This window comes from Clarias gariepinus, chromosome 28 (assembly GCF_024256425.1).
Source record: "Clarias gariepinus isolate MV-2021 ecotype Netherlands chromosome 28, CGAR_prim_01v2, whole genome shotgun sequence".
NCBI classification, from domain to species: domain Eukaryota; kingdom Metazoa; phylum Chordata; class Actinopteri; order Siluriformes; family Clariidae; genus Clarias; species Clarias gariepinus.
Window position 1 is genome coordinate 1,140,621 of NC_071127.1, and position 72,089 is coordinate 1,212,709.

Genomic DNA, 72,089 nt, shown 5'->3' on the forward strand with positions numbered 1-72,089 from the left:
CAACTCCTAGATTTAGTATCTCCCGGGGCATAAAACAGGGAGACTGTAGGATTACAAATTTATAAAATGTTAAATCTAGCTTCCAACATAATAGTATATAAACTAAACAAGTTATGTACATTGGGTTTACATTTTAAGGTTAAGGTAAGGTGACATTCTAAGAAGATCAAGTCTTGTACCCCAGGTGTCAGAGACATTAACCTTTTGTCTTTATGTACTTCCTGACCACTGGGTAGGGTCCCAAAGTCAATGTGAATGCTAATCTCAAGGCCAGGCTATGCCTTTTGTCTCTATGAGAATGTAAAGGTTTGGGGGATACTGTCAGGCTGATTAGATTAGCACCTATGCATTTGAAAGCCACTGTTATGCTGATGAGATCAGGGCTGGGGAACTTCCGTTACCAGGCTGACTCCTGTACTAGACTATGCTTTGTTTAGATTGTCTCCACCTCTTTGTATCCCTCCCTCTTGTAAAGTATAAACTCTTCCGAGCTATATTTTTTCGGTCAGACTTGGATGACTACAGCGACGCTCGGCGAGTTCTCAATAAAGAGTAACTTCTGCTTGAATGATATCTCAACGTCTCCTGGTCTCTGAAAAAGTTCCCAACAAGACCCACCAGCTCCATTCTTATTTCTTCTAGTTATGCAAACGATGGCATTATATATAATGGCACCTTTTAAGGCATTAGATGACGCAGTTTTTTTTTTTTTAAGACGTGTGTCAAGTTAAGAAAATTATATTGTGTTTTAAAATATTTTCTGAAGTGTCAGGTTTAGTTTTAAATATAAAAAAAATTACCCTTTTTCCACTGAAAGACAATGATATTCCTTTTACTGAATATGAAGGTATTTCAATTAGGGAAGAAGTAACTTATCTTACAGATTATTAAACACAGTACAGTCTAATTTTCAACCCCTTGTGTTAAAAATGAAAAATAAATTTGATATTTGGCTTATGAGAGATTTATCGCTCAGAGTTCTGTTATCCAAAACAGAGATCTCATTTAGGGTTATCCTGCTAAGGTTTTAGATGTACCAAAATCTTTTTATAAAAAAATGTATTCAAATTTATTTAATTTTATTTGGAAAAACAAACCTTACTATTTAAGCATCATTTTTCTCCTTATAAACAGCTAATATGGAATAACCAAAATTTAAAATATAAAAACAAATAAACTTTCTATGATAATTGGGTTAAAAATCATATTCTAATGATCTCTCAATTGATAAATAATGAACGATATGTGCTCTCAGAGATTGTACTCTTAGAGTGATTTGGTATTCCAATACCTCCACGTGAATTTAATATTGTAGTTGACGCAATACCAGCAGGATTTGTGAGACTTCTGCAGGGCTTTGGTGATTCCTTTAGGTATTCAATGATTAAAGAAATTTGTTTAAATGGTATTGATATTAAAGACAGAAAATGCAATAACAAATTTTTAAGATGTTTGATTCATTGCCTGCAACATTTCGACATAAATACTTTTGGCATAGCCAATTTGAGAATATTGACTAGAAATTTATTTGGACATATAACAACAAATACTATGTTAATAACAAAGTTAGTAGTTACTTTAAAATTTTACACATCATTTATACAAGTAACCAATTTGTCAAGAGATATAAAGCTGATCTTTCTGAATTTTGTTCGTATGTGGAATCTGTTTTTTGAATGTATATATGTTAATTTTTTTTTTTTGGATTGATGTTGAATCTTTATTTACTACACTGAGTGGATCAAAAATTAATATAAGTAAATGAGATGTTATATTTTATTATGATAAAGAGTCACATTTTCATGTTGAATCTTTTAACATTACTAGGGAAATTCTATATACACAAATGTAAATGGTCATCATTTACATTACATTTACATTTAGGCATTTGGCAGACGCTCTTATCCAGAGCGACTTACATTTATCATCAAGAATGCCTAATATCTCCCATTACATGGTGGATTTGAAAATTTATTTTGAAACATTACAAGGCCTTCTAAGCCAAGAAAGCAACTAGAACTATAAATACATTTGAAGTATTCCTCCTTTCTATCGTTATTATAAGTAAACCCCTCTTGTTGTTGTTGTCGTTATTGTTGTCATCATTGTTATCATTGTTGTTGTTATTGTTATTAAAAGATTTAAAAGTTAGGTGTAGTACCGCCTCCTACTGGGCAGTACAGTCGGTTACAGAGTACAAAAATGGACTCTTCTTCGTCTTTCTCTTGGTGTTTGGCGAGAAGTATCCATAATATTATCCATTATGGTATCCGTGATGTTCCGTTACCGCACCCTTCTGGTCATGATCTTCCACATGTTCCTTTCAGTCTATATCCACTTATTGAAAGCCATTAAACAATCTCTACCTTGTCCTCTTACTCTGATCACCAGAATACTTTTTACCGTGTTCTCAACCTTTCCAAAATTCCTTAGTAGATCAACCATCTCTTCTTCCTTTTGCTTGAATTTACAAGCTGCACATGGTTACAGCTTAAACAGTATTCACATACACAGCCATACAAAAAATAAAATTTACATTTAAATACTGTGTTTTGGCCATATTGATGCGGTTGTATTTATTTTTTATGTTATACAGAACCACCACCAACCTGTCACTGTTGGGAGCTTGAACAAGGCTCTCAACCCTCAATTGCTCAGATGTATATAGTAAATACATCTGATAATGATAATATAAATGTAAGTTTATCTGGATAAGAGCATCTGACAAATGATGTAATGTAAAGGTAATGTCTATGAGTTTCTTTGAGCTTGTAAAATATTTAGCATGTGTGTATGTATTATTATTAATGTTATTATTAATATAATGTAACAGTATTTGCTTCTCATTTGTATTGTTTAAAGTTTTCTCGTAGCAATACAATGCAATCCTGAAAATTGTGTGAGCCAAAGAAGCTCCTTCTAAAGTTTATGCACCATGGAAGTGACAATCTTGCTTGATAGTTGCCCAAACTTTTCAGCGTTATACTGTCTCATTTCACTTCACTTTACACTTAATTTTTGTTGGTAAAGCTTAAGAAGACGTAACCAAAAAAAAAAAAAAAATCACAGTTAAGATCATTAAAGATTTGAATTAAAAAACGTTACAGACACAAAAACATGAAAGGGCATGAAATTGTATTTAGCAAATGCGTTTCTTTATATATCTGATAAAAATATAAATATGTATGCTTATTTACAAAAAAATTAAGCATGGATCAGAAGATAAAGCATTAGGTATTATGAAAAACGGTGTGGTATGATCCTGATCTATGACTTTTTAGCACTCTTTACCACGTTTTAGCTGATAGTACTATATATTCTATTGTCTCTTTCTCATCACACTGCTCACACAGCCAGTTGGGTGTTTTCCTATAATACAGAGTGTGCTGTTAAGTTTACTGTGACCTGATTTGCATCTGGATAATTAATACTTGCTCATTCTGTTTTTCACTGAAAACCGAAATTTGAGTTTGTCAGATAGATAGATAGCTCTATCCATCTATCATGTACCTAAAATAATTTAGGTTTTTACCTAAATAAAATGTTATGTGACATACCCGGAAAAGTTTGAGGGTAAGTTAGTGGATAACCTCAACTTTCGGTTCCAAAAATGGAGGTTACTTTCTGAGTATGTATGTAACCATAGCAACTTACATTCTGAAGATGAGCTGCTCGGTAGGAGGTTATGTTCCAGGGTCAGTTTGTTTCAGGGTCAGTTTTTGTTTAGGGTCAGTTTTTGTTTAGGGTATTGAACATGGCGGCCCTTTTGATAACGATCCCGTGGACGTGGAGGAACAAATTATACAAGGTTTTTTTTCGCCGGGAGAGAGTTAAATGACTGCGTATTGATGTCTTTTAATTTCCTAATGATTATTTGAAAGAGCGTTATTGGTTTTCAATGGAATCGTTAATTTACTTAACACATCTCTTGAAACTGCATATTGCAAATGTCACAAATGGCGGGTCTGGGCCTAGAGAACATTCTCTATAGCACTTGGGTTTTTTGCGTCAGGGCATTTTTTCTACAACGTGGGTGATGGAGAGCATTTGGGAAAGGCAACTGTATGTCTGGCACTTAAACACTTCTTACACACGTGTGTACAGTTCCCTGGACATAAACCTCTCCGTGTTATTAGAGGAATTCCACAGAGTGGCAGGTTTGTCCTTTATAGTAAAATATTGAGTAAAAACATTTGTTTAAATTAAATTGTTTGCACTGGTCTGCTGCGCAGTTCATTTCTTTATTTCCTGAAAAACAATGAAAGTAAAATGAAATAAAATGTGTTTTTTTTAAATGACATTGCTTTATATACACAACACTTTTAACATGCAACAGATTAATATTTACTCAAGTTTCCACCTTAAGGCGACGCTCCAGTAATTCAATTTCTAGTGTTGCTTTTTTAATGGATAGCCTTTTCTATATTTGTTTTTGAAGATGGACTTTATACAGCTCCTTCCTACAACTAGGAAGGAAACTAGGAATTATTATTAAGATTCTGTCAGACAATAAAATTAAAATATGGACAACCGCACACGAATTTTTACATTGATTAGATTGTGCATTGAGGTTAAAGGACCTTCATTCCTTGAGAAATCCCCAGGTATGTACTGTGAAAGAACAATGACAGTTTGTTACTCTAATGTAAAAAGGGGGCGCTGCATTATAATAGAATGCATCCTATCGCAATGGATCCAACAGCATTGTCCACTTCTGTCACAGCAGATGTAGTCTCTATCTTCATCCTTCAGTGGAAATATGCAAGTATATGTTATCTGGCAAAAGAAAAAAAAAAAAAAAAAATATATATATATTATATTATATTATATATATATATATATATATATATATATACATATATATACATACATATATATATATATATATATATATATATATATATATATCTATATATAAAAGCAACTAAAGGTACCTGACAACAAAACACTTACAACTGTGACAGACTGTGTTCTTTCCGTAGGGTCCAATAATACAATCCCTCTATTAGTATCTATAAGAAAATACAACCCAAAGAAATCTCGATTTTATCATAGAAATAAACAATAATTTAGGAAAAAAACATATCAAAGTAATACAACTAAGATCAAAGTAACCTATACAACATATGCAGTTAAATAAAGTAAACCTGCATAATAATTGTTAAGCATGTTAAAAAGCCTTTAAGTGACAGAGATAGTAATTTATTAAGTCGTATAATGAAAATAAATCATAGTGGTAAACTTACATTTCACCATGTTAGTGTCACTTGTTGCCCTTTATTAAGGGACAGAGCCGCTCCTCAGATGGGCCCCCGCCTGTTAGACAGGCTTCAACCTTCTTTCTATTAGCTACATGACAGAAAGAATATACTAAATCATGTTAAATAAATAGTTCAGTGATCGTGTAATCAAATATTACCTTTTTGCAGAAACTTTTTGTGTTTTATTTTCACTTGGCTTCTGGCTCCAGAAGGATTACACCTTATTAAATAAGAAACCATAAATTCCTAGTCAGTATACATTGGTATTTTGACCTAAAGAAATAAATGGCAGGAAAAGTAAATGCTTTCACTTAACAGCCAAAAGGATGCGGAAGGGGTGTTTAATTATTTTGCATTATAATAAAAGGGGAAGTGATGTCAAATTTGCAATTTAATACACTTACGCATTTACTCTGTCCATTATTTTTTGCCAAGCCAACTCTCTTTCTTTAGCTGATGCAGCCATATGGCTTTTTAAAAATTATTATTATTGGCTTGAATTCCTCATATGCGTGCATTAAAACCTCTGTGAAGTATGCCGCTCTCTTTTTTTTACTTTAATTTTCCATTTTGACTCGTAAAATCGTCGATACATTGAAAAAGTCTTCATGAATGCACCCGTGCAGGTGCACTAACTCTGGGTAACCAGTAGAGGGTTGATTAAACTTACTCTGCTCAGGTGTTTTGGAACCGACATATTTGCGGTATGCGGGTTTGGGGTTAATCAACCCACAGGTTAAGATTAACCAAATGGTAAGTTAACCAAGCTTTCTGAAATACACCCCAGGTAAGGTTGCTGTCATATGGTAAACAAACTGCAAAACCAGATGCCCTTTAAGTAAAAAATACACTAAACTATTACTATAGCAGCAACTTAAAAAACAGAGCTGCATAATGACAGGAAAAAGGAGAGATTTGAGCTTTCAGTAAGACATTTTACTTACAAGTCTGTCTGTTCCCCATTTGTGCTCTGCAGCTGATCCAGAATGCAGCTGCATGGCTTGTTTTAACCCTCCCCAAGTTCTCCCATATTACCTAACTACAAATGGTCATAATATATCGTCTTTCTGAGATCAAGGACAACATGGATCTAGACTGTTACCTGTTTTGGCACCAAGGTGGTGGAATGAACTTTCACTAGACTTTCATACAGCTGAGTCACTTTAAGTTTGTCAACCTTGGAAGGCTCCCTACTGGCTTGGGTCCACAAGCAGTTGCCTGATGAAGGGGGATTATAAAAATGCTGAATAATGTAGATGTTGTAGATGGTTATTTATTATATAAAATAATATGTTTGGGAATTAACAGAAATTTATATTTACAAGGAAAGCAAGAGTAGTTAATATTAAATGTGAAAGAACTCTGGCCATCCTCACAATGTTGGCTCTTCTTTTTCAGTTACAAAATAAACCTTCAGTCCAGGATTGGGTTTTCTGTTCAGCATTTTATAGGTTTATTATATCTCTACTGTGTGTGGGAATTCACTATACTAAGTTTTTATTTGGTTACTTATTTCATAATATGAGGTAATAAACGAAAAAAATATAGGAAAATAAACAAATACTTCAAAGCTCATTTTTCTTTCAGTTGGCAAAAAAAACAAAACTAAAAAAACTGTGACAACCATGGCAAGGTTTGGTAGTCACATTTAAAAGTATAATGGTTAATTCACTGTATAATAATGACTGTAATGGTCATTCTGCAGGGGGAAAAAAAGATATAAACTTTTAATTCTTAAAAAACAAAAGACAACTAAAATCCATGAACAAATGTCCACCCTGGTCTCACTGATTAAACTAAGTTGCCCTGATCAGTGGGGCAGTAAGTCTAAAAACGTTTAAAAATATTGGGTTCAAATTACCATTGACTGGATGTTGTTCCATTAGAATGTTTTTGGCCATACAGTATAATTCGCTGAGATGAAATATACAGTTAAAGACACTGTAAGTTAATCCAGAAAAATCTCTCCAAATTGCCTTTGCTTGGGTTCTGTTTGCTCATATTAGTGTAAAATAAGAGTCTTGTGTTTCAGCAGGGATTCACACTTGTTTAATATCTACTGGTGCGTTGCATGCTTGGTGTTATGTTTAAAACCAGGAAAACATAAAACCATGAATTTTGCTGAAAGTTTGACAGTAAACAATAAAGTTTTATTTGATAAACAACAAATTTCCATTTGACACAACAAAATCTCATGGTTTTATACCAGGGCATTTATGTTTCTTATATGAATTTAACCAGTTGTAGCCCTGTAAACAACGTCCACAGTGATAACGTTTCTGTCCTGTATGATTATATTGATGATCTTGGAATGTCCTTAGGTGAGTAAATCTTTGCCCACATTGTTCACAGTGATACGGCTTCTCCCCCGTGTGGGTGCGTTTATGCTCTCGGGCATTACTTTTACGAGTAAAAGTCTTTCCGCATTCTTCACAGTGATACGGCTTTTCTCCAGTGTGGATACGCTCATGCTCTTGGACAAGACTTTTACGAGTAAAACTCTTCCCACATTGTCCACAGTGATACGGCCTCTCTCCTGTGTGGATACGCTCATGCCCTTGGACATGACTTTTACTAGTAAAACTCTTCCCACATTGTCCACAGTGATACGGCCTCTCTCCTGTGTGCACACGCTCATGTCGTTGGAGATAAGTTTTACGAGTAAAACTCTTCCCACACTGTGAACACTCATACGGCTTCTCTCCTGTGTGAATCCGCTGGTGAATTTTGATATATCTTTTGGTATAACTCTTCCCACAATCTGAGCATTGATGCATCTGAAAAACATTTTAAAAATTCAAGATATTTAATTAAGATTTCATCCCCATGTGGTTATGGTATTATACTGGTAATTTATCCTACTCTTAACTCTTAACTCAGCTTTATTTATGTAGCACCATTAAAAACAACAATTGTTGACCAAGGTACTGTACAGGCAGTCAAATATTAACAACATATAAATATTAAAACATCATGAAATACAGCACAGACCAGTACTGTCAAATTCCAGTTAGCTACAGTTGTAGGCAAGTGAAAAGAGATGGGTTTTGAGTTTTGCTGTAAACTCATGCAGTGTGGAAACAGATCTAATAGAAATCAGTAAACTGTCCCAGAGTTTTGGAGCAGGAACTGCGAAAGCTCGGTCACCTCTTGATTTTAATTTAGATCGAGAAACGTTTAATAGTCTCTGATTGGAAGACCTAAGAGACCGTCCGGAGTCATGAACAGATATTGATTCTGATAAATACAAATGTGCTAACCCAGCAACAGAACTTTAAAATCAATTCTATATAGAATTGGTAGCCAATGTAAGGACATTAAAACTGGAGTAATGTGCTATCGTTTACGCACGCAAGTAAGGAGCCTAGCGGCAGCATTTTGTACCATTTGCAGTCGGTTAAAAGCCGCTTGATTTATAACCATATAGAGGGAGTTGCAGTAGTCAAGCCTTGTTGATATAAATCATGAATGACCCTTTCAAAGTCCTTACAAGACAGAAATGGCTTCACTTTTAACAATTCTAAAAAGAGGCCAGCAAATGTTTATTTCTTTTAAAACCACATTTACATATTTAATGGGTTTTGTTTGTCCTCACAATGCTTATTGGATAGAAAAAGTGTTTATAGGTCTGGTCATCCTGCCATGAACTTACTCTACCTACAAACTTCGCTTTAAACGGTTTTCTGTTTTTTGCATGACTGGGTTTGTCAAGATTTAAGTAAGCAAAATTCCTTAAATATTTTTTGTGTGTTTATTACAATGTCTAGAACACATACATACATATTTATTTTAGAAAACATTAATTAAATTTGATTCAGAGCTTATTATGTTGTAATTCTACAACGTTGGGTCAGAGTGGTAGCCTGTTGCATTGTTCAGGGACAGGTGTGAATGTGAACCTAGTGCTCTAGGGGGGATGCTTGTGTCTCAGGCCACAGTACTGTTTGAATGTAGTGGAATTTTGATTAGCATTTGCATTGAAATTGTAATACTAGATCTCCACCCTTGACACGTGGTCTACCACCCTGTCTTTTCTTTGTTTATCTGCTACAATATAAGACCTATATGTGTTATTTACATATTTATTTAAATTTTTCCCAAAACTTTTTCAGTTTCAGAATTCCACCAGTACAGAAAGGTCATCCATTCAGTGAGCAGGATGTGATTGCTGCAGTCCAAAATGGAGAAAGCGATTTTGAAATGGACTCGGATTACAGTGATGCAAGTGACTCAGAGAATGAAGATGCAAACAAAACCACCAACCCACTGACTGCTCAACCAATGATGATGTGGACATCAAGCCCCAACCAAAAAAAAAAAAAACACACCGTGGCCTGTGACAGGTTTCTGACTTTTCTGGTTCAGAAATTACCAATGATGCTACCGCCCTTCTCACCCCACTGGCGTACTTCCAAAAATTTGTGACAGAAGATATGATTGGGGCTCTGACAAGAAACACAAATGAGTACAGCTTGCAAAAAAATAGAACATCTGTAAACACCAATAATAAGGAAATCTAATAGATGCTTGGCATGTACCTGAAGATGGGCCTAATGCAAATGTCTGGTGTCCTTATGTATTAAGAGACAGACACACGGTACACCTGTTTCTGATGTAATGCCCCGCCACAGATTCCAATCTCTGTTGATTTTAGTACACTTCATAAACAACTGAACTGTGTCAGCGATGGAAAAGAAGGACAAACTCTGGAAACTCAGACCATGGCTAAACTGGATGTATGCAAAGACATGATTGTACATTTCCCAGTAAAGACGAAGAGAGGATGCTGCAGACACTGCAATAATGGATACACAAACACTCTGTGTAGCAAGTGCAATGTTCGCCTGTGCTTCTCAGATGAAAAGAATTGTCTTAGGGACTATGACTGCAAGTAAACACAGACTTTATTCAAACCACGGTAAATGTGGCCAAAAATAAATTCCAAATATTTTTATTAATAAATGCTTATTCATAGAAAATATGATTGTTGTGTAATTATTACTTATGATATATACTGCTATGGGGCTACGTAAGTGAACAACCCTGCAAATGAATGCCTAACTGTTCTGTATACCTGTTCAGACAAAGTAAGAACAAATACAGAAATTCTGCTCTCAACTAGGCCCAACGTTGCAATATTACAACATTTCCCCAAAAACTTACTAAAATGTAAAAAATGTGAAAAATCTTTAATTCCTACATCAAAGGCCTCCTAAAACATTATCTGAGAGATCAAAATTTTTGCTCATGTTTTTCTATATTTGGGTCTTACATGGTTAAGCAGTGCTAGTTCTGTTAAATGATTTTTTTCTAAACCCTGACTGGAACACCTTGAAGTTATTGTTATTAAGCAAAAAACCCTGTAGTTGGTAAAACACAATTTTCTCTAAAATTTTTGACATAAAAGAGAAGTTTGAGACTGGCCTAAAATTAGTCAGCACTGATGGATCTAAATCAGGCTTTTTTTAAAAGTGTATGTACAATGGCATGCTTCAAGTCATCTGGAACCATTGCCATTTCAACACAACTGTTTATAATCTTAAGAACAGGGGGACCAATCACCTCAAAAATTTGTATAAAAAAAGCGAGGAGGAAGAATGTCATAAGGATATCCAGAGGGTTTTAGCTGGCTTACAATATCTTGTAAAGCAGGCAAAGTTACTGGCTCAAACTCACTCAAGACGTTTGTGATGAGTGGAGGGACCAAGGGATCTTGACAAGAAGAGGGGATATCTGGCCTAATATCCCTTGTCTTGTTCACAAAACAATGACGGAATTTGTCACACATGGCCCGGGACTCTGTGGGGTTTAGATTAACTGAAGCATTTATCACCAAATTAATAGTAGAAAAAAGTATTCTTGTATGTGAAAGTTATTTTCAAGCAGATCTGAAAAGTACTTAAACTTTGCTGCTTTTACTGCTTTCTGATACTGTATCAGGCTGTCCCTTAATATTTCATAAGAAACTTGTAGCTTATCCTTTTTCCACCTTCTTTCTGCCCTTCTGCAGCTCTGAAGAGCCCAAGTGTTGTCATTGAGCCAGGACTCACCCTTTGGTTTTGGTTGCTTGACTCTTTTCGGAGCCACAGAATCTAAAATATTAGCGGAAATAGTATTAAAATGATTAAGACAGTCAGCAACACTCCAGTCATCACCAACTAAGCCAGATGACTGGGATACTTCATTAAAAACAGTTGAGAACTTGGTGCATGTGGTTGATGTGAACCTACGAGACCAGCGAACAGCCTTAGAAAGTCTAGAAATGCTCCCATTTGTGGAGACTCTGCTGAACATAATAGGCTTGTGATCTGAGATGGCCATCTATTACAAAATCATGCAACGACAAACCATGAGAATGCACTAAATCCAGAGTATGACCATACGAGTAGGCACATTCACCAGCTGAGTCAAATCAAGAGTCAATAAGGCATAAAAATTCTCTATCTAAATAATTAGTTGGGCAGCATACATGTATGTTAAAGTCCACAAAGATTAAAAGTCTATCAAAATTGGGGATAATTCCTCCTAAAAAGTCTGAAAACCCATTTATATAGTCCCTATGTGGTTTAGGTGGACGATAAATAACTGAGATCGCCATTGGATTATCCAGTTCAAAAACAGATAACTACAGTTCAAAACTGGAGTAGACATCGGTCATTAACATCCGACAGCAAAAGTTCTGTTTAAAAATAGAAGCAAGTCCGCCACCTCGACCCCCAGAGCGAGGAGAATTAAAAAATTTGCAGTCAGATGGTACTAGTTCAGTGAACGGGCTCAAGTCCCCTGGGGTAAGCCAGGTTTCCATGATAAACAGAAAGTCTAATGTACGTGAATTAAAATAATCATTGATGATAACCGTCTTATTTGACACTGACCTGGCATTAATCAACGACATCCTGATCTCTCGCTACTCACTAGTCCGCTCTAAACCCCGGGGAAGCGAACGGAAGTGACTTGTACACACGCCACCTCTGCGTAGACAGGGAGACTGATTCCTTGGGAATTGATCCAGCGGATTCCCAACAATCGGTATATTCCACGCATGTAGCGGCTCTAGCACGCGCCCCACAACGAAGCGGCCAATCCCCCTCAAGTAGGCACTAGGGTTGTGCCGATAGACGATACTATTGTCTATCGACGATAGTCTCGTCTATCGACGATAGTCAGCTATATGGACGATACAGATGTCGCCATTAAAAACCCACGTTTCAAGAAAAGGAATCCCGTGACTTGCCACGGCTGCGCACGGCAAGCTGTGAAAATGCCCTTCATTACCTGTAGGGGGCAGTCGTGTTTCAGTCTGAAGTATTGTGTGTCTACTGAAGCCGAAAATGTGTTCTCTCTCCTAGTCACCCATTGACAGCAAGCGACAGAGCTCATAAACGTGTCGAGCTCAAACTGTAAATACTGATATGTATTAATTCTTCATTTTCTTCTCTCCTTCAATGATGATACTTCTTTGACGGCGCTTTCTTCATTCAGTATAATTATTATTAGTAGTACTGCTCCGAATTTATTATTGTGATTTTTCCTTATTATTATTGTAACGCACCCGCGCGTGTGTGCAAAAAAACTACAATGAGGTATGATATGTTAGCCTAAAACAATTGTTTTATTGTGTTTATGCGCTTTAAATATACACTAAACAATAAACACTGCCTTGTGCAAAGTGAAAGTGAGTTGCGCGTGCAACTTTTTGATCAAAAGGCTGATAAACGCGTGCGCAGATATGAGCAGATTTATCGATAAAACAACAGACATGAAATGAAAAAAAAATAACCACAAAAATATGTACTACTCTCTGAATACAACGCGACAGCACGCAGAATCCCTGGGCTTTGACTACTATCGTGTATCGGCGATCTTACAGGCTGACGATAGGACGATATGACAATGGGCATTATCGCGCAACCCTAGTAGGCACACAGGCCCAAGTGAGGTAGACAATCTGACTCGGACAAGAGGAGCTTGATTTAACCGTGAAGCCTCCACGCCTTCCCTGTCTTTTGCGGCACACAATGGGAATTATTTGGGACGATCTGATAGATATAAAGTGGACCCTTGGCATAAGAAAACCCCAAAAACTGAAGGAAACCCTTCTCTCTATTAGCCTTCCTGCCATGGCCTCTATTATAACGGAGACTGCACTTTTCATTGTCAGGATTTGAGACCCAGAGTAGCATTTTGCCAGGTGGTAGAGAGAGTGCAAAAATAAAATAAAAGTTCAGAATAATAATAACTGATTTTGCGGCCATTTTTCTATTGCTTGTTTGCACATCATATTTCTCATGTCACTTTGAGTTAATTAGCTGGTTATTATGGCCCTAATTCTAGTGTGTGAGCTGGTCAGGATACTGCCTGGAAAGGGCTCTCACATAGAAGTACAAACTGAGAAGGGAGGGGTTTAGTGGACATCACCTCAGGTCACAGGACACCTGACTTTAAACAGCAATGCAGTTATTAAAATTCACACTATGAAATTCCACAGAATAAACTACAGATCATTGTGTATGGATGATATTGTGATCAGCAGCGAAAAAAATGAGCAGGTTGAGATTAGTCTAGAGAAGTTGATGGATGCACTGGAGAGAAGAGGCATGAAAATCAGTTAAAGCAAGAGGGAGTACATGTGTATTTTAGAAAGACAGTGGGAGAAATGTGCAGTTGCAAGGAATAGAGGTAGGAAAGGTACAGTTTAAATAATTAGGGTCAACTGTCCAAAGCAATAGGGAGTGTGGTAGAGAAGTGAAGAACAGAGTGCAGGCAGGGTGGAATAGGTGGAGAAGAGTAGCAGAATTGATCTGTGACATAAAGGTAGCAGCTAGAATGAAAGTAATAGTTTAAAGGACAGTGGTGAGACCAGCAATATTGTAGGATTTGGAGCAATTACAGCTGACAAAAAGACAGGCGACAGAGCTGGGGGTGGCAGAGCTAAAGATGCTGCAATTTGCTTTAGGAGTGACAAGAATGGACATGATTAGCGATGAGTTTTTTAGAGGAAGGGTTGGGAATAAAGTTATAAATGCTAGATTAAGATGGTTTGGACATGTGCACAGAGAGGAGAATGTTAGAGATGGAGCTGCCAGGAGGAGAAGAGGAAGGCCGAAGTGTAGGTTGATGCTTGTCAAATTAATATATAAATAAGAAAAGGTTAAAGCCATTAGGTGTCTAGTTTTGGAAAAAAGGGATGTGATTACTTTTACTAGAAAACTTAATTGAGATAATCCAAATGAGCATCAAATAATGTGATATTGAAAAAATATTATTATTAATATTAATTACTAAAAGCACATCCTGTCCGACCAGATATATACTATAGAATGTTCAAGTCAAACCAGGTAAATCTAGTGGTGAAAGTTCTCCTAAGTAAAGGCGTAAAACAAAGCGCGCCCCCTGAATGTCCACACACACACACAAAAGCAAAAAGCATCCCACCCCACCCCAGCCCTCCCTCCCTCCATCCCCCGGCCCTGATTTCCACTTCAGGGAGTTGGTGACCCTACTTGTGATGAATAGACGTACATTTACACATGATTTGGAGTTGACCAGACAGAACTAGATCTACTCTGGTTCATACTGTCTGCAGTGTAATACAGCTCACATGGGATTTAATCATCACTGTTTGCAGGTGTCATCTGGATCCTCCACACCGTCTCTACTTTTCTCTGGTTTGGGTTTCAGACTTGTGTTTTGGTTTGTTCCTCTGTTACTCCTACAGAAGTTCTCAGAGAATATAATAATGATGAGAGAGAAATCAGACATCAGGTGAGTAAAGCTGACCTTTGACCCAGTATCATCAGGAGTGTGTGGAGTTTTTCCTCTGGAGCTCCGTCTGGATTCCGGTTTCATTCTGAGAGCTGTACAGAATCAGGAGACTGGAGGAGAAACCCAGAGATTGATGAGTCCAGAATCTGCACTAGATGTTACCCGAGCAGCTCAGGTGGGAAGTTTCACTTTAACTCACCTGATTTACTGATCGGACAGAAGGAGACACGAGTGGAGAACGAAGCGCTGCTTCACACCAAAGCCAGAGGCCCAGCAGCACACGGGTTGCCAGATACTTTATTGTGCGCAAAAAAATCCACATAGAATCACATTCACCCTCACAAACAAAACCTAGCCCCGCAAATAGCAGGGAATTCACCCAACCTGGCAACTCTTCTTCGTCGGCTTTTTCTTCTTCCTTGTTTGTTTGATGGGTTTCGGCCAGCTGTTAGGTGTATTACCGCCGCCTACTGGGCAGTTGATATATTTTTGATACATATACCTAATAGATTAATAAACGAGTTTAAAACATTGTATTTAAACAAGCAGTTAAACAGTTTGTGTTAAGATGTATCTGCTACTCATGTGTTAATTGGTGATTCCTGTTCAACTCTAAGGCCATGCATGTCCACACGTAGCCCAGTATTTCTAAAAACAGAGATTTTGTCTCTGCGGTTTTCGCCTTTCGTCCTCACACAAACACAGTTGTGGTCGTTTAAAACGCAGCTTTTGGAAAACTCTGTCCATAGTGAAGATATTCCCAAACTCCGTTTACATGATTTTCATTAAACTATGCATTTTTCTATTGTGAGCACAAGATAATAGCCCATTTAAACCAGCTGTTGTTTTCTCCTCCCTTTAACGTGCTTCTGCTTGTGTGTATATAGTGTTTATAGGATTTTCGTGCCTGTTACACTTTGATCAATGTTCCATGGTAAGTAGCACACATTTATTCATTTATGAACAATACTACCCATGAATTGTGCAGAGATCCGTTGGGCTTATATATTATACACACACACACACACACACACACACATATATATATATATATGCAAAGGTGTTCCTTTAATTAAAAACAACTAGTTTGAGATTTATATCTGCTTGTCTTTTTTAAACTACCCCCCCCCCCCCCCCACCCGCTGTTATAAAAGTGACACTGTAATTTTTTTTACTCTGAGTAAATTTTTTATGAGCTACTTTTTACTTTTGAGTAGAATTTTATACTGGTAACTAAAATTCCACTAAGGTAACAGTAATTTTACTTGAGTATAACATTTTATTACTCTTTCCACCTCTGCCAGTTTCATCATGGTGCTTAATGGGTTTTGAAATGCACTTGACAATTCTGTTCTTGCAAGAACTATTCCAGAAAGGCTGACCTCCATATCTTTACCTGACAACTGACTATACAGGCTTCTGTACTCACCCTCTTGTTCATCCCTAATAGATCCCACAATGGCAGTGTCATAGTAGAACCTCTGCATGTGGCATGATTTTGAGTTGTATGTAAAGTCAGAGGTGTATAGAGTGAACAGGAAGAGATGAGGACAGGCCACAGTATGTGATCCTTACAGCACCTTTTCCCCTTATCGATCTGGGAGAGGTTGTGATGGAGCAGTTGAATTATGATGTCAACAATACCCACCTTTTCTTGTTAGGCAAACTGCAGGGGATCTACCGCATGATTAATCTGAGGTCTGAGAAACAAGAACTTTCCCTAATTCCAAACTGAGGTTGAGGATGTACTGGAGTTGCTCACTCAGTTCATTGGCACAGGCTCTCGGGATTCTCAGGCTTATCCTGTCAGCCCTGTTGGGCAGAGTCTCCTTAGTACTCAGTACTACCTGCTGTTTTTTAAGTCAAGTTCAAGTAAGTTTATCTTGTGTGACTATTCACTGCTCCTGAATAGTTTGCCATGCCACTCTGATGACTTATTTTTTATGCAGCCCATCACTTCAGGTGGCATCTTTGTCTTGCAGCCTGTATTCTCTATTCTTTACCACCTTTATATTGTTTGCTTTGCTTGCTGTAATGAACTGACAACAGTTTGCAATTTAAGAGTTCTGTATTATTTCGATAGAAGTATAGTATAACATGGCCAAAACTCCTCAAGATAAAATAGCATGTTGAATTAAATGAACTGATCAAAAACATTTATCAATTAAACTACAGTATTATAATTTGTTTTGCATTGCACTTTCAACTACATGAAACATTTACATTTACATTTGGGCATTTGGCAAATCCAGAGCGACTTACATCTTTATCTTATTACACATCAGAGCAGTTGAGGGTTAAGGGCCGCGCTCAAGAAACAATCCTTACAGCATTTATAATGCTCAAAATGTTTGACACTGCTGCTTGGCACACTGGCCGACGGAAATATACCAGCTGTTTCTGTGGCAGTTATTTACAAGGTGAGGTTGCCAGCTCGATGTCCGATTGTATCCGAACATTAGGGGGTGAAGGACCCTGTTCAAGGATCCAACAGTGGCGACCTGGGGCTGAAATCCGGGGACCTTGTGGCCTTGAGTTTAACATCTTAATCATCAAGCCACCACTACCCTCATTTGAAAATATATTCAATTGTTTAAAATTCCATTGTTATCATTTTTCAACTTTAAGTCTTCAAATTCAGGTTGAGAGTATTCAAGTAGAAAAAAAAAATCATGTCTTACATCCGGGATATCACAATGAATTGCAATTTGTGTTCTGCAAAGTACTTTTGAACTTTCGTTTTGTCTACCACTGCACTATACACACTCATTATTCAATGTATAACAATGACTGTCATGGTAATTTTGCAGAAAAACATAAAAACCTTTACTTCTTAAAAAGGTCTTAAAGAAACAAAATATATACAACAAAAATCCATAAGTGTACATTGATCACACAGTGTAACTGTGTTACTCTGGTCGGGGGAACTAATTCTAAACTATGAGAAATATTGGGCTCAAGTCACCATGGACTGGAAGTTGTTCAACAGGTACATATGGGTCTGGTGGTCAGTCAGCCACACAGTGTAAAGACAGGAATTTCGTCCAGACAAATCTCACCAAATTGCCTTTGTTTGGGTTCTGTTTGCTCATGTCAGTGAGAGATCAATCATCAGAGTTCAAAAAAAAGTTTTATTTGTATAGCTTTACAAATCAAAATAAAATCATGGAAATTGGTATGAAACATGAATAGTAAACAAGTTCCACTAGAGAAATTCATGTCAAGAGCTTATGGCTTTATGTCAGGGCATTTATGTTTCTTATATGCACCAAACCAGTTGTAGCCCTGTAAACAACGTCCACAGTGATAGAGTTTCTGTCCTGTATGAGTATGTTGATGATCGCGGAATGTCCTCGGGTGACTAAACGTTTTGCCACATTGTCCACAGTGATATGGCTTCTCTCCTGTGTGGGTACGCTTATGATCTCTGACATTACTGTGACGAGTAAAAGTCTTTCCACATTGTCCACAATGATATGGCTTCTCTCCTGTGTGGATACGCTCATGCTCTTTGACAAGATTTTTGCGAGTAAAACCCTTCCCACATTGTCCACACTTATACGGCTTCTCTCCTGTGTGGACACGCTCATGCTGTTGGAGATGACTTTTACGAGTAAAACTCTTCCCACATAGTTGACAGGAAAATGGCTTCTCTCCTGTGTGGATACGCTCGTGCTCTTGGAGACTAGTCTGCTGAGTAAAACTCTTCCCACACTGTGAGCACTTATACGGCTTCTCTCCTGTGTGAATCCGCTGGTGAATTCTGAAATAACTTTTAGAAAACCTCTTTCCACAATCTGAGCATTGCTGCATCTGAAAAACATAAAACAATTCCAGGTATTTAATTAATCTTAGATTTCATCCTCATGTTGTTATGGTATTTGTTACTAGAAATCTATCCAATATTATACAATACTATAATGCAGCTTGACCATCAAATAACAATGATGGGAAACACCAGGGACCATATGATAGATAAAATCACCACACCTAGAGGGTTTGAATTTATAAATATTACATTCATCATCCTTGGATTGTGAATTCGATCCCCAGGTGATGCTATAGCCTCTCGCAGCCGAAGGTCTAGATTGGCCGAGCTCTCTCAGGGGTGGGATGAGAGGTGTTTAGTGCCTTTGCATGGTCTAGTTAGAGCCCAGAATTAAACCCTATTGAAAATACTGCATGTGGAATGACTTAAAGACTGCAGCTCACAAATGGTCACCATCAAATTTAACTCAATTTAAATGTGCAGAGTTAGTAATAGACATATAGAAATATCACAACAGACTAAAGCCTGTAATTAAAGCAAAAGGTGGTTCAACAAAATGCCATTACATGGGGGTAAACCTTTTCCAACTCAGTCATTCAGTTGGTGTTATATCTTTCACTTAGATGTAAGATGTTTTCCGGAGTAAATACAGCTAAATAAAACAAAAAATAATTCTGTCTGTATTTGCAGCAAAGCAACAAAATGTAATTATTTTAAAGGTGGTGATTCCCGCTGTATTCCAATTCTATTTTTTCCCAGGTTTTGTTACAATATTTAAACTTTGTAATTAATTTGCTTCTACCACACATGATCTTGTGCTCTGTGAATAGTTTAGTTTGTGACACTTTAAGATTATAGAATAATGCCAACATTTTACCTTCTCAAATGCCAGCAAACAACAAATAAAAAAAATTTATTTTGGAAAATCTTGGAGTTATTGTGGTGATATAAGAAATGCTGCAGACATTAATACATAGCTGCATAAAGGTTTTCCACACCCCTATCAAATAACTCACCTTTAATGACCTTAGCACCATGAACTTTATGGACCTTTAAGACCTGTGTCTTCAAGACAGATGAGGTTGTGATTTCCATTTCCTCATTAATAATGAGAAGAAAGGAAAGAAAAATTACAGGATGGTGAAGGAATTCCTGGCGTTTATACCCGTTATGTACATAATTGACGACAGGAACACATTCCAGTGTCTTGAAACCTTACTTTATTCAGTGTTCACCCCTTCTCCTTTCATAAAAGTTACATAAAATGTTATTACTGTGGTCATATTATTTGTAGCCAATGCCTAAGAATGAAGTGTTATAAGAATGATAACTCTGAGTCCAGATCAGGTGACAGTGTTGATGGACACTGATAACACAAGGCTTCCTTCTGAAACAGTACAGTTTTTAGTGCCTTTGAAGGACGCAAGTATGTATTATAGGAAAACAAATCTTCATGCAGTAAAGTCTAAAGGATCAGAGAGCACATTCAGCTTAGGCCTTTGTTCTTACCCTTTACTCACTAAAATCGCTCCAGATTCCTTGAATCGTTGATCAAGAACTAGTCCTCTCCTGTATGTCAACTCTGTGCCAAATAATGATTGGAATCATCTGTTGACATCACTTGTTTCACATCAAACCATTACGTCACTGTTTTACCTCATTACTAGCCCTAAAATGCTACTGTTCCAACTTTTATTTGGAATGAGTCGCATGACCGAATGTAAAGCTTGCCAACTGTCCTGAAAAAACAGGATCGTCCTGTAATTGGAAACTAAAAGACATGTTCTGTAATAAACCAATTTTTATTTCATCATACATGTGAGCAGTTGATGGTTGAGGGCCCAACAATGGCAAGTTGTTGGTTGTGGGGTCTGAACCTGAAACCTTCTGATCAGTAGTCCAACACCTTAACCACTTATCTAACCCTGTCCCACCAGATATAAACTTTAGAAGAAGAAAGTCATTTTAAGCTTCAATTTTCTCCTAAATTTCTCCTAAATTTCACTGTAAAACCAAGTGTCCACTCACACACACACACACACACACACACACACACGAAAGAAGCACCCTACCCCATCCCCCGACCCTGATTTCCACTTCAGGGAGTTGGTGACCCTACTTGTGATGAACAGAGGTACATTTACACATGATTTGGAGTTGACCAGACAGAACTAGATCTACTCTGGTTCATACTGTCTGCAGTGTAATACAGCTCACATGGGATTTAATCATCACTGTTTGCAGGTGTCATTTGGATCACCGTCTCTACTTTTCTCTGGTTTGGGTTTCAGACTTGTGTTTTGGTTTGTTCCTCTGTTACTCCTACAGAAGTTCTCAGAGAATATAATAATGATGAGAGAGAAATCAGACATCAGGTGAGTAAAGCTGACCTTTGACCCAGTATCATCAGGAGTGTGTGGAGTTTTTCCTCTGGAGCTCCGTCTGGACTCTGGTTTCATTCTGAGAGCTGTACAGAATCAGGAGACTGGAGGAGAAACCCAGAGATTGATGAGTCCAGAATCTGCACTAGATGTTACCCGAGCAGCTCAGGTGGGAAGTTTCACTTTAACTCACCTGATTTACTGATCGGACAGAAGGAGACACGAGTGGAGAAGACTTTAGACAAAGCTCCGAGTTATAGCAGCACATGTGTTGCCAGATAATCCCCTTTTCACATAAAACCCATTTGCAACCTCACAAACAAAAAACGAACTCACCATCAGGAGGGAATTCACCCAATCTGGCAACGCAAATGTCCTCTTCTTCGTCGTCTTTTTCTTCTTCAACTTGATTTCGGTGGTTTCGGCCAGCTGTTAGGTGTAATACCGCCCCCTACTGGAAAGTACAGTGAGTTACACGGTACTAAAAGCCCAAATCCTCCCTACTGTTAGTCTTATTTATTATTTAATCAAAGGGCTGATCAAATTCCCAAATTCCTGCCAAAATAATTGAATAAGCTGTGGCTCACCATGACCTTGTACTTTTACTCAACATGTAAACTGCAGCTTGAGCCTTAAACAGTGCCTTGCTAAAGTATTTGTACAACTACAAATGAAATGGAAATGTATTTTAATGGGATTGTATGTAATAAATACAAAGTGGCACGTAATTATGAAGTGGAAGGAAAATTATAAATGTTTTTCAAAATTCTTTTATAAATAAATCTCTGAAAATTGCGCCATGCATTTGTATTCAGCCCCCCGAGTCAATACTTTGTAAAACCACCTTTGCTGCAGTTACAGCTGCAGGACTTTTGGGTTATGTCTCTACCAGCTTTGCACACCTAGAGAATGATTTTTTTTTGCCAATTCTTCTTGAGCAAAATAGCTCAAGCTCAATCAGATCGGATGGAGAGCATCTATGAACAGGAATTTTCAAGTCTTCCTACAAATCCTCAGCTGTATTTAGTTCTTGACTGTGACTAGGCCATTCTAATACATTTCACGATGGTGATTTTTGTCTCATCTGACCAGGGCACTTACCTTTTCATGTTCGCTCTGTCCTTAACAGGGTTTGTTGCAAACTGCGTACGGGGGCATCTTCTGGTTTTTTCTTGCCACTCCTAATAAAGGACATATTTGTGGAGAGCACGACTTATAATTCTCCTCTGTACAGATTCTACCACCTGAGCTGATCTCTGCAGCTCCTCCAGAGTTACCATGGGCCTCTTGGCTGCTTCTCTGGACTTTGACTGGGCCATTCTAACAAATGAATATGCTTAGAGTTAAACTTCAAGTAAGACGTGCACCTCATATAAACTTTAAAGGTCTCAAAGGAACAATTCAATTCAACTTAATTTTATTTGTATAGTGCTTTTAACAATTGTCATTGTCCCAATTGCAGCTTCAATCAAAAGAATTATTTAAGTTTGTATGGAATGTGTATGAATCAAAATGGTCAGATAGTCTCTGGTGAGCAAACTGCAAGCGACAGTAGCAAGGAAAAACTCCCTGGGATGGTAATAGGAAGAAACCTTGGGAGGAACCAGACTCAACAGGGAACCCATCCTCATCTGGGTGATAACAGATAGCAGGGATTGATCTGCATTCATACAGTGTGTAAGAGGTGTTAGCCAGTTCAGCTATAATAGCTGATGTTAATTGATGTTAATATGGAGTCCAGGTAGTTATTGGAGACTCGGGTAGACTTGTAGGAAATTCCAGTCGATGTGACGAGATCTTCAGCCAGAAGCGGGGCACCAGGATGGGTCAGACAGGTCCGGAGGGCAGAGGGAGTCTGGATCACTGGCAGCTCAGGAATGACATGTGTAGCTCGACAGAGAGAGAGAGAGAGAGAGAGAGAAGGAGAGAGAGGGGTGAGAAGGAAGAGAGAGAGGGGAGAGCAGAAAAGGAAACATAACAGTTAGGTCTGGTCGCAGTCACATAATGTGTAATATGAATGTATATTTAGTTGTATACACAACATATATACAATGAACCTCCATCAGTCCACACTGATCTTTATTGAAACTGTGTCACCCAGGTCTGTGAGGCAGTACATCCAAAAACTAAAGGAAATATTGGACACCATGGATTGGACGTGGATTCATTAGAGAATGTTCAATAGGTTCATGTGGGTGTGGTGGTCAGGCCATACTATGTGAGAGATTATATAAGTCATGTGACTAATTTGGGTACCAACTGGTTAAATATAGCAGGGATAAACGCTGCTTGAATATTTATTATGTGTTGCATGGTTGGTTTGAAACCAGGAAAATTATATGAAATCATGCATTCTGCTAAAACAATGAAGTACCATTTGATGAAAATGAAGAAATTCACATCAACAGCTCATGGCTTTATGTCAGAGCATTTAAGTTTCCTATATGAATAAAACCAGGTAAAGCCCTGTAAACAACATCCATAGTGAACGAGTTCGTGATCAGTCATTTAGCTTCTCCCCTGTGTGGATATGCTTATGTTCTTGGACAAGACTTAAGCAAAACTCCTCCCACATTGTCAAGAGAGATTGGCCTTTCTCGTGGGTGAATTCTCTTTAAATATCCTTTAAATTAATCTGATGTGTGAGTTCCTGCCCCCCTGGTTTTCATAGTTGCTATGGACTTTCACACACCAATAAACTAGAGGCTACATGATTTTAAACTAATGTACAAAGTAAATCATGTACAAACTGTTACAGTTACTTAGGCAATTTCTTGCAGTCTGCTAAATGATGATATTCTACCTTTTCACAAGAAATAATGCAGCGAATGACCGAATACATCAAAATAAAAAACTTTAATGAACCTAAGTAATGATAACTTTGATATTTCAGATGTAGCCAATATAACATATAAAAGTATTAAAAGCAACAGAGACTACAATGTATGTCTAATTACTGATGAAACGCCTCCATGGGAATGTTAAATATTGTTCATCTTCTCTGGTTGTTTTTCTGAGAGGTCACACAGATTCAGTCCTATGATGCCCTCTGCAACAATACAAACATGAACATATCCGAAACATTACATTTTCAGGTCAAGTGAAGAATATAAGCTGCATTTTGAAGTGTAAAAGATATTACTGAACTGATATCATGTAAAATTAGATTTTCATTAATAAAGATAGTTTGGTCCTTCCCCAAATTAAAGTGTTGTTCTGATTATAACAGATTCACTGAACCGTGTTTTCACTGGAGTCACACCATTAAATATGAAATGTGTGAAGCGATGTAGTAGATTAATGATTACACGTGTGTACATCAAGTTTAAAAGACTTTATTAGGAAAGTACAGGATTTGACTATAAAGACCATCAGAGAGAATAAACTAAATACACTACTGCCGTTGCTGAATACATGATTTACAAACAACAGCAACAAAAATAACTAACAGGAATCATGACGAGGTCGTCTTTCAGATCAGAGATGTCGTGGTTCAGCTTTATGGAGATCTAATTGCAGAAGTCTGTGTCACAGCACTTGACGTGGGAGGTAGGAACTTCCTTTAGATATTGAGAATGCTTGAGAGAGACACACCCCTTCCTGTGATCTCGATATGTGACTGAGACATAAAAGACATTCAGCAGTCAGTGGAAGCCCATATACAGAACCTGATGTCATTTACATGTTTTAATTTAAGGCAGGTGTGTGTGTGTGTGTGTGTGTGTGTGTGTGTGTGTGTGTGTGTGTGTGTTAAATGTGCTGCTGCGTTATATTAACAGTCTCAGAGCTGCAATGATAAATAAACATGAAGGGAAACATACCTAGAAATAAAGTAATTTCTGTATCATAGCTACCACAGACCAGATGCTTCTGGCAGGTTTCAGGAACCGGCTTACAGTTTACATCCATCCATCCGTAACACTTGTTACATTTCAGAGCAGAACCTGTAACAGAGTGGAGACCAAAAAGAGATAATACATGATCTACAAAGATGTCTTTCTAATTAATATTGGTTTTGTAGTTTTATTTCATTGATTAATTTACCTATGAATGCGTTAACTTATTAGATTTATTAACTCACTTACACCCTTATTCTATACCACTTTGTCCTGTATTCAGGGTAGGAGGGGAGCCTATTTCAGGAGACTTAGGGCACGAGGCGGGGTAAACCCTGGACAGGATGCCAATCCATCACAGGGCACACAAACATACACACATACACACACACACTCATTTACTCTCTACAGGAAATTTGGAGATGCCAATTATCCAAACCTAACCTGCAGGTCTTTGGACTGTGGAAGGAAACCAGAGTACACAGAGGAAACCCACCAAGCACAGGAAGAACTCGCAAACTCCATGCAGACAGAGATGGAAATCGAGCCTGGCCGAGGTTTGATGCCGGACCCTGGAGGTGCAAGGCGACAGTGCTAACCACTACACCACTGTGCCGTCTACTGTAAATCTATTTAACGCTCTGGTACATTTTATTTACTCTTTTCTTCCTAGTGAATATCAGCATTTCTGGCACAGGAAGATGGAAGTCAACACACACTAAAACACAACATTATGTAGACGTCACTGCAGACCCTATACTGGTACACTGTTATACCCTATACTATACTGTTATACCCTATACTACACTGTTATACCCTATACTACACTGTTATACCCTATACTACACTGTTATACCCTATACTACACTGTTATACCCTATACTATACTGTTATACCCTATACTATACTGTTATACCCTATATCCCCTTGGCCCTGTGGTCACAATTTGATAACGTGTACATAATGATTGATATATTCATGAATCACATGTAACACACAGCAGCTTTACTAAGATGAAGTCATTTAGCAAGTCTTTTTTTATTTGACCTGAAGCCCAGTGTACACTCACCGCTTATTAGCATCACAGCAAGAACCAGAGTCAGGAACAGAGTCTTCATCTTTATTCTGAAGCACAAAAAAGATATTAAAAAGAAGAAAAAACAACTTAAATTAACATTTGATTAACTGTAGAAAAGCCCAGGGAGAAAATTAGCCTGGAAGAGAGTAGCTACAATATAGTACAAATGGGTAAAAATATACAATATACAATTATTTAGTTATTATTTAGGTAATAGTTTTAGGCTTACTGCTTTTTTCCCTTTAAATGCTTCCTCTGGGCAACATAATCCGTAAGCATCCGTAAGTATTAGTTTTCACTGTTAAAAAAAAAAATGAAATAAAATTATTTGTCACATACACAGTCATTCACAGTACGATATGCAGTAAAATGCTTAGACAACTGCTCGTGACCTTAAAATAAAAGACTATGAATAAGAAATAAATATGAAAAATAAAATAAAAGGTAAATTTAACTAAAAAGAATAAAATAAAATATAAAATGAAAGTTAAAATAAAATAACTGTACAACAAAAATACACAATATAGAAAATATATGAAGAAATATATAACAAAAAGAAACAGCTGTTCAAAGTAGGTATGGATTTATGTCATTTTTGTTTGGAATGAAGTTAGATAAAATGGTAATGTCCAGGGTTGTGCAATCCACATATTTAAAGTGTCTTGTGCATGTCATGACTTCCATAGGGAGGAGACGAACGCAGGTGCAGGTTTAAGGAAAACTGAGGTTTATTTTGGAAGGAATAACACAAGGCACAAAATAAAACAAAACGGAAACAAACAAAACAAACACTGGACGGCTCAGTAGCCGCTTTCCCAGGCTGGGTCTGCAGGGGGCTGTCTAAAGTGCACTTGAGAATGCGTGTACTCCCTTCTTTCACTGGAGATGAACCACAAAGCTGAATGACTTTCCAAAAAATAAGTATAACCTTAATGAAGGCCCCTTTTTACCACCGCCACTTCCAGCAGACGCCACTCAGTCCTGGGAGAGACAGAGAGAAACACACAAAGGGGTGAGAGACAAGACAATGTGCACATCAGTGACCAGACCCGGTGGTATGGGTTCGGCTGGGTTAAATAGTGTGACACAGGAGGTAGACACACATGACTTCTGTTTAGTGTTTGATTAACTTAATGGTAAACAATACCGACATAGACACACTAGGAGGAGACAAAAGCCACGGCTCAGTAATCCGGTGAGCCTGATCTTACTCCCCAGGACTGAGGTGGCCCAGATGTGACAGTGCAGTGCAAATATGCATAAAGTGATTTATTTAAAGTGGCTTGTGATAGAGTGATTCAACTAATGACCACGAAGTGTAGCTGTGCAGTGGACACTAATGTAAACAAATGTCCAGAATGTCCAGAGTGAGTAGGGTGTACTGATTAAGAGACCTTATCGCCTGCGGGAAGAACCTTCTCCTCAGTCTCTCTGTGTTGGCCTTCAGAAAGCGGAATCGCTTTCCTGACCTCAACAGAGAGAACAGTCAATTGTGGGGATGGCTGAGGTCCTTTATGATCTTCCTGGCTTTGGTCCAGCACTGCCTGCTGTAGATCGAGTGCAGGTCAGGGAGCTCCGTAAACACGCTGACGTCATCATCGGAGCTGTTTCTGAACATGTCCCAGTCTGAGGTCATGGCGTTTGTTCTCCGGTGACTGGACGTTGGCGAGCAGGATGCTAGGTAGAGGTGTGCGGTGTGCACGGGCTCTTATCCTGACGCCGGCTCGTTTCCCTCGGGGCCGCCGCTTCTCTCAGGATCTCAATGACCTCAGGACCAGAGTAAAGTTCCAGAGAGATATCCGGGACTGCAACCTCCTCTGCTTTACTGGTTCAATCGGTGGCCGCGTTACAGGACACACTCGATGACGCAGACTGGGACATGTTCAGAAACAGCTCTGATGATGACGTTAGCGTGTTTACGGAAGGGGTTGCAGATTTTCATTACTAAAAATATTTGGTCCTGCACCAAATTAAAGTGTTCTGATTATAATGGATTAATAAGCAGTGTTTTCACTGGAGTTACACTATTAAATATAAGATGTGTGAAGTGCTTCAGCATAAACAGCAATAATAGAAGATTAATGATTACACGTGTGTACATCAAGTTTAAAAGACTTTATTAGAAAAGTACAGGATTTGACTAAAAAGACCATCAGCGAGAACAAACTTATTTCACTACTGCCATTGCTGAATACATGATTCACAAACAACAGCAGAAAAATAACTAACGGGGATTGTGACGAGGTCGTCTTTTAGATCAGAGAGGTCATGTTTAAGCTCTGTGGACATCTAATTGCAGAGGTCCGTGTTGCAGCACTTAACGTTCGTTGTAAGAACTTCCTTTAGATATTTGCACCGTTCATGAGAGACACACTCCTTCCTGTAATCATAGTGCAAGACTGAGGACAAAAAACAGTTGGCAGTCAGTGCAAGTCCATATACAGAACCTGATGTAATTAATGCTTTAATGTAGAGCAGGTGTGTGTGTGTGTGTGTGTGTGTGTGTTTAGGGTGCTTGTTGCACTATAACAGTCTCAGAGCTACAATGATAAACTATAGTTGCGAGCAATGCCCAAGCACCTTGTTGTCTATCGTATCCCGGGTGCAGCACAACTTGCACACTTTACACACTATGATGCAATAGCTGATGGCTGATGTCAGCTTAGGCCCTAAATATTTGTCATGCCTGTCTGTCAGGTTTCTGAAGGAGCGATATCAAAGGTTTTTTTGCTCTGCTGCTATTACACTTTACAATCAGAACTGCTCCCAGTGAACCAGTGACTGTAATACACACTGTCATGACTGTGATATACTGTTGGTGTAATATCTCAAATTTCATAATATAGATACAATAATTACAGTATATTAAATAAAGCTACACTATTGCACAATATAGTTATAACATCTTACATTTTTGACAATGACAATGATGCAATAGATATGACGTTGTTGTGCTGATGTAATATTGCTTGGGCCCTAAAAAACATAGGAGGAAACACACACATAGAAAAAGAAGTTTCTGTAGCATAGCTGGCACAGATATGATGCCTATGGCAGGTTACAGGAACTGGTGTACAGCTGAATTTCATCCATCCATAACACTTATTGCATTTCAGAGCAGAACCTGTAACAGAGTGGAGACCAAACCAGATAATACATGACCTACAAACATGCACTTGTTAACAAGATTGGTTTTAATTCATTGATTAATTCACCTATGAATCTGTTAAGTCATTAAATCTAATTAATGCTAGTATATATTCACTCTTTTCTCCCTACTGAATATCAGCATCTCTGGTACAGGAAGATGGAGATCATCGCACACTAGAACACACAACTGTGTTTATAACATTACGTAGACGTCACTGCTGATTGTTATACTTAATTCCCTCTGCCCTGTGGTCATAATTTGATAAAGTGCTCATAATGATTAATATATTCATAAATCACATGTAACACACAGCAGCTTTACTAGATGAAGTCATTTAGCAAGTCAGAGGTGAGAGTGTTAAAGAAACCTTTACTGTGATTTTACTTTACATTGCCTTGTGTCCCAAATAAACAAAACTGATTTTAGTCAGCATCATCTCCTGATTGTTTATTAAAGATAACTTTTATCTAAAATACCCATGCACAATATTGTGTTTTTATTTGACCTGAAGCCCAGTGTACACTCACCACTCATCAGCATCACAGCAAGAACCAGAATCTGGAACATAGTCTTCATCTTTATTCTGCAGCACAAAAAAGGATTGAAAAGAAAAAGAAAAAAAAATAACATTTGATTAACTGTGGAAAAGCCCAGGGAGTGAATTAGCCTAGAAGAGAGTAGCTACAATATAGTACAAATGGTTAAAATATACTTATTATAATTATAGTAAAAAGAAATGCATAGAACCCCCAAAGCACTCCATAATCATGATATTGTCTAAGATCTTACCTTCAGTGTTTGAGAGTGTAGTAAAGGATAAAGGAGTCTCTGAGCTTCACCTGTGTATCAGTTCTAATCCCAATACTTTATCTTTCCTCCTTTAAATTCATCTGATGTGTGAGTTCCCGCCCCCCTGGTTTTTACTGTTACTATGGATTTTCACACATCAATCAACTAGATGATACATGATTTCACACTGATGTACAAAACAAATCACACTGTTACAGTTACTCATGTGGGTTATTGTAGTCTGATACACAGTGATATTCTACATTTCTATTAGAATCACTTCAATTTGTAATAATGTAGAGACTGAATGATTACAGTGAAATAAAAACCAAGTGTAACGAATGTGACTAATAAAAACATTTATATTTCAGATGTAGCCAACATAAGATATAAAACTAACCAACCAAGGTAACAGTGACTACAACTTCAAAACACCCTGGATGTCTGATTACTGATGGAAACAACTTTTTAAGAATGTTGAACATTTCTATTGTCCATCTTCTCCGGGTGTTTTTCTGAGAGGTCACACAGATTCAGTTTTATAAAATCATCTAAAACAACCTTCTGAAACAAAACACTCACAACAACATAAAATTTTAAGGTCAAGTGAAAAACACATGCTGTGTTCATATGAAATCAAGTTTTCAATAATAAAGATAGTTTGGTCCTTCCCCAAATTAAAGTGTTGTTCTGATTATAACAGATTCACTGATCAGTGTTTTCACTGGAGTCACACTATGAAATATGAAATGTGTGAAGCAATTCAGCATAAACAGCAATAACAGAAGATTAATGATTACACGTGTGTACATCAAGTTTAAAAGCCTTTATTAGGAAAGTACAGGATTTGACTATAAAGACTATCAGAGAGAATAAACTAAATACACTACTGCCGTTGCTGAATACATGATTTACAAACAACAGCAACAAAAATAACTAACAGGAATCGTGACGAGGTTGTCTTTCAGATCAGAGATGTTGTGGTTCAGCTCTATGGACATCTAATTACAGAAGTCCGTGTCACAGCACTTGACGTAGTATGTAAAACTTTCCTTTAGATATTGGCAATGCTTGGGAGAGACACACTTCCTCTTGTGATTTTGCTGCATGACTGAGGACATAAAAAACATTTGGCATTATATTAACAGTTTCAAGCTGCAATGATAAACTATAGTTGCAAGAAATTATGAGCGTGCCTATGTACCTTGTCTATCGCATCCCAGGTGCACCACAACTTTCACACTTTAAAAACTATGATGCAATAGGGCTGATATCAGCTTGGTCCCTAAATATTTGTCATGTTAGTCTGTTACAGGTTTCTGAAGAAGCAATCTCGAAGGTTTTTTTTTTTACCTTGCTGCTAATACACTTCAGAATCAGAATTGCTCCTAGTGAACCAGTCAATGTAATACACACTGTCATAACTGTGATATACTGTTGGTGTAATATTTTTAATTTTATAATATAGTTACAATAGTTGCGGTATATTAAATATAGCTAGATGATCGCACAATATAGTTATAATATCTTAAATTTTTGTGCAATTGAAACTGTGCAATAGCATCTTGTTTAACTGTGCAGTATTATATTACTTAGTTCAATTCGATTAAAAAGTTCAAATACTTTATTATTTTTTATCCCTTTGTTTTGTATTTATATACTCTACAGTGTATCAAAAAAACTAAACATTTTAAAGGCTTGAGATCATATAGGTCTGGTTTGGTGGTGGTCACATAAAGTTCCTAGGAAGATTGTATCTAATTACTTTGGGTCATTTTGCAAACAACCAAAAATAACTGACTATCTGTTGACTTGAGGCCATGACATGCAGTGTGAAAGTTGTTCAGCTCAATGAGCTCTAAATGTGTACTGGGTTTCATGTCCATACATGCAAGTGTGTATGAGTTATCCAGCAATGTCTGCAGATCCCAACCTGTCTGCCAATTTTGATAATTCTTTAAGCATGTTAAGATGCCCAAAAAGCCTTGCATGATGGGGAGGGGATACTCTTTAAAAGAACAAGAGCGCTGTCACAAAAGTTGATGTCATAGTGCTTGTGCCATAAATTACCCTTAAATAAACAAGAGGGATCTTTACACATGATGACATCTACACTTTCAAAAATCAGATCTATATGACATCTGTATTTCCAGATGTAATGATGTAATAGTGCTTGGGCCCTAAACAACATAAAGAGGAAACATACGGCGAGAAAAAACAGTTTGTCTCGCATAGTTGGCACAGATATGATGCTTCTGGCAGGTTTCAGGAACCGGCTTACAGTTTTCTTTCATCCATGCATAACACCTGTTGCATTGCAGAGCAAAACCTGTAACAGAGTGGAGACCAAAATCAGATAATACACGATCTACAAACATGCACTTGATAACTAGATTGATTTTGTAGTTTTAATTCATTGATTAATTCACCTATGAATCTATTAAATGCTCTGATATGCTATATTCACTCTTTTCTCCCTACTGAATATTAGGATCTCTGGCACAGGATAATGGAGATCATCACATAATAGAACACACAACTGTGTATATATCATTATGTAGATGTCACTGCAAACTGTTATCCTTACCTCCATTGACCCTGTGGTCACAATTTTATAATGTGTACAGAATGATTAATATATTTCATGAATCACATGTAACACACAGCAGCTTTACTAAGATGAATTAATTCAGCAAATCAGAGGTGAGAATATTGAAGAAACCTTCTGTGTGATTTTGATTGGGCGAAGTTTTTGACAGCTCTCTCTCTCTTTTGACTCATCATCTATCCATTTAACTTGTGCTAAGTTGGATGGCTGGCTGAAATCTGTTGACAAGTCTCGTCTACCTGGGAAGTTCAAAGCCTGAGTCTACCAGCATGGCATCCTTTCCAGAATCCTGTGTTCCCTCCTCATCTATGCTGTCCCAGTCTCTACTGTTGAGATCCTAGAGAGAAAAGTCAGCAGCCACCTCCGGAGATGGCTTGGGTTACCAAAGAGCCTGAGTGCATTGCACTTTATGGGCGCAACAACATACTGCAGCTGCTCTTAAAATCCTTGCAAGAGGAATTCAAGGTAACAAAGGCTAGAGAGGTGTTGCTGTACAGGGACTCTAGTGATCCAAAGGTGGCTAAAGCTGGGGTCCAAGTGAGGACAGGCAGGAAGTGGAGGGCAGAGGAAGTACTCCAGGAGGCTGAGGCAAGGCTGCAGCATAGGAGCCTTGCGGGAGTGGTCTCAAAAGGCAAAACTGGCTTAGGATCCTTTCTAACTTCTTAAATAGACATCAGAGGGAAGGGAAGGCAGCGCCTTGCTTAAGACGAGGTAAGAGCAGCAGTGGAGGAGACAATATCCTGCAAGGCTGAGACTGAGGCTACAGGGGGCCTGGATAAAATGGGAAAATGCACAACCCGTCTAACCTATACACATGGGGCATAGCAGAAACACCAGCATGCCCATTGTGTTCCAAGAGAGGCTCTCTAGAGCACATCCTCAGCTGCTGCAGTACAGCACTTGGAGAATGACGATACCGGTGGAGACATGACCAAGTCCTTAGGACCATCCGCACGGGACTGGTGTGGGCAAAGCAGTTCTGTCCCTCCAAGAAAACAATCGCCTTTGTTAGAGCTGGGGAGCAGGTAGCCTCAGACAAAAGAACTCCGGCAGGAATCCTGACCTCAGCTAGAGTTTGGCAGCTTTTGGTAGACCTTGAACAACAGCTGAAGTTCCCCAGCCGCATTACTCTCACCACCCTTTGACCAGACATGGTACTTGGATGAAGCCTTTGAAAGGAAGCAATCCAAGTATGTGGGACTGTTCAGTGACTGTCAGCAGGCCAGGTGGAGAGCGAGGTGCCCCCCAGTGGAGGTTGAATGCAAAGGTTTTCCTTAGCCCGAGCCCTAAGCAGTTTCAGAGCAAAAGAGGAGAGCTATCCGCAGTACCACTAAAGCAACAGAGAGGGCCTCAAGATGGCTGTGGCTTAAGAGGGGCCAACCATTAAGTCGTGGTACCTAATTAGCCATCTGGATGGCTAGGTCACCTGATTGAGGGTGTATGATGTTGAAAGACCCGAAACACCCAATGATTTCATAACCATCACTCAAGTAGATGTATTATATAGCGTACAGTGGCTTGTCTCACAAATAAACAGAACCTGAAGCCCAGTGTACACTTACCACTCATCAGCATCACAGCAAGAACCAGAGTCAGGAACAGAGACTTCATCTTTATTCTGAGGCACAAAAAAGGATTAAAAAGAAATGAATAATTCCTTAAAATAACATTCGATTACCTGTAGAAAAGCCCAGGAAGTGAATTAGCCTGGAAGAGAGTAGCTACAATATAGTACAAATGGTTACAAATATATTTATTATAAGCATAGTGAAAACAAATTCACAAAAACCCAATTGTTCCATAATCATGATATTGTCTAAGATCTTACCTTTAGTATTCGAGAGTGTAGTGAAGGAGAAAGGAGTCTCTGAGCTTCACCTGTGTATCAGTTCTAATCCCAATACTTTATCTTCCCTCCTTTAAATTCATCTGATGTGTGAGTTCCCGCCCTTCTGGTTTTCACTGTGACTATGAACTTTTACACATCAATCAACTACATGATTTCACACTGATGTACAAAACAAATCATAATGTTACAGTAACTCATGTGATATTTTACATTTCTATTAGAATTACTCCAATTTGTAATAATGTAGAGACTGACTGACTACAGTGAAATAAAAACCAAGTGTAATGAATGTAACTAATGAAAACTTTGATATTTGAGATGTAGCCAATATAAGATATAAAACTATTTAAGGAAACTGACTTTAACTTCAAAACACCGTCTATATCTGATTATTGATGGAAAAAGCTTAATGAGAATGTTGAACATTTCTATTGCGTCTTCTCTGGGTGTTTTTCTGAGATGTCACACAGATTCAGTCCTATGAAGCCCTCTGAAACAACCTTCAGAAACTGATATCATGTGAAATCAAGTTTTCATTAATGAATATTGCAATGACAGAAGATTAATGATTACACGTGTGTACATCAAGTTTATGTATTAGAAAAACTTTATTAGAAAAGTACAGGATTTGATTATGAAGACCATCAGCAAGAATAAACTAAATACACTACTGCCGTTGCTGAATACATGATTTACAAAAACCAGCAACAAAAATAACTAACAGGAATCTTTACGAGGTTGTCTTTCAGATCAGCGATGTCGTGGTTCAGCTCTATGGAGATCTAATTGCAGAAGTCCGTTTCACAGCACTTGACATTGGACGTAACAATTTCCTTTAGATATTGGCAATGCTTGGGAGAGACACACCCCTTCCTGTGATCTCGCTGCAATCAGAACCTGATGTAATTAATGTTTTAATGTAAGGTAGGTGTGTGTGTGTGTGTGTGTGTGTGTGCTGCTGTGTTACATTAACAGTCACAAAACATGCAATTATAAATAAACACAAAAGGAAACATACCAAAAAAAAAGGAACTTCTGTATCATAGCTGGCACAAACATGATGCTTCTGGCAGGTTTCAGGAACCGGCTTACAGTTTTCATTCATCCATGCAGAACACTTGTTACATTTCAGAGCAGAACCTGTAACAGAGTGGAGACCAAAAATAGATATTACATGATCTACAAACATGCACTTCTAATCAATCTTGCTTTTGTAGTTTTAATTAATTTATTAATTCACCTATGAATCTGTTAATTTATTAAATTTATTTAATGCTCAGATAGATGTGAGAATGCTGTGTGATTTTACTTTACATTGCCTTGTGCCCCAAATAAATAAAACTGATTTTAGCCTCATCTTCTGACTTTAATCTGAAATACTTGTGCACCAAATTGTGTTTTCATTTGACCTGAAGCCCAGTGTACACTCACCGCTCATCAGCATCACAACAAGAACCAGAGTCAGGAACAGAGTCTTCATCTTTATTCTAAAGCACAAAAAAAGAAAAGAATAGTTCCTAAAATTAACATTTGATTAACTGTATTTACGGTAAATGACAAATCCTGTGAAACTGAGAAAAAAAAATTCACAAAAATCCCAAAGCACTCCATAATCATCATATTGTCTAAGATCTTACCTTCAGTGTTTGAGAGTGTAGTGAAGGAAAAAGAAGTCTCTGAGCTTCACCTGTGTATCAGTTCTAATCCCAATACTTTATCTTTTCTCCTTAAGATTCATCTGATGTGTGAGTTCCCGCCCTCCTGGTTTTCACTGTTACTATGAACTTTTACACATCAATCAACTAGATGATACATGATTTCACACTGATATACAAAACAAATCACACTGTTACAGATACAGATAAGTCACATCTACTGGCACAGATTCTCTGCTATGAAACACACTGTAACACTACAACCCAAGGACAAGTGAAGGATACATTGTAAGGAATTTTGATCCTCGATAGATTATAGAAGCAACACATTAAAGTTTTTATAAACAAAGTTCATAATGTTCAATATTTTATCACTTCATATGTCATTTTGATTATAGTATAACATTTATTAATTGATGTTGTCGTTAATTAGCTCAACAGTTTGATTTTAAAACACAGAAACTTTTCCACTGGCAAGCTTTAGCACACCCTAAAAAATGCTGGGTTAAAAACAACCCAATCTGGGTTGTTTTTAACCCAGCTGCTGGGTAACTATTGGACTAACTATATGCTGGGTTAATTTAACCCAGCAAAATAAGTTATTTTTTTAACCCAGCAAAATGGGTTAAATATTTAACCCAAATGCTGGGTCATATTTAACTATAATGCTGGGTTAATTCTACCATATAAACTACCATATACCAATACTACCATATTGGTCAAATGTTCTACCCAGGTGTTGATTCATTTTAACTGGAATGTTGAGTTAATTCTACCTCACAAATAGGTTATTATTATTTTCATGTTTTACAATGAATCTGTAAAAAAAAAAAAAAAACTACCCACGTCTATTAAACAGTTAAATTACTTTGATATACTGGTTTATTACAAAAAAAAAAAAAACTTAAAAGTTTTGCAAACCATACATATATGCAATAAACAACATCCTATTAAATGTTCATAGAAAAAACTTTATTTTTTAAAAGCACAAGAACAGATAATCAACAGCGACATCATTACTATACTGTAGCGTTTTTATCGCCGTAAAGGAAGGTGGAGAGACGAGTGAGCTTCTTTGCTGCCCAATGCAAATGGCTGGGAGTATTTTATTATGTAGTAGCACAATCTCACAACAAGAACACATGAGACGGCTCAAACACACACATCTAACACAACACACACCCCTGGCCGAAACCACTAACCCAAACACCTTTTCCCAACAGGGTGAACACATAACAGCCCCATCCCGCAAAGCATGATGGTTCCCAAGCGAAACCCCGCCCCCGCCACACTGCCCCCACCCGAGCTGTGACCGTCCCCGGTCACCATGGCGCACTCAGTCTAGCAGGCGTGACGGCGGGCGGCGCTGGCGTTGGAAACGCCGGAGTCTTTTTGCCTGGGAAGGGGGGCCGTCGCCCTCCTCCTGAGGCGGACTGGCCTCCACAGAATCCGACGATGCCCTGGCGTGGGGCTGATAAGGAGCCAGACGGTCCCAGTGGAGCACGACCAATCGCGACCGCCCTGTCAGCCGCACTCGGTAGACCACATCAGAGAGCTGTGCAACGACCGTGCAGGGGCCCACCCAGTGCGACATAAGCTTAGGCGAGGGACCCCTTTTCCTTCCGGGGGAATACACCCAAACCTGCTCCCCAGTAGCAAAGTCTCGCCCCCGGCTGTGAGTATTGTACACGCGGCGCTGTTTAACCCCGGCGTCCGCCAAGTGTCTACGCACCAGCTCGTGGATACGGAACAGTTTGTCTTTCAAAGAACAAAAATAATCCAAACCCAGTTTCGTTGGTAAGTCCACTTGGGGAGGGGGCCCGAACACCAGATCTACAGGCGTGCGCAACTCGCGACCGAACATTAACGCAGCTGGCGTCAGTTGTGAGGATTCCTGCACTGCTGTACGATAAGCCCAAAGCACGAGAGGCAAATGCCCGTCCCAATCTTTCTGCCGGTCGCTGGTAAGCACGTCGAGTTGGGTGGTGAGTGTTCGGTTGAATCGTTCCACGAGGCCATCACTTTGTGGATGCAGGGGCGTGGTGCGGGTCTTTTTCACCCCGAGGTGCTCACACACCGCCGTAAACACCTCCGCCTCGAAATTACGCCCCTGATCGCTGTGCAACTGCTCCGGGACGCCGAATCGGCTGAACACCTCATCCACCAGCACTCGAGCCGTGGTGGAAGCGCTCTGATCAGGAACAGCAAACGCCTCCGGCCACTTGGTGAAATAGTCCATGGCCACCAGCACATAACGATTCCCACAATCAGAGATGGGAAACGGCCCCAGAATGTCCACGCCCATACGTTCCATGGGCGCCCCCACCCGGAAGTCTTGCAAGGGTGCTCGCGAGCGCTGGGTAGGGCCCTTCTTTGCCGTGCAGACGTCGCATCTGTGAACAAAAAGTTCACTATCAGTATGACAGCCCGGCCAGTAGAACCGAGCACGCAACCGCCGCAGTATTTTGGTTACCCCGAAGTGTCCTGAACCTGTATGCCCATGAACCATCCCCAGCACACATGCCCGCAAAGTCTGCGGCACCAGCAGCTGAAAAGACTCGCCAGCGCCACACGGCCGTTCCCATTGGCGGTAGAGTAAACCCCCCCGCAACGCTAGTCGGTTAAACTGCGAGTGGAGAGCTTTTTCTTCTGGTCCCAGGTGGGCAACGGCGGCATAATCCGGTCTCTGGCCCGCGTTAACCCAACCTAATACCCGCTGCAGTGCCGGGTCCTTCTCCTGCTCGACCATTAACTGATCGCAGTCCATCTGTGGCACGGGCGAAACGACCACAGGCGATGGGTTAGGTGACGCATTAACTCGGCTGCAGGCCGGCTCGGACGGCCGATTACTGACGGGGGCTTCGAAAGACTGCGCAGGGAGAATGTTCTGATTCACGGGGGTCGGGGTGTGTTCGATGTCGTGTCCACCTACACGCTCTTCAACCCGCTCGCAGTGTCGACAACGCTCTTTGCTGCACGGCCGGCGGGATAACGCATCGGCGTTAGCATGCAATTTTCCCGCTCGGTGCTGAACGGTAAAGTTATAGTCCTGCAACTGCTCGAGCCAACGCGCTAACTGCCCCTCGGGCTCTTTAAAACTGAGCAGCCACACCAGCGAAGCGTGATCGGTCCGCAGCAAGAAGGATTGCCCGTATAAATACGGCCTAAAATGCTTAAGGCCCGCGACGACCGCTAGCAGCTCGCGCCGCGTGATGCAGTAATTCTTCTCCGGCTCAGACAACGCGCGGCTGAAGTAAGCGACAGCACGCTCTTTGCCCTCCGAAACCTGAGACAGGACGGCCCCCAGCCCGACATCGCTCGCGTCCGTGTCGAGAATAAACGTACGAGCTATATCAGGATATTCGAGAACGGGCGACGTAACCAGCGAAACGGCTGGTTCTTTCTCGTGAGCGCGTGCAGCGGGCTGGGGATCGTGGCAAAATCCCTCACAAACCGGCGATAGTACGACGCTAACCCGAGAAAGGTGCGTAGCTGCGACACATTTAACGGTTCCGGCCAATTTTGTACCGCAGCAATTTTGGCTGGATCGGTGGCAATCCCTTGCGCGCTAATCACGTGTCCCAGAAAGACAGTCTCTTGCCGCAACAACTGGCACTTTTTGGGATTTAGCCGCAAATTCGCCCGCCGGATAGCTAGAAATACCTCCCGTAGGTTAGCTAGCGCGACCGCAAATTCCTTGCCGTGCACCAGTAAATCGTCTAAGTAGACGACACAACGGTTTCAAGGGATATCCGCCAATACTCTCTCCATCAATTGTTCGAATGTAGCTGGAGCGTTGCAGAGGCCGAACGGCATGCGCCGAAATTGCCATAGCCCTTGCCCGATCGAGAACGCGGTTTTGGGTAGTGCTTCCGGGGCGAGCTCTACTTGCCAGTACCCGCTACGCAAATCCAACGAGCTAAACCACGCCGAGCCTGCAACGTGTTCCAGCGCAGCATCTATTCGCGGTAACGGATAAGAATCTTTGCGCGTCACCTCGTTTAACCGCCGGTAGTCCACACAAAACCGCCACGATTCGTCCTTCTTACGCACAAGTACAACGGGTGAAGACCACGGTCCGGATGCTGGCTCTATGACGCCCGAGTCGGCCATCTCACGCAGCTTCTGCTCGGCTACAGCTCGTTTAGCTAACGGGAGGCGTCTCGGATGTAACCGAACAGGAGCGGCGTTACCCGTATCGATATTGTGCTGCACCGAATCGGTATGAGTGCACTCGCGCTCATCTACCGCGAAAATATCCGCGAACTCGTGCAAAAGGGACTTCACGGTGTCGGTCTGCGTCTGATTTAGCCCCACACTGCTACGCCGCATCAGCTCGGCCATTATTCTCGCTCGGTCGGCTACCGGATGTTTACATGGCGCGTCCACCGGAAGTTCCGCCCCCCTGGTGCTTGATACTAACCCGTCCGGCTGCGTTTTGGGCACTAGCAACCTGGCTATACCGAAATTACCCCGCAGAGTCCCGTCCGCGAGATTGAGTACCGCACCCCACCTTTCCAAAATGTCTAACCCCAAGATACAATCATCCTCGATGTCTGCCACAAAGAATGGGTGAGAAAGAATGATTGCACCTACGGTTCCGGCAGCACACAACCGCGCTCTCCTCGCTCCAACAATCCCCCGCGCAGCAGCGAAACTGTAGATCCGGTGTCTACGAGCGCCCGTAGCGAAACGTTGTCCAGGCCACAGTCCACGTAGACCCCCGTGCGATTTCCGTCACGTCCCAAAGATGGCTGCGGGAGGCGGTTTCCCCTCGGCGCCCCCCGAAGCTAGTTTAACGGCTGCTGGGGTACGCTGTCCTCCGGCCGGAGAACGTTGCAGCGGTAGTCTGGCGGTCCCTGGCCTCGTCGTCGTCGCGGAAACTCGGAGGCTAAAACCTCTGAGTTTCCGCTCGGCTCTCTCGCCACGGTGTTCAGCCAAGATGGGCTCGGCGCACTCGGGCTCGGCGCACTCGGCCTCGCGCAGCACCTCGGACAGGGACGCCGGTGCCGCTAACCGGAGGTGCTCGCGAAGCCGGTACGGCCAGATTCCCCGAAGGAACGCGCGACGAGCTAGCTCTTCCTGCTGGCCGTGTTCGAAATCCGGGTAGCCCTGGCGCGCGAGAGATCGCAGGTCCATGGCAAACGCCCCTAGTGGCTCGGAGGCGCGCCACTCGCGGGTTGCCAGCTCCTCGCTTGCGGCCTCCCTACGGTCACCCGCGCTGAACCGGAGGTGTAGCGCCTCCCGCAACTTCGCCCAGTCCTCCCGCTCATCCGCACAGAGGTTTTCCAGAGCGCGGAGCTCGGCGCCCTCGAGCGCGAGGGCCGCCCGGACGGCTGTTTCCGCCGGGGACCAGCCCCCGAATTTGGCGGCTAGCTCCACGCCTCCACTCTGCTCAGGTTGCCGCCCTTTGCTTGTGCTGGCCCCGTCAGGGAGGGTTTTCCTCCTTCTTAATTGTTCTGCTACTCGGCGGCCGGCCTGAATCTTCCGGATGTCCTCCGGCGTGCGCTCTAACCCGTAACTCTCCATCCCACTTCTGACACCAATGTAGCGTTTTTATCGCCGTAAAGGAAGGTGGAGAGACGAGTGAGCTTCTTTGCTGCCCAATGCAAATGGCTGGGAGTATTTTATTATGTAGTTGCACAATCTCACAACAAGAACACATGAGACGGCTCAAACACACACATCTAACACAACACACACCCCTGGCCGAAACCACTAACCCAAACACCTTTTCCCAACAGGGTGAACCCATAACAGCCCCATCCCGCAAAGCATGATGGTTCCCAAGCGAAACCCCGCCCCCGCCACAATACTATTACTCACAAGGGCAGAATGGAGTAATAACACAAATAGGCTGAGGCAGCTTCTACAGAGCAGGATCTCTTTGTGAAATTAGATATCTTTTCTGCAGAACAAAACTATCCAGCCCTGGTCCCGTTTTAACATACAAACACTGTCTATGACTTTTCAAGTAGGCCTTGCAATTTCATAACAACATTACAAAAAGTCCTATACAGGAGCACACTACTTTAAATAGTTAATGTCAAAAATATAAAATGCCTTGAAGCACACATCAACCGCCCCAAGTAGTGTGCATTGCTCCAGAGCCTGTCCCACCAGAATGACGAATGCCTGAGAGCAGCGCTGGTCATTATCTCCCAACGTCAGAATGTACAGTCGGGGTACGGCCTTGACCCTTCAGCCTGCTGGAGGTATTCCACCATGTTGGTGCCAACCTTAGAAAGAAATGAAAGAAAGTAAACTGAATAAGACTATCAATTTAATGTGTAATAGGATTTATACTAAATAAAAAAATGACAAAGCTAGGGTATAGGTAACATGAAACAAAAACATGGAGACAGCTACTACCAAAAATAAAATAAGCAAAATAAGCATGGCTTTTGGGATAAAGCTCATATATATATGAGCTTTATCAGACTAGTTGGTCTTGTAGTCTGCGTTGATTTCAAGCTAATTACCGAGGAGATGCATTGTCATAGCTGGGGTCATACTGGCACATTACAATCACCCGAATATTAATACTTCCATCTAGTAGTTATCTGTACAGCTAACTGATAGTTAATTAAGTCTGAGTCACAAGCAACTTTGGTTAAAGAGGGCTACCTGGTTAGCTTACATGCAGCAGTCATATTTGAATACTACTTGCCAAAGGGGGAAAGGTGTAAAATATTGTTATAACTCGGGAGAAACGCGGACGAATTTTGACCGCGGAGTAAATTACTAGCTAGTGAAAAACGGGAGGGTTAGCAGGTGTGTATATTTGTGAAAGGGTCAGTGTTTTGTAACACCCCAGCATTTTATTTTCTCAAACAGTGAGATTAATAAAGTTCTAATGATAATGTGGTTGCTAACGCTAGCAACCTAACTAAATGCTAGCGTCATGCTAATACTACAGTTACAGTTTCGTCACCCTGCAAACATTCTACAGAGAAAGATAAAAAGCTCAGACATCTTATCCGTTTCTTTCACACACAGGTGGGGTTCTTTGGCTAACTATAGCAGCTACTGTCAGCTAAATTATCTTACCTCAAACCAGCCTGAAAGTTTAAGTGTAACCTTAACACGGTAACAGTAATAAATGTTATATATAGTAATATTTTTTCAGTCATATGTGACTTAGGTGAGTGAACATGTGTATACAGACCTTGTATTTAACGTCATTTTCCCTTAAATGAACCGTCATCAGCGGTGTGGGAGCTCAAGAGGGACACGAAGCTCTGACTGACAGCCGCTGAATCCACCGGTGAACTTTGGGGGAGGAGCCAATCAAACTTCAACCCAGCAGCTGGGTTACACAAAAACTACCCAACTCTCTGTAAATAACCCAGAAAAATGACCCAACAGAGGCAACCCAGCGCTTGGGTAGAAAAAAAAAACAACCCAGCGTTTTTACTGTGTATGAAACACCCAAAATATAGTGCAGCACAACAGCTTTACACAACATTTCAAGTAATGAACCTGTTGCAGGCTGACGCATGCGCAATTTAAAGCAAAAAAAACCACGGTTTGGGGGTATATTTTACTGCATTTTTCTATGTGATGGTTCTTACTAATGAACAGGTAGCATAGATAGAATATACCCTTTACTTAAGGATTCGTTGGCTGGCTGCAATAATCATGTAAATTTTATATGGTTTCCACAGATTATACTTACCACTCTCCAAAATCACTTTTTTCAGTGTACAGTAAGTAAACAGCAAACTAACAGATATCACAACATTAACAGTAATGATTTATATGGCAATGTAAAACTACGATTAACAGTTATGATGAGCTAAGCATATTAGTAAACTAGACAGCAAGAAAAATACACAAAACTTACCGTTAAACAATATTTTTTTTCTCTAAAACCCCTCTGTCTCTGACCTTCTCAGTTTCTGTTCTCCTTGTTTGTTCTGTCCATCAAAACCTTGTGTTTGAAGGCGAATTCCATTTTGGAGCTCCAGGACACTGTAGGAGAAAAAAAGGAGACTCATTCAAATGAAAACATATTAATTAACCTGAACACAATATATCTTTGGGAAAACCAACATCAAAAAGGATAAAATATATAATAATAAAATAAGTAAATTTTAAAAAGAAGTTGCTTTTTTTTTTTTTTTTTGGACCAATATGACAGCCAAAAACAAAAATCTAAAGCTAAAATATATACTGTTTTGCCTTTGATGCCAGCTTCCATTTCCATTTCAAATAGCACTGTAAATAGTAAGCACTGAAGACACTTTAAATAAAACAGTTTTTCCTTGAGGTTTAAGAACTAGGCTACTTCACAATTATACCAATCTTGTATCAATGAAAAATTAGCATATTCATCAAGTCTGGTAAATGAAATTATTTTTTTAAACAACACATTTACATTTAGGCATTTGGAAGATGCTCTTATCCAGAGCGACTTACATATTTTTTTTTATCTCATTACACATCTGAGGGTTAAGGGCCTTGCTCAAGGGCCCAACAGTGGCAACTTGGTGGTTGTGGGGTTTGAACCTGGGACCTGCATCACTAACATCTGTTTTGTCCGTCTCCATCCTTCTTGTAAATTTAGCGCGTTTGTTCTCCACGGCCATCAATCTGGCAGAGACTGAATGCCTGAGTGTGTCTGTGAAACACTTATGTCCAATGGGGTCATACCCAGAGGTAGAAATAACTGGTAAAATCGTGAATGACAGATCAGGAGGCATGCAAGCGAAATAATTTGCCACTGAATTAAGTTGGAAGCATCCATTTAAAGGCAGGGTGGATTGTTGATAGGTTACAGGTGTGCGGACATAATTATCTCAAATCATGACCTGGATGTGTTTGGCTGATCAGGCTGGCTCATGACATTTTTATTAGAATCACTCCCCTTTATAATATTGTAGAGACTGACTGACTACAGTAAAATAAACACCAAGTGTCACGAATGTAACTATTAAAACCTTTGATATTTCAGATGTAGCCAACATAAGATATAAAACTACCCAACCAAGGAAACAGTGACTACACCTTTAGAACACCCTGAATGTCTGATTACTGATGGAAACAACTCTATGGTAATGTTGAACATTTCCATTGTCCATCTTCTCTGGTTGTTTTACTGAGAGGTCACACAGATTTATTCCTATGAAGCGGTCTGAAACAACCCTCTGAAACAAATCACTCTGAAACATAAGAATTCATGGTCAAGTGAGGAATACAAGCACGTCTCTTGGTGCACGTCTCTTACTGGTATAATAAACATCAGTGCATGCGTGTACTGTTTACTATAACACTGTGACCATATGTGTGCGCGTAAAACATATTTTATTTTGTGTCTGTATGCGTGTGTGTACAGCGCGCGTGTATAGCAAAAGCAAGTCTCATTAGAGAGGTTAAAGATCAATTTGCTCTCTTCCTCTGTATCAGAGTGCCGTTATGTGTGTGCGCACATCATTAGACACTGTGCCCCTTACACACACACCCCCTCTTCTCGCCTTCACACACACACACACACACACACACACACACACACACTCTCTCTCTGTCTAAACGGAAACACCGCTCTGTCGCAATTCTTTTCAAAAGGTACAGTGCAGATCAATTTTTTTTCATTTTACTTTACAGCAGTGATTCTGTTAGTATACGTTCATGAGACTGTAATTAATATGTTCCTTATTAATTTGTTTGATAAAACAGTATTTCTGTTAATTTGTGTTTGTGTGCAACTTCAATAATAGAGGACGAGTGTTTACTGTGTAAGACGAGACGAGAGAGAGTCTGATTCCTCCTCTCCTCTAACTTCAGCTTTACACACACACACAGCGCCTTCGCGCATGAAAGGAAACACCTGTCAGGGTTTATTTTTACTTTTTTAGAGTATTGATTATTTTTATGTAGTGGAATGAATAATGTGAGTTTCCATTAATTTTTTTGGAAAATTTCGTTTGATTTACAAGGCCCGCTTCTGGAATGAATTACGCTCAAAATACAAGGTTCCACTGTACACCATTAGATTCACTGAGCAGTGTTTTCACTGGAGTCACACTATTAAATATGAAATGTGTGAAGTGCTTCAACATAAACAGCAATAGCAGAAGATTAATGATTACACGTGTGTACATCAAGTTTAAAAGAATTTATTAGGAAAGTACAGGATCTCACTAAAAAGACCATCAGAGAGAATAAACTAAATAGACTGTCATTGCTGAATATATGATTTACAAACAACAGCAACAAAAATAACAGAAAACATGACGAGGTCGTCTCTCAGTTCAGAGATGTCGTGGTTCAGCTCTATGGACATCTAATTGCAGAAATCTGTGTCACAGCACTTGATGTTGGACGTAACAATTTGCTTTAGATATTGGCACACGCCGAGAGGGGCACACCCCTTCCTGTGATAGCGTTGTTGGACTGAGGACATAAAAGACATTCAGCATTCAGTGCAAGTCCATGTACCTGATGTAATTTACAATTTTCATTAGTACAATTGATGTAATTTTCTTTCATTTAGAGCATGTAGATGTGTGTGTGTGTGTGTGTGTGTGTGTGTGTGTAATGTTGAGGTTATTTGGAGTTTTAAAATGTGTTCCCTCAGATGTGTTGTGCAACAGTGTTATATTAAAAGTCTGCAATGATAAATATACATAAGAGGAAACATACATATAAAAGATAGTGAATCATAGCTGGCACAGACAAGATCCTTATCGCAGGTTACAGCAACTGGTTTTCAGGTTTTTTTCAAATATGGTGAACATTTGTTGCATTGCAGAGCAGAACCTGTAACAGAGAGAAGACAAGAAACAGATAGTACACGATCTACAAACATGCACTTCTCATCAATATTGGTTTTATAGATTTAATTACTTGATTAATTCCAAAAAATATGTGATGAATGTGATGTCTGTGTGATCAGTTTAATATCACACTAGATAAATTAAAATCTAAGCATCAGGTAGAGCATCAGCAATTTTCTTTGGATTGTCTAAGGCTGGGATGAAAGGAAGACTTAGCGATTAGCAGTTAGCCCTTTGTAGCGTGGATGGTAAACCCAAACACGGAACCCAAGGGAAAAACACAAATTTAACCCGCCTCCTATAAACACACACTCGAATCAGAAAGTAAACCCAAGAAAGTAAGTACTCACGAAACGGCAGACGGACGATCTAAACCGACATGGGCGAAACTCTGAGCAATATGACTGAGCAACGTGTAGCGCCATCTTGTCTCCTTTTATGCTTCCTGTTTTGCGACCATACTACTTCCGGGCCCTAGTGCCGGTCGCGAAGCGGGTGTGTGTGACACTTTGTGACAATGACCATTGTTAAAAACATTATGCAATATTAAAAATAGAAGGAAAAAGAAGAGTAGAAACAGGCAAAATATAAAGTTATATTATAAAGTCATATTGCTGTCCCAAGATCAGTCAGGGGATTTTTTAATCCTGTATGCTAATTTGAAATAAATTTCTACCAAATTCCTATTTTGTATCTGCATATTTGTTTTCTTTTGTTTGTTTGTTTGTTTGTTTGTTTGCTGTTTTTTATTCTTTTTGCAGAATACATCCAGCAGGTTGTATGGTACATTTGGGCCCTTTTGTAAAAATTTGTATGCTAATAATGATGACTATTGTATTTATTAAGGCACATTTAACAATGAACACATAGCAGCTTAACTTAAATGAGGTTATAGATTTAGATGTTTTAATTCAGCAAGTCAGAGGTGAGAGTGTTGAAGAAACCCTCTGTGTGATTTTACTTTACATTGCCTTGTGTCACAAATACTGTAAATAGAACTGATTTTGGTCAGTCAAATACACATGCACAAAATTGTGTTTTTATTTGACCTGAAGCCCAGTGTACACTCACCACTCATCAACATCACAGCAAGAACCAGGGTCAAAAACAGAGTCTTCATCTTTAGTCTAAAGCACAAAAAAAGCCTTATTAAAAAAAATAATAATTTCTTAAAATAACATTTGAGTAACTGTGGAAAAGCCCAGGGAGTGAATTAGCCTGAAAGAGAGGGGTCTTTTACTGTTGAGCTAGTGGTAACAGTACATCCTTCTAAACGCAGGCTGAATTGTGAAAGCTGTTGTGTGCTGTTTTTTGGGCAGATGAGTAATATCTCTGTCTTGTCTGAGTTTAGTAAAAGAAAGTTATTGGTCATCCAATCTTTTATGTCCTGGACACACTCGGTTAATCTAGACAACATAGGTATTTCGTCTGGTTTTGTTGAGATATATAATTGGGTATCATCAGCATAACAATGGAAACTAATCCTATGTCTTCTAATGATGTTACCCAAGGGAAGCATGTAAATTAAGAACAGCAGAGGTCCTAAAACTGACCCTTGTGAGACCCCATATTTCACTGGAATCGATTTAGATCTACAAAATGGTATCGATCAGACAGGTATGATCTAAACCATTTTAATGCCTGTCCCTGAATACCTATGTGATTTTGTAAGCGATCTATGAGAATATTATGATCTATAGTGTCGAATGCAGCACTAAGATCAAGCAAGACTAGTATTAAGATGCAGCCTTGGTCTGAAGCTAAAAACAAGTCGTTTGCAATCTTAACTAGTGCAGTTTCTGTACTATGATGGGGCCTGAAACCTGACTAAAATTCTTTAAGGATGTTGTTTTCCTGCAAGAATGTGCATATTTGAGCTGATACTACTTTTTCTAATATTTTTGATATAAAGCGGAGGTTTGAAATCGGTCTATAATTTGTTATTTCATTCGTGTCCAAATTAGATTTTTTAAGAAGCGGCTTAATAACTGCCAACTTGAAAGGTTTAGGGACGTGACCTAGATATAATGAGGAATTAATAATGTTTAAAAGTGGCTCTCTAACCGTATGCATCACTCTCTTTTAAAAATCTGGTTGGGATTGGGTCTAACAGGCACGTTGTTGATTTAGCTGAGGTGATAAGTTTATAAAGCTCTTCCTGTCCTATACCTGTAAAGCACTGAAAAACTAAATGTGAAACTTTAGGCTGAACTAGATCATGAGATGCTATTAGAGGTTGAACCTCCGTTATTTTCTTCCTGATGCTATAGATTTTTTCACTACTAAAATGTTGTGGAGTACTCTCTGCTTTGGTTTCTTGCTATCAGTTGGCTAAGATGCTCGGTCCTAGCAGTTTTTAGAGCCTGTCTATAGCTGCACATACTGTTTTTAAACGCAATTCGAAAAAACTTCTAATTTAGTTTTTCTCCATTTTCGCTCGAGGTTACGGGTTGCTCTCTTTAGGGCGCGAGTATGACTATTGTACCAAGGTGCAAGTGTTTTATCTCTAACTTTTTAAAATCTGATGGGAGCAACATTGTCTAATGTACTGGTAAAAATAGTGGCCATGCTGCTAGTCACTTCATCTAGATCGTCTGCATTTAGGGGTCTAATAAGAATTTGGGACAGATCCGGCAGATTACTTGTTAATCTGTCTTTAGTAGTCGGATTCATATTTCTAACAAATTGATAACGTGGGGAGACACAGCTAATCTGTTCTACGGGTAGAGTATATATCAGGAGGTGATGATCTGTGATATCATCACTTTGAAGTAAGATCTCTATATTAGAGACATCTATACCATGGGATATAATTAAATCTAGCGTATGATTACAGCGATGAGTTGCTCTATTTATATTTTGTTTAACCCCAAAGGAATTTAGTAAGTCAATAAATGCGAGGGCTAAAGCGGCGTTAGCATCATCTACATGAATGGTAAAGTCTCCTACGAGTCTCCAACACAGAGTTAACCAATAGGTCTGATAGCAGATGTCCAAATTCTTTAAGAAAATCTACATATGGCCCTGGGGGTCTGTACACGATGGCCATTGTAAAATATAGCATGGGTTTATTATGTATTTCATTGAGTGCAACATTAATGATGAGCACTTCAAATGAGTTAAACCTGGGCCTTATTTTCTGAGTAACAGTGAGTACATCATTGTAGATAGTGGCGACACCACCACCGCGACCAGTTAGATGGGGCTTGTGCTTATAAAAATATCCTGACGGAGTAGACTCATTCAGACCAATATATTCATTTGGTTTAAGCCAGGTTTCGGTGAGGCAGAGTGCGTCAAGGCAACAATCTGATATAATTTCATGAATAATAAGTGCTTTAGGCGCAAGGGATCTAATGTTGAGAAGTCCAAACTTTAGAGGTAGATTTCGATTACTTATTCGCCCTTTTTCTGGTTTAATGGTTATCAGATTGTTTTAGCTGGATTTAACAAATTTATTCTTTTTTCTCACTATTCGGGGAACAGACACAATTTCTATAGGACAAGCTATGTGTGTGCGTCTATTAGTATGGCTAATTGTATTGTGGCTAATATCTAAAAAATCTAAGGTATGGCTTACCGCCAGTCAGATGGTTCGTAGTGTCCTTTGACTGGCAGTAAGTCATACCTTGATGGCAGATCTGGATCGCAAAGCTGCAGTAGCTCACTCACTCATTGTCTATATCACTTTATCCCATATTCAGGGCTGCAGAGGGCCTGGAGCCTATCCCAGGAGACTTAGGGCACAAGGTGGGGTCCTAGACATGGTGCCAATTCATTGCAGGGCACACACATACACTCACACACACACACACTCAATCACACACTACAGGCAATTTGGAAACACCAATTAGCAGAATCTGCATGTCTTTAGACTGTGAGAGGAAGCCAGAGGTTCCAGGGGAACCACACCAAGCATGGGGAGAACATCCAAACTCCATGCAGACAGAGACGGAAACCAAGTCCAGACCCTGGAGGTGCAAGGCGACAGTGCGTGCCACCGCTGCAGAAGCTCAATCTCGGTAAAACCGAACTGCTGTTCATCTCTGGTGATTCATCCCCCAGGCAAGAACTTGTGATCTCCCTGGACAACAATCAGATCACTCCTTAGGCGACTAAGGAGTGATAACTGTGGGTAACTGTGGACAATCATCTGTCATTTTCCCCACACATTGCTAATCTTACTCAATCTTGTCAATTTCTACTTTACAACATCAGAATAATCCTTCCATTTCCTTCTTTACAGGCCACTCAGGTGCTTGTTCAATCCCTTGTTATTTCAAGACTGGACTACTACAACTCATTCCTGGCAGGTGTGCCTCTGTACCATTCACCCTCTGCAGCGGATCCAAAATGCAAAAGTTCTCCCATACCACACCACTTCCACATCCTGCACTGGCTTCCTGTAACTGCCCACATTAAATTCAAAACCCTGATGCAAGCCTACTAGGCAAAACATGCCCCAGCACCCTCCGATCCTCAAGCAATGCTCGCCTGTTCCCACCACCTCTCAGGAATTAAGGAAGACATGCCTGGTAGAAGAGGAGGCGTTGCAGTAATTTACAATGATAATCTGTCTATCGTACAAAAACACAATTTAAACACAGACACAAATTAAATTCATTTGAAGTTCTCTATAGTAACATAACAAGTGTAGCTACAAATGTAAAGTCAGCTTAGTCGACCCCACTAATTGTCATTTACAGACCCTGAGGTCTGTACTGTGAATTTCTTTGTGAATTTGCAGATTTCTTCTTAAACCTAGTCATTTCTGTAGACAAAGCGTTCCAGAATCCAGAAGACCCTATGAGAACAGCATTTATGTCCATACTTCACTCAGTAGGAGTAAATCAGTGTGTAGTAGGACCCACTCATGAAGCAGGTCACCCTTTAGATTTATTAATATTTTTCGGATTAAGTAGTTTGTCTGTCTGAAGTTATATCAGATCACTATCTTGTCTCAATTAAAGTGTGTTATAGTGATAATGTACGCACAGCACCTTTAATTATAATTTAATTATAATTATAACAATTATAATTATATGCACTTTAAAACAGACAGCTCGGAAATTAGAACGTAAATGGCATCAAACTAAATTGTTAGTATTTCAAATAGCATGGAAGGAGAGCATCCTGAACTATAGAAAAGCTTAGTGTATCTAGATCAACATATCTCTCCACTCTTATAGAAAATAACAAAAATAATCCTAGATTTTTATTTAATACCATAGCCAAATTAACCAGAAATAAGATCACTGCAGAAATCTCCACAACAACATTGTGCAATATTGAGGACTTTTGAACTAGGACCAAAGCAGTTATTATCAACGAAACTATCACAGACCAGAAGTTTGATATATTATGTTTAACAGAAACCTGGATTAAAGAGAACGAGTATGTAGCTCTAAATCAAGCTAGTCCTCCTGGATACAGCTACATACACCAGCCTCGGTTAACTGGTAGAGAAGGAGGCATTGCAATTATTTACAACAATAATCTGGCTATCGTACAAAAACACAGATTGAAATTCTCTTTAGTAACATAAAGTCAGCTCAGACTATTCCGCTAATCATCAGTTACAGACCCCCAGGGCCGTTCTTTGAGTTTCTCTGTGAATTTGCAGGTTTTCTCTCAAACCTAGTCGTTTCCGTAGACAAAGCGTTAATTGCTGGAGATTTTAATATTCATTTTGAGAATCCAGAAGACCCTCTGAGAACTGCATTTATGTCCATACTGGACTCAGTAGGAGTAAATCAGTGTGTAGTAGGACCCACTTATAAAGCAGGTCACACTTTGGACTTAATATTATCCTTCGGATTAAGTATAAGAAACATAATTACAATTCCACAGTCTGAAGTTATCTCAGATCACTGTCTTGTCTCGATTAAAGTATCTCATAGTAATAATGTACGCACAGCACCGCGCTACCGCCTTAAACGGACATTCACATCAAATACCACACAGAGCTTTATCGATAATCTCCCAGAGTTATCAACTTTGATTGGATCGCCATTTGACTCCACAGAACTCGATCAAGCAAATGAATATCTAGAGTCAACACTTCGTTATAGCTTAGATAATGTAGCTCCAGTTAAAAGAAAAATGATTAGAGATAAGAAACTCGCTCCTTGGTATAATGACCACACACACACTCTAAAACAAACCGCTCAGAAATTAGAACGCAAATGGCGTCAAACTAAATTGTTAGTAACTATAGAAGAGCTCTCAGTGCTGCTAGATCAATGTATCTCTCCACTCTTATAGAAAATAACAAAAATAATCCTAAATTTTTATTTAATACCATAGCTAAATTAACTAAAAACAAGACCACTGCAGAAATCTCCACAACAACAACATACAGTAGTGAGGATTTCATGAACTTTTTCAATAACAAAATCATAAATATTAGGCAAAAAATTCAGGCTTTGAAACCAGACAATTTAAGTGATACAGATGATAAATTAATCACATCACATCAAATCCTAGAATACTTTACTCCCCTTGAAGCAAGAGAACTAATTTCACTCATCTCCTCTTCAAAATCGTCAACCTGTGAATTAGATCCTGTACCGACACATTTTCTCAAGCAGATAGTTCCAGCAATAACAGAACCCCTGTTAAAAGTAATTAACTGTTCACTCAGCAGTGGGTATGTTCCTAAATCCCTTCAATTAGCAGTTATTAAACCACTAATCAAGAAACCTGACCTTGACCCCTGTCAGCTTTCCAATTACAGGCCGATATCAAACCTCCCCTTTATCTCTAAAATTCTGGAAAAGGTAGTATCACAGCAGCTATGTTCATATCTACATAGGAATAGCATAAACAAATTCTATCAGTCAGGATTTAGGCCTCATCACAGCACAGAGACAGCACTCATTAAAGTAGTAAATGACCTCCTAGTGGCCTCTGATCAGGGTTGTGTCACTATACTCGTGTTACCCGACCTTAGTGCAGCTTTTGACACTATTGATCATGGTATTCTCCTTCACAGATTAGAAAATGTAGTAGGAATTAAGGGAACGGCCCTCTTATGGCTCAGATCCTATTTGACCGATTGTTATCAGTTTGTAGATTTAGATGGTGACCATTCCTCATGTTTTCAAGTTGAGTTTGGTGTTCCACAGGGTTCTGTTTTAGGCCCACTGCTTTTTTCTTACCTTTACATGCTTCCTCTGGGCAACATAATTCGTAAACATGGTATTAGTTTTCATTGTTATGCTGATGACACACAAGTATACGTTTCAGCAAAACCAGATGAGAAAAACCTGTTTACTAAAGTTGAGCAATGTGTGCGGGACATAAGAGATTGGATGTTAATTAATTTCCTTCAGCTTAATCCTGATAAGACAGAAGTTCTAGTCATAGGACCACAAGCAGCTAGAAGTAAGCTTTCTGATCACACTGTGATTTTAAATGGCCTTTCTGTTCCATCAAGTGCAACAGTAAAAGACCTCGGTGTGATTATAGATTCAAGCCTTTCATTTGAAGCACATGTAGATAATATTACCAGGATATCATTCTTTCACCTCAGAAATCTTGCCAAGATAAGAAATATATTGTCACCAAATGATGCAGAAAAACTAGTTCATGCTTTTATCACGTATAGGTTGGATTATTGTAACCCCTTACTGTGCTTAAACAAGCTTCAATTAGTCCAGAATGCAGCAGCGAGAGTCCTCACTCGAACCAGAAGATACGAGCACATCACCCCTATCTTATCCACATTGCATTGGCTTCCTGTGAAATTTCGCATCAATTTTAAAATACTACTCTTGACATATAAAGCATTAAATGGTCTCGCGCCGCAGTATCTGAGTGAACTGCTAGTGTCTTACGATCCGCCACGGCTACTTCTATCAAAGGATGCAGGCTGCTTGTCAGTACCGCGTATTATTAAAACTACAGCTGGGGCAGAGCTTTTTCTTACAAAGCCCCAAAGTTATGGAATAGTCTTCCAAATAGTGTTCTCAGTGTTTAAGTCTAGGCTAAAAACCTAATTATTTAGCCAAACATTTTTGTAAATAGATTAGCCTTAGGTAAAGGAGCAGATCTGGGGGACTCATGGACGTAGAGTATTATGGTGAACTGGTATGTTTAGATGCTGTCTTCCCCACTCGCATTGATCACTCAGGTTTGTTGACGGTGAGGTGATTGGTTGCTTTACATCTCTGGAAGCCCTCATGTCTGTGTTTCTCTCTGGCTCTCCCTTTTAAGTTATGCTGTCATAGTTATTCTTGCCGGAGTCCCTATTTGCACTCTGCACTGAATATACATTCACCTTATACATTGTTCGACTGTGTCTCCATCTCTTTTGCTCTCTCCTTTTCTGCTCTCTCCATCTCTCCTTTTTCCTTTATCTATCTCTCTGTCGAGCTATTTATGTCGCTCCTGAGCTGCCAGTGATCCAGACCTCCTCTGCCCTCTGGACCTCTCTAACTCATCCTGGAGTCCTGCTTCTGCTTGGAGATCTCATCACGTGGATGCCCCGTGTGGTCTGCCTGGAATGCGTGTGGTGACTGGGGATGGTTCCACTTTTCCATGAAGGTGGTCCTGTCCTTGACTGATGCAGACAGTTGTTCTCTGAGGACCTGTGACTTGAGTCGCTCAATAGTTCAGGACTGGTATTTCTTACAGTCTACCTGAGCCTCCAGGAACAAACTGGACTTTAATCTTACACATCTCCTCTTATACTGAACTTCCAGTCTCGCATATTATTATGCACATCAATCCCTGCTATCTGTTTTCATCCAGATGAGGATGGGTTCCCTGTTGAGTCTGGTTCCTCTTAAGGTTTCTTCCTATTACCATCTCAGGGAGTTTTTCCTTGGCACTGTCGCCGTCGTCCTCGGCTTACTCATCAGGGACAATCATATCATTTTGATTCATACACATTCACATTTCATACAAACTTAATTTTTTGGATTGTGTAAAGCTGCTTTGTGATGATGTGAATTGTTAAAAGCGCTTTACATATAAAATTGAATTGAAGACACCCTACGAGACCACCCATCTCCCATGCTACAGTTGGCAAACTGCTAATAACTGCTTTATAAGTGGTCAGAAACCTGTAAATAACTTAAGAAAGAATAAAGTTACATTAAAACCAAGCACACCATTGTTTTTTTTTTTGTTGTGAAATTCCCAATAAGTTTGATGTGTCACATGACCCTCTATTTATTGAAAAAAACTAAAGTTGGATTCAAAATGGCCAACTTCAAAATGGCCGCCATGGTCACCACCCATTTTGAAAAGTTTCCCCCCTTACATATACTAATGTGCCACAAACAGGAAGTTAATATCACCAACCATTCCTGTTTTATTAAGGTGTATCCATATAAATGGCCCAACCTGTACATCAAGTTTAAAAGACTTTATTACGAAAGTACAGGATTTCACTAAAAAGACCATCAGAGAATAAACTATATACACTACTGCCGTTGCTGAATACATGATTTACAAATAACATGTAAATAAGTTAAGTGTGCTGCTGTGTTATATTAACTGTCTCAGATCTGCAATGATAAAATATATTTTCAAACAATGATGAGCGGGCCCAAGCACCTGGTGCCAATGCCTCCTGTGTGCGTCACACAACCTGTGTGTTGTTTGAGCATTTTGCACTATGGCGTAATAGGGCTGATGTCAGCTTGGGTCCTACATATTAGTAATATCAATAAAGCATCATTTGAATCTTGTGTGTGTGTGTGTTTAGTCTTTGTGTAACCAGGGTGTGTTACTGAGTGTCATCGTGAGTGCATAAATGTTTGTTTGTGCATGTTTGTGGTTGTGGTTTGTGAGTCTGTGTGATAACATTTGTGATGTGTATGTGAGATATTAGTGAGATTTTATTGTGTGTGTGTGTGTGTTAGAGAGAAAGAGAGAGAGAGAGAGAGAGAGAGTGAAATATATGAGTGTGTCAGTGTTAACATTTTTGAGCATGTTAAGACCTCCAAAAAGCCCCGGTTGCTGATGTAATTCAATGTGGCCAGGGTTTGGTAGCGATCATTAAGGCACAAGTGCTTGGGCCGGTTATTGTAAGGGTAGGATGTGTAGTGTGTGTGTAGCATGTGTGCTTAGGGTGTTGTGTGTGTGTAGGATGTGTGTGTAGGAGTGTGGGTAGTGTGTGTAGTATCTGTGTGTATTTAGTGTGTAAAGTGTGTAGTGTGTGTTTAAAAGTGCTGATGTCATAAATGTGCATTTTGCAAATGACCCAAAATATCTGACCTCCTATTGATTGAGCCCATGAAATGCAATTGTTCAGCTCAATAGGTCTAGAACTGTAGCAAGTTTGACATGTATATGGACATGTGTGTATATGAGCTATATTATCTATATTATCACTCATTTATGTCTGGGTACTAGTCAGCACTATTTAAAAAAAGCATTATCGGTCAAGTGGCGCAGTGGTAAAGTGCTCGCCCTATCATCTGGGAATCGCAAGTTTGATCCCCGTGTGATGCTGTAGCCTCTCGCAGCCAGAGGTCTAGAGAGAGCTGATTGGCCGAGCTCTATCAGGGATGGGGTGAGAGATATTTAGTGCTCCCACATTAATCACGGCTCTCCAGCCAACCAGGGGCGTCTGTGAGCTCACGCAAGTGGAAGGAGCAGATAGCACTGTGCACCCTAGAGTGTGTTACTCTGCCCCAAATGGTGCGCGAGTGAGCACTTAAAAAAAAGGCGACTTTTCAGGCGACTTTTTACTTCTACTCTTTACATTTTCATGCAATTATCATGGAGCGAATTTGATTGAGCGAATTTGATTGTGGTTGGATGAGAAGTATAAACACACCATTCCCACACCCTATTGGTTGGTACGCGATCCATCGCACCTGCACATGACATCACGTCACACACTCCAGCAAGGACGTTAGCATTTTCGGTTGATAACGTTGTAATAAGTAGACGAAGATGTCCGTGATAGAGACTCAAGATTTGAGCGAAATGTCGCAACCAAGCACCAGCGAAGAAGGTAACAGCACCAGGAAGGTAACAGGAATTATATATATATATATATATATATATATATATATATATATATATATATATATTTTTTTTTTTTTTTTTTTTTTTTTTTGATTAATCACTTGGATTAATCATTCATTCTGACAGCACTAATGTTTATTGAAGACAACCATACAAGGGTAATTGTTACTAAGCCTGCCCTGGGTGCACTAATTTTCCTGTATGTTGCCCTCACAGATTCCTGCAGCTAAGCTTGGATGTACATTTACATTCCAATAAAGGTTGTACTAAAATGCATTTTTTTTCAATTGCCATATACAGTATCCCAAATCACTATGGTCGTTAAAAAATACAACAAAAAAACAACAACACATTTTTGTCTTTGTTTATGAGGTGTTAGTGCAGTATATAGGCCCGTGGCACAGCCTAAGCTTTTATCCTTAATGCTTTTCCCCCCTCACGTTACTTTTATACTTTAAGTAGTTTTGAAACCAGTACTTTTACACTTTTACTTGAGTATAAAGCTTGAGTTGATACTTCAACTTCTAAAGAAGTCTTTTTAAACCCTAGTATCTATATTTCTACTCAAGTAATGAATGTGAATACTTTTGACACCACTGAACACATGATAGTCTTCGGCCATCTCAACTGAGGTGTAGTAGCTCCTATTGTGACGGGGAGGAATTGGACACGACTAAAAATAGGGAGAAAATCTGGGGGGGGAAGCATCATCAAAGCAATGGTGATGACATCGTGTCATCATCATGCTGATGTCATAGTGCTTGGGCCCTATATTGGCTACATCTGAAATATCAAATTTTTCATTACATTTGGTACACTGTTTATTTCACTTTAGTCAGTCAGTCTGGACTAATTTACTCCCTGGGCTTTTCTACAGTTAATCAAATGTAATTATATATATATTTACTTAAAAAAAAAAAGATATAAAACTAACCAACCAAGGGAACAGTGACTACAACTTCAAAACACCCCGTATGTCTGATTACTGATGGAAAAAGCTAAATGAGAATGTTGAACATTTATATTGTCCATCTTTTCTGGGGGTTTTCTGAGAGGTCACACAGATTCAGTCATAAGAAACCGTCTGAAACAACCCTCTTAAACAATACATTATGAAAAATTTCAAGGTCAAGTCAAGAACACATGCTGTGTGAAGGATATTACTAAACTGATATCATCTGAAATCAAGTTTTAATTAATAAAGATTGTTTGGACCTGCACTAAATTAAAGTGTGGTTCTGATTATAACATTAGATTTACTGATCAGTGTTTTCACTGGAGAGTCACACCATTAAATATGAAATGTGTGAAGTGCTTCAGCATAAACAGCAATAGCAGAAGATTAATGATTACATGTGTGTATATCAAAGTTTTAAAAAAAATTATTAGGAAAGTACAGGATTTCACTATAAAGACCATCAGAAAAAATAAATTATATAGATTACTGCCGTTGCTAAATACATGATTTACAAACAACAGCAACAAAATAACTAACAGGAATCGTAACGAGGTCGTCTTTCAGATCAGAGATGTCGTGGTTCAGCTCTATGAGGATCTAATTGCAGAAGTCTGTGTCACAGCACTTGGCATTGTACGTAATTTCCTTTAGATATTGGCAATATTTAGGAGAGACACACTCCTTCCTTTGTTCTCGCTCCATGACTGAGAACATAAAAAAATTGGCATCATATTAACAGTCTCACAGCTACAATGATGAACTATACAATAGTTTCAAGCAATAATGAGTGTCCCCAAGCACCTTGTCCATCGCATCCTGGGTGCACCACAACTTGCACACTTTACACACTATGATGGAATAGGGCTGATGTCAGCTTGGGCCCTAAATATTTGTCATGTCACTCTGTTACAGGTCACAGTCAAATAATGTATAATGTAAATGTATATTAACTGTAGAGTGCAAGCAGAGACTCCGGCAGGACTAACTTTGACAGCATAACTAAAAGGAAGAGCCAGAAGGAAACACAGACATGAGGGGGAACTGAGATGTGAAGCAACCAATCACCTCATCGTCAACAAACCTGAGTGATCAATGAGAGTGAGGAAGACAGCATCCAAACATACCAGTTCACCATAATACTCTACGTCCATGAGTCCCCCAGATCTGCTCCTTTACCTAAGGCTAATCTATTTATAAAAATGCTTGGCTAAATAAATAGGTTTTTAGCCTGGACTTAAACACTGAGACTGTGTCTGAGTCCCGAACACTATTTGGAAGACTATTCCATAACTTTGGGGCTTTGTAAGAAAAAGCTCTGCCCCCAGCTGTAGTTTTCATAATACGCGGTACTGATAAGCAGCCTGCATCCTTTGATCGAAGTAGGCGTGGCGGATCGTAAGACACTAGCAGTTCACTCAGATACTGTGGTGCGAGACCATTTAATGCTTTATATGTCAAAAGTAGTATTTTAAAATCAATGCAAAATTTCACAGGGAGCCAATGAAGTGAAGATAAGATAGGTGTGATGTGCTCATATCTTCTGGTTCTAGTGAGGACTCTCGCTGCTGCATTCTGGACTAGCTGAAGCTTGTATATGCACCTAGTTGAACAACCAGACAGTAAGGCATTACAATAGTTCAACCTAGCGGTGATAAAAGCATGAACTAGTTTTTCTGCATCGTTTAGCGACTATATATTTCTTATCTTGGCAATATTTCTGAGGTGAAAGAATGCTATCCTGGTAATATTATCTACATGAGCTTCAAATGAAAGGCTGGAATCTCACCGAGGTCTTTTACTGTTGCACTTGATGGAACAGAAAGGCCATCTAAAGTTACAGAGTGATCTAGAATCTTACTTCTGGCTGTATGCGGTCCTATGACTAGAACTTCTGTCTTATCTGGATTAAGCAGAAGGAAGTTAATTAGCATCCAATTTTTATGTCCTGCACACATTGTTTAACTTTAGTAAGCTGGTTTATCTCATAAGGTTTTGCTGAGACATATAACTGTGTGTCGTCAGCATAACAGTGAAAACTAATACCATGCGTACGGATTATGTTTCCCAGTGGAACCCTGTGGAACACCAAACTAATCACTATTTAAGTCTACATACTGATACCGATCGGTCAAATAGGATTTGAGCCAGGAAAGGGCTGTGTACCCTTAATTCCTACTACATTTTCTTATTTGTGAAGAAGAATACTATGATCAATCTCTCCATCTATTTTGCTCTTTCCTCTACTGCTCTTTCCTCTCTCTCTCTCTCCTTTTTTCTCTACCTATCTATCTGTCAAGCTATACATGTCACTCCTAAACTGCTAGTGATCCAGAGCTCCTCTGCCCTCTGGCCCTGTCTAACTCGTCCTGGAGTCCAGCTTCTGGTTGGACATCTTATCACATGGATGCCCCGTGTGGTCTGCCTGGAATGCGTTTGGTGACTGGGGATGGTTCCACTTTTCCATGAAGGTGGTCCTGTCCTCGACTGATGCAGACAGTTGTTCTCTAAGGACCTGTGACTTGAGTCGCTCAATAGTTCAGGACTGGAATTTCTTTCAGTCTACCTGAGCCTCCAGGAATAAACTGGACTTTAATCTTACACATCTCCTCTTATACTGAACTTCCAGACTAACATATTATTATGCACATCAATCCCTGCTATCTGTTTTCACCCAGATGAGGATGGGTTCCCTGTTGAGTCTGGTTCCTCTCAAGGTTTCTTCCTATTACCGTCTCAGGGAGTTTTTCCTTGCCACTGTCGCCATCATCCTTGGCTTGCTCATCAGGGACAATCATATCATTTTGATTCAAACACATTCACATTTCATACAAACTTAATTATTTTGATTGTGTACAGCTGCTTTGTGACAATGTAAATTGTTAAAAGCGCTATACAAATAAAATTGAATTAAATTGAATTAAACAATCGCACAATATAGTAATAATATCTTAAATATTTGTGCAATATAAACTGTGCATCTTTTTTACCTGTGCAGTATTATAGTACAGTGAAACCTCGGATTGTAAGTAACGCGGTTTGCGAGTGTTCCGGAAGACGAGCAAAGATTTTAAAACAACAATTTTGACTTGAAAAATGAGCAAGTCTTGGTTTACGATCACAGAGTATTATGTATCACGCATGTGCTTCCTGTTTTGACGCCGAGCGTCACGTGATCACAACTGAGCCAATGGTTTTTCTCTCTCTTGCGCTGCGGAATTGTGGGTAATCATCTCCCCCACTGGGTCGTCTCTTACTGGTATAATCAACATCTGTGTACGTGTGTACTGTTTACTATAACACTGTGACCACGTTTGTGCACGTAAAACATTTTTTGTGTTTGTAAGCGCGTGTGTACAGCGCCCGTGTAATGTTTGTTATAACACATGGGTGCACGTTTAAAGCAAAAGAAAGTCTCATTAGAGAGGTTAAAGATCCATTTCTCCCTCTCTGTTTCAGTATGTTGTTATGTGTGCGCGCGCGTTATTTGACACTGTGTCCCTTTACACATGCACATACTCTCTCTCTCTCTCGCCCTTACAACCCCCCACACACCCTCTCTGCTTTACACACACACAAACACACACTCTCTGCTCTACACAGAAACACTGTTCTGTCACAATTCTTTTCAAAGGTGAAGTGCAGGTTCATTTGTTTGTTTTTTATTTCGTTAGTGTGTTTGTGTGAAATTCAAATAAGAGAGGGGAAAGGTTTACAGGAGACAGGAGGGGCTAAAAGTAAGAGGCTCCTTTTACTTTAGCCTCACACACACACACACACACACACACACACACAGCGCCTGCGCACATGAATGGAAACACTTATCTGTCAGGATTTATTTTTACTTTTTTAAAAGGCAAAGTGCAGGTTAATTTGTTTTATTTTTATTTTGTATTTTGTAATTATTTATTTTTGGTCGGGGGGGCTGTTGAACAAATAATTTGATTTTCCATTATTTTTTATGGGAAAAATTCAAAAATTATGCTCGTAATCCAAGTTTCCACTGTACTTAGCTCAATTTGATTCGAAAGTTCAAATACTTTATTTTTTTTTATTCCCCTTTGTTTTGTATTTATATACTTTACTCTGTATAAAAAAATCTAAAATCCCTCTACAACTTTTGTGATTATGTAGGTCTGGGTTGGTGGCGATTGCATAAATTTCCTAGGAAGAGTGTATCAAATTCCTTTGGGTTCATTTTGCTAACAACCCAAAATAACTGACTTCCTGTTGACTTGAGGCCATGACATGCAGTGTGAAAGTTGTTCAGCTCAATGAGCTCTAAATGTGTACTGGGGTTTCATGTCCATACGTGCAAGTGTGTATGAGCTATGCAGCAATGTCTGCAGATCCCAACCTGTCTGCCAATTTTAATGAATTTTAAGCATTTTTAAATTTCCCAAAAAAGCCCTGCATTATTTTTTTGGCCGGGGGGAGGGGGGAGGGGGGAGGGGGTCCATCGTTAGAAGAACAAGAGCACTGTCACACACTGTGATGACAAAGGGCCAATGTCATAGTGCTTGGGCCCTGAATAACCCTTAAAATAAACAAGAGGGTTTTTCCATACATGATGACATCAGTACTTTCAGACATCAACACTATCATAGCCATGACAATGATGTAATACCTATGATGGCATTGTGCTAATGTAATAGGGCTTGGGCCCTAAAAACATAACAGGAAACGTACTCCGAGAAAAGGCTGGTTGTCTAGTATAGCTGGCACAGATATAATGCTTCTGACAGGGTTCAGGAACCGGCTTACAGTTTTGATTCATCCATGCACGACACTTGTTGCATTGCAGAGCAGAACCTGTAAAAGAGTGGAAACCAAAAACAGATTATACATAATCTACAAACATGCACTTGTTAACAAGATTGATTTTGTAGTTTTAATTCACCTATGAATCTGTTAAGTCATTAAATTTATTTAATGCTCTGATATATTATATTCACTCTTTTCTCCCTACTGAATATCAGCATCTCTGGTACAGGAAGATGGGGATCATCACATAATAGAGCACACAACTGTGTTTATAACATTATGTAGACGTCACTGCTGACTGTTATACTTATTTCCTTTGGCTCTGTGGTCACAATTTCATAAAGTGTACATAATTATTAATATATTCATGAAGCAAATGTAAGACACAGCAGCTTTACTAAGAGGAATTACTTCAGCAGGTCGGAGGTGACAATGCTGAAGAAACCCTCTGTGTGATTTTACTTTACATTGCCCTGTGTCCCAAAAAAACAGAACTGGTTTTAGTCAGCAGCATCCTGTGATTGTTTATTAGAAATAACTTTTATCTGAAATACCCATGCACAATATTGTGTTTTTATTTGACCTGAAGCCCAGTGTACACTCACCACTCATCAGCATCACAACAAGAACCAGAGACAGGAACAGAGTCTTCATCTTTATTCTGCAGCACAAAAAAGGATTAAAAAGAAAAAGAAAAAAACCCTTAAAATTACCATTTGATTAATTGTAGAAAAGCCCAGCGAGTAAATAAGCCTGTAGGAGAATAGCTACAATATGATACAAATGGTTAAAGTATACATTTTATAATTATAATGAAAACAAATGCATAAAAACCAAAAGCATTACATAATGAAGATATAGTCTAAGATCTTACCTTCAGTGTTTGAGAGTGTAGTAAAGGATAAAGGAGTCGCTGAGCTTCACCTGTGTATCAGTTCTAATCCCAATACTTTATCTTTCCTCCTTTAAATTCATCTGATGTGTGAGTTCCCGCCCCCCTGGTTTTCACTGTCACTATGGATTTTCACACATCAATCAACTAGAAGATACATGATTTCACACTGATGTACAAAACAAATCACACTGTTACAGATACTGAGAAGTCACATCTACTGGCACAGATTCTCTGTTATGAAACACACTGAAACACTAAAATTCAGGTCAAGTGAAGGACACATTGTAGGGAATTTAAGCCATGAGAAATTATAGAAATGACACATTTAGTTTTTTATAAACAAAGAATATTTAACATTTTATCACTTCATATGTCATTTTGATTTCAGTATTACATTTATTAATTGATGTCGTTAATTAGCTTAACAGTTTGATTTTAAAACACAGAAACTTTTTTCACTGGCAAGTTTTAGCATAAATAGCACTAGCAGCAGATTACTGATTACACTTCATCAATCTTTCATTAGACTTTTAGTATTGCAAATTTGTTGCGTTCTTTCAGTGGTGGATTTAAATATAGGTGTCATGGGCCTAGGCTGGTATCCTGCCAGGGAATGAACCTGCCTTGGGGAACTGGAGGAAAAAAGAAAATTTAAATTCAGAATTATGATAAAATTTGCATATTGAGATTTTATCGCATGTTTTTTGTGTCACTTTTTTTTTCATGTAACTGCATGGATCACAATGCTTGTTTACATTTACTGTGTCTTACATGCTGTGTCTGTTCCCCGAGCTAAGCAAACATGTAGAAAGACTCAGAAAATCTGTTTTAGTAATTTTATTAACATAGATACAACAAACTCGGATTACACTGAATGCGCAGCCCTCACCTCTGATCTGAAGCTAGGACTGTTAAATATTAGATCTTTTGCATCTAAAGCAGTTATTGTTAATGAAATTATCACAGATCAGGAGTTTGATATACTCTGTTTAACAGAAACCTGGATTAAACAAGACAAGTGCATACTGTGATATACTAAACAGAGTATATCAAACTTAAAACAGACTTTCTGAGTCTTTTTAAATTTGTGTTTAGCTCAGGGACAGACACAATCTCAGTACAGTGAACCCTGAGTGACGACTCTATGCAGCTAGTAGACGATTGGTTTTGCCTGTCTGTCTGCTCCCTGGCCTGTAAGCTATGTTGCCACATTTCATTGGGATGGGATCAGAGCATACAGTATTACATCTTCAGACATCGCTTAAATTCAATGGAACATATATATTCTGCAAGTGAATGTTATTGTTCACTGTCAGAACTCCTCAGTGCATATATACTCAGCAAAAAAAGAAACGTCCTCTGACTTTCAACTGTTTTTACTTTCAGTAAACTTAATGTGTAAATATTTGTATGAACACTAAAAGAGTCAACACCATAAGACATAAACTAAAAATGTTTCCCAATGTGTCCCTGAATGAAGGGAGGCTCAAAATCTAAAGTACCAGTCAGTATCTGGTGGCCACCAGCTGCTTGAAGTACTGCAGTGCATCTCCTCCTCATGGACTGCCTATTGCGGACAGTCTGAGCACTGATGGAGGGATTGTGTGTTCCTGGTGTGACTCGGCCAGTTGTTGTGGCCATCCTGTATCTGTCACGCACGTGTGATATTCGGATGTACCCATCCTGTGCAGGTGTTGTTACACGTGGTCTTCCACTGCGAGGATGATCAGCTGTCCTTCCTGTCTCCCTGTAGCACCGTCTTAGGTGTCTCACGGTGCGGACGTGCCGATTTATCGCCCTAGCCACATCAGCGGTCCTCATTCAATTCAATTCAATTCAATTTTATTTATATAGCGCTTTTAACAATGGTCATTGTCTCAAAGCAGCTTCACAAAGATGAAAGAAATTCAATAAAAAAATAAAAATAAAAAAATAAAATAAATAAATAAATAAAAAAAATAATAAAATAAAATAAATAAAATAAAATAAAAAATAAATAAAATAATAATAAAATAATAAAATATTAATAATAATAATAAATTGTGTGTGTGTGAGAAAGATGTGTCTAGATGATAACGAGATGAATGAATGAAATTTCTCTGATTAGCAAGCCAAGGGTGACGGCGACAGTGGCAAGGAAAAACTCCCTGAGATGGCAATAGGAAGAAACCTTGAGAGGAACCAGACTCAACAGGGAACCCATCCTCATCTGGGTGATAACGGATAGAGATGATATAACACCATGTGTGTTATGCCGCTGAGAGTACAATATAACAGAAATTCTTTAAATTAACATGAAGTCCAGTTCAGCATAGGGATGAGTCAGTAGGTGCAGAGGGCAGATGGGGTCTGGCTCACTGGGAGCACAGGAGCAGGATGTGTAGCTCCAATCATAATAAGGCAGAATTCAGCTGGAGCTGGTCCTTCTCTGGATGCCTCAGGATCCTCACAGGGTTGGCCTTTATCTACTGAAGCTGGTACAATCTCCAGATGCCTCGGGATGGGTAGAACAGTACAGAACAGATGGAGAGAATTAGCGTAGTTGCCATTCAGAATAGATGTACTGAAGTATGAAGTTATGGGATGAGTTACGTGTATGCCAGATTAAAGAGATGCGTCTTGAGTCTACTTTTAAACTGGGAAACTGTGTCTGAGCATCGAACACTGTCTGGAAGGCTATTCCAAAGTTTTGGAGCTAAATATGAAAAAGCCCTGCCCCCTTTTGTAGATTTTGAAATTCTGGGAACTACTAGAAGTCCAGAGTTTTGTGATCTTAAGGAGCGTGGCGGATTATAGCGTTTTAGAAGACTGGTTAGGTATGTGGGAGCTAAACCATTTAAAGCCTTGTATGTAAGTAATACTATTTTGCCTCCCTGCAGCATGCCTAATGCACGTTCACACAGATGAGCAGGGACCCTGGGCATCTTTCTTTGGGTGTTTTTTACAGTCGGTAGACAAGTCTCTTTAGTGTCCTAAAAGCTGTTAAGGTCTTAACGACCATTCCACAGGTGCATGTTAATTAATTGATTATGGTTAATTGAACATGCATGGAAAACATTGTTTAATCCCGTTACAATGAAGATCTGTAAAGTTATTTGGATTTTTACAACATTATTGTTGAAATACACAGTCCTGAAAAAGGGACGTTTCTTTTTTTGCTGAGTATATATTATACTGTACATGGTGATGGTGTTGCATTTATGACAAATTATATCCGTACATCAAATACCATAGCCAGTTTTTATGATTTATGACAAATTAACATTTTCAAGTGCCTGTTATGCTTCGAAGCTAAGTTAGCTACATACATAGATTCACAATCAAGCTAAGTATGTTAGAATCTACACAGACTGCCACAGAACATACTAGAGTATTACTGCCTATTATTTACGCTCACCCTCTAACATCACACAATAATGTTCTCTGTATGAAACGCAATTGCCACGGATACTTTGTAACTTTAGCAGACCGCAAATATAAACAAATTTCTAACTTTCTAATTTCTTTTTATTAGATATAAATGTTTCGCGCTTCCACTTAAAAAATGGGATCCAGGAATGGCTGATCACTGCGCATGCTCAGTACCACTCACTAGACTGCAAAGTCACTCTGTGCAGCAACGCCTATGTGTTGACACTGATAGCACATCGGTGTTCTAAACTTCTTTTTAGTTTGCAAATCCAGTGTGCGTTTTAGTGAGATGTGGCATTTAGGTGAATAGTAACACATTTTGAAATAGTGTATGTGTATAATTTGATAATAATGGTTGAATGGTATATTGTTTTAGCAAACTCTATATATTAATATTAAAACTAAATCTAAAGCTAAATTAAAATCTGTCAAAAACAATGCTTTGCACGCATCCGATGTATTATTTAAACTAAATAGAAATATTATTTTAGAGTGGTACCTTATTTTTATTCAGGATTTTTGAGTTTTTGTGTCATTTTTGCGTTTTTAAGTGTATTTATGACATAAAGTGCACTATATCTGACATCTGTGTCCTATGTTTGGACTTATGTGTTTTAGATTTAAACACACATGTGCAACTTTATGTACACCCATGTTCAGTATTTGAACATAAGCATGCCATCTTAGAACACATATTGGTACATGTTCAACTTTAGAACGTCTTGGGTTACTTTGCTGTAACCCTGTTCCCTGAAAAGACGAGAACAAGATGCTGCGTGAAAACACTATGGAAACATCTTTTTGTGTCGTCGGTTGTGAAGCATGTGTGTATCAAACACGCCAAATTTTGATGTCATCTGATGAAACGCACCTAAAGGTTATAAATAGGAGTAAACCAGAAACATTCCTCAGATCGATTTTGTCTGAACCCAGATAGGAAGGTGACATTGATTCAATGTTGAAATTTCATCAAAATTATCATTTTGGTTGAGGTTGATTATTCAATGCTAAATAATGTTGAATCAATGTTGATAATTTGTTGCTTTTCTGTGTTGAAAAGACAAACATTTAATCAATATTGATTTCTGGTTTTAGAACCTATCCTTATTCAACAATGTAAGACAAATTAAATTAACCAAGTGCATTTCTATAAAATGTGTGTGCATGTGTTTAAGTGTTTAAAACAGGTTCAAAAATTGACTGCAAGAGATTTGCCATGCTTCAAAAAAAAAATAAATAAAATAAATAAAAATAATATATATATATATATATATATATATATATATATATATATATATATATATTTAAATTATTATATATTTTAAATTTTGGCTTGCATTTAACATCAAAGGGTGTCGAAGGGTGTTTTTACACTGTCGCCATGTCAGTATAATACACTCTACAGGCATGAGATATGTTGTAGTCTGGAAGTTCCTGCCACTCAGGGTGAAAGAATTTTGGCCATCGGACCTACGGTATTCTGTTGGGAAGCATTTGTTTAAGAGCTTAGTTCCTGTTTGCTGTTGTCTGTGTCTGACCCAGAGCAGTGTGCGTTCCCCCCCACCCTCCTCCGCCACTGACAGGAGTTACTATAGTAACAAGTCTTCACAGCTGTTTATTGATAAACAGTCTCTCTTTTTCTCACTTAAAGTTTAAAACTCAGCACTTTACTGTCTTTTGCGTTTATCATGATGCTAATAAGCCACGCCCCTAGCAACCATTTAGAGCACCCTTCACAATTATCAACAAAAGAGAAAGGCTGCATGACTATTGGTTGTGTAACTGAAGATTGCACTTAGCAATATTGTGAGCCTGGAGATGGCCTGCACTTTCCAGAATTCTCCTGAGGTGAGTAACATTGGTTAATATTTTTACTTTACAAATTTTTTTAAAATTAATTGTAAAGTGCAAAACTCTGTAGACTACCCTTCCCATATATCAACAAAAATACGGCTGCATAACTATGTTTTTGTGCTTCTGATTACCTCAGCAATATTGTGACACTGCCCGGAGACGGCCTGCACTTGCACTTCTGATTGGCTGAGCAATAGTGTGACCCCGCCCAGAAGTCTGCACTTTCCAGAATTTTCCTGAGGTGGGTGGCATTAGTTTATATTTTTAACTGCTACCTGAGGTGTATAGAATTATTTACTATTTTAATTCCTGCCTGAGGTGAATAGAATTAGTTACTATTTTTAACTGCTAACTGAAGTGAGTAGCATTAGTGTATATTTTTAACTGCTAACTGAAGTGAGTAGCATTAGTGTATATTTTTAACTGCTACCTGAGGTGAGTAGAGTTACTGTGTATTTTTAACTGCCACATGAGGTGAGTAGAATTAGTGTATATTTTTAACTGCTACCTGAGGTGAGTAGCATTGGTTCATATTTTGACTTACTGCCTGAGGTGAAAAGAATTAGTTACTATTTTTAGCTGCTCCTACACCGTTTCGTGTGGCTCGATCGGGACTACTATGGAATAAATTTTGGTAGGGATTCGTTGCACGGTTTTTCCAAAATTCCCCAAAAACTAATTTTTCAAAATTCATCTGTATTTCTTCTTCTTCTTCTTATTATTATTATTATTAAATGTGCCTTTGCAATTGCATAGGCATACTTATTATTCTTCGACAGAAAAGTTTGGACCGTTCCACGACCCACAGCTTTGAGACAACCCCCACATATGTTATATTCAATTCCAATTCAATTCAATTTTATTTGTATAGCGCTTTTAGCAATTTTCATTGCCGCAAAGCAGCTTTACATAGTCAAAAGAATTATTTAGGTTTGTATGAAATGTGAATTTGTATGAATCAAAATGGTCAGTTTGTCCCTGGTGAGCAAGCCGAGGGCGACAGTGGCAAGGAAAAACTCCCTGAGATGGTAATAGGAAGAAACCTTGAGAGGAACCAGACTCAACAGGGAACCCATCCTCATTTGGGTGAAACAGAAAGCAGTAAATGATCTGCATTTATACAGTGTGTAGGGTGGGAGGCAGTTCAGCTATAATAGCTGATGTTAATTGATGTTAATATGGAGTCCAGGTAGTTATTGAAGACCCAGGTAGACTTGTAAGAAGTTCCAGTCATGAACTATCGAACTGTCAAGTCCCCAGAGAAACAGTTGCCAACACCAGTCAAGGCCAGAACCATTTTCTAGGTAGAGAGAATCATTCCCAGACACCAGACGCATCCCAGAGAGACACACGGGGCATCCATGTGACGAGATCTTCAGCCAGAAGCGGGGCACCAGGATGGGTCAGACAGGTCCGGAGGGCAGAGGGAGTCTGGATCACTGGCAGCTCAGGAACGACATGTGTAGCTCGACAGAGAGAGAGAGAAAGAGTGAAAGGGGGGACAGGAGGAGAGAGGAAAAAGAAAGAGGGGGGGAAAGAGAAGAAGAGGAGAGATGGCAGTTAGGTATGGTCACAGTCACACAATGTATAATGTGAATGTATATTAACTGTAGAGTGCAAGCAGAGACTCCGGCAGGACTAACTATGACAGCATAACTAAAAGGGAGAGCCAGAAGGAAACACAAACATGAGGGCTTCCTGACATGTAAAGCAAACAATCACCTCACCGTCAGCAAACCTGAGTGATCAATGAGAGTGAGGAAGACAGCATCCAAACATACCAGTTCACCATAATACTCTACGTCCATGAGTCCCCCAGATCTGCTCCTTTACCTATGGCAAATCTATTTATAAAAATGCTTGGCTAAATAAATAGGTTTTTAGCCTGGACTTAAACACTGAGACTGTGTCTGAGCCCCGAACACTATTTGGAAGACTATTCCATAACTTTGGGGCTTTGTAAGAAAAAGCTCTGCCCCCAGCTGTATTTTTCATAATACGCGGTACTGACAAGCAGCCTTTGATCGAAGTAGGCGTGGCGGATCGTAAGACACTAGCAGTTCGCTCAGGTACTGCGGCGCGAGACCATTTAATGCTTTATATGTCAAGAATAGTATTTTAAAATCAATGCGAAATTTCACAGGGAGCCAATGGAGTGAAGATAAGATAGGGGTGATGTGCTCATATCTTCTGGTTCTGGTGAGGACTCTCGCTGCTGCATTCTGGACTAGCTGAAGCTTATTTATGCATCTAGCTGAACAACCAGACAGTAAGGCATTACAATAGTCCAACCTAGAGGTGATA

At 39.3% G+C, this 72,089-nt stretch overlaps 2 protein-coding genes and 1 long non-coding RNA gene across 4 annotated transcripts; all 3 read right to left on the minus strand.

The window, feature by feature from the left end:
- Positions 1 to 7,389: 7,389 nt before the first annotated feature.
- On the minus strand, positions 7,390 to 15,314 carry LOC128516004 (gastrula zinc finger protein XlCGF67.1-like). The gene is made up of 2 exons (XM_053490305.1): positions 15,042 to 15,314; positions 7,390 to 8,038 (listed from the first exon to the last, which is right to left on the minus strand). The coding sequence occupies exons 1-2, from the start codon at positions 15,108 to 15,110 to the stop codon at positions 7,454 to 7,456; spliced, it is 654 nt and encodes a 217-aa protein (XP_053346280.1). The 5' UTR covers positions 15,111 to 15,314; the 3' UTR covers positions 7,390 to 7,453.
- Positions 15,315 to 18,137: 2,823 nt separating this feature from the next.
- Positions 18,138 to 21,452, minus strand: LOC128516005 (gastrula zinc finger protein XlCGF49.1-like). Of its 2 annotated transcripts, XM_053490306.1 has the most exons (3): positions 21,370 to 21,452; positions 21,186 to 21,280; positions 18,138 to 18,839 (listed from the first exon to the last, which is right to left on the minus strand). In XM_053490306.1, exons 2-3 carry the CDS (start codon positions 21,252 to 21,254, stop codon positions 18,255 to 18,257), a joined length of 654 nt encoding a protein of 217 aa, XP_053346281.1. In that variant the 5' UTR covers positions 21,255 to 21,280; positions 21,370 to 21,452; the 3' UTR covers positions 18,138 to 18,254. The 2 variants fall into 2 exon arrangements, with proteins under 2 accessions (XP_053346281.1, XP_053346282.1); XM_053490307.1 differs by lacking the exon at positions 21,186 to 21,280 and having other exon boundaries at positions 21,370 to 21,436.
- Positions 21,453 to 46,250: 24,798 nt separating this feature from the next.
- LOC128516020 (uncharacterized) lies at positions 46,251 to 47,351 on the minus strand. The gene is made up of 3 exons (XR_008356723.1): positions 47,271 to 47,351; positions 46,787 to 46,903; positions 46,251 to 46,537 (listed from the first exon to the last, which is right to left on the minus strand). It is a non-coding gene; the product is annotated as an uncharacterized LOC128516020 (long non-coding RNA).
- Positions 47,352 to 72,089: the final 24,738 nt, after the last annotated feature.

Bases quoted from the DNA above. Each gene is read 5' to 3' on its own strand.
- LOC128516004 (XM_053490305.1), bottom strand. From the start codon at position 15,110: ATGAAACCGGAATCCAGACGGAGCTCCAGAGGAAAAACTCCACACACT. The intron at 8,039-15,041 runs GTCAGCTTTACT...AATGTTTTTCAG, and splicing joins CTGATGATACTGGGTCAAAG to ATGCATCAATGCTCAGATTG.
- LOC128516005 (XM_053490306.1), bottom strand. From the start codon at position 21,254: ATGAAACCAGAGTCCAGACGGAGCTCCAGAGGAAAAACTCCACACACT. The intron at 18,840-21,185 runs GTCAGCTTTACT...TATGTTTTTCAG, and splicing joins CTGATGATACTGGGTCAAAG to ATGCAGCAATGCTCAGATTG.